The following is a 60,850-nucleotide window of genomic DNA, read 5'->3' on the forward strand; positions in this document are numbered from 1 at the left end:
CCTAATGGTCGAGGCCTTTAAAAACGACAAGAAACCCGCCAAGTACGAACAACTTTTGAAACTTGAAAGCGTCATCGTGCCGAGACTGTACCGATCGTTCGTCCTCTCGAACTCGACGTCACTTTATAATCAGAGCATACAGCAGGCGATTGCCGCATCCAGGGACGTAATTCCCCTCCACATATGGGATAACGGCCTAAGGAAGCATCTGAACACGTCGGTAAACTCGGCGCTGATCGTACTCTTCGAAAACGTCGAGTTCTTCTCTGCTTTCTTCCACCTTGTAGGGATCATGGGTGAGGCCCAGATGGCCTATTACCACGGCTGGGCGCTGATCCAGGTGGCGTCCTTGCTTGCCGGCCAGGAGCTGGCCCGCCTGTACGTCTTACGGAGCTCAAACCGGTGGCGAGCGCAAGCTCTATTTTGCGCCTGGTCATCGCATCACTACATGGGACTGGCCTTCTACGCCGCCTACATGAGGGAAGCCATCAATCGAGACATGGCCACCGAAATATCTGAGCTGGTGTCTTTTGTTCAACAGGCGGCGCAGGAGAAGCTCGCCCGCTCTCCGTGGCCAAGCGCGGCAAGCACAGTAGAAATTGCGAATCCGCCGGGCAGCACCAACGCTTTGCACAAGCTTCTCAGAGAAACCGATCCGGCAAAGCTCGACCTTACATACCAGCTGTTCCCAAATATGACCAGCTCTATCACCACCAACATTGAGCTGGCGACCCAGGGCCGACGCCTCACAGAAGCCAGCACGAGGATGCCACCCATGATATTCAATCGCACCGTGCGGTATATTCACGTCGACGATGCCGGACGCCTGGTGCTCTTCCCTGTCATGTTTGAATTGCCATTCTTCCCGGACGGAACCGCTTTTCAAGCAGTGAAGTACGGGGCGCTCGGAGGCGAAGTTGCGGACACGCTGTCGTCGCTTCTATTCCAGCGAATACAGGAGCTCAGCAAGAATTTCTTGACGATGGCGTACAACATGCCATGTCTAGTCAAGGCGTACCAAGGCGCCCACAGGCAGCCAGCGGATGCCGAGAAGTTATTCTTTCTGCGAAAGGCTTCTTCCATCCGTTTCTTGTATGAAGCGTTTGCGCGTACCAATCCGAGCTCCAAGCCTCTTCGCCTCCGTAACCATGAGTACTTGACGGAAATTCAAATATTTTTCATTTTTTGGTGCGTCATCCAGTGTGGTATGGACGGCGCGAGCACAGCGTGCAACCAAGTACTCGGGGGATTCGACAGATTCGCTGCCGCTTTCAAGTGCACAGAAAAGCCAGCGTCATCAAACGAGCTTTGTGACATCCTTAGCATTAGCATGTGAACACATTCGCTGATGTAAACACACGTGAGCAAAAGCTTCGCCGCCATTCCGAGACAAATTTCCTTGCTTTTACTTTACATTTAGTTGTTGCTTTGGCACCATTCGATACGGTTTCGTTTTTACTTATCCCGTAACAGGTACCGTGGACTGTACGCGTTATCGTTTTGAATATTTTTGCTCATTTTGTGCTGGCTGCTATGTTTCCTAAATGTTTAACTTGAATGAGGATTAGCGTCTTGCATAACTGAATGCAGTGGCTATATAGAGCGTAGAATCTAATGTTGTCATATGCTCATAACTTTTGTGTGAGTCTGGGCTCCAACAATCACCTTACGGAAAACTGAGAAAAACGTACTGTCAGACTCGCGTACAAATTTTAAGGGGTTTTATAGGTGACCCCTAATTTTTAACTTGTATCTTGGGATCAGACGAGACAAACGCATTTGAAGGGAATTCAGCACTTTTTCTGTTTGCGAATGATATCTCTGTTCCGGCTAGTAATAAGTAAATGTTTGGCAGAGTAAGGACATGCTTTTTTACTTTGTGATTTTTGAATTGTCTTCAAAAAATCCTGTTGAACTATTTCGCTTTTAAAAGAGCAGTGCCAACTTAAAGTTATGATTTGTTTAAGGCAGGCTTCTGCGCCCGAAGCTGCCTAATTGTTGCTTGCAAAGTATTCGCATGACGAATTGTAATCCTTTCCGCTTTCTCCATTTCGCATCCCGGTGTTCTTATGCATTGCGTTTCTTCATTTGAGCCACAACTTCAACAGCGAAATTCGTTTGTTCCCTTCTGTGTGCGTGCTGGCAATCGGCGTTTCATTTCTCGACTTTTTTCCCTGCAATTTGTGCTTTCACATATACGCATCATTTGCACCTCACCGCAACTCTGCGATCAGTTTTGCGCACCTTGCTTGTAAGCTTTCATGCAGTCATTTTTATTCAGCCAGATTTGCAATGACTGTAGTAAAAATTTGTTGATTCTTAAAAAAGGTAGCATGTGTGCAGTCCATTGTGTTGGAGCGCAGACCCACGCCCCACTGACCCTTTAATTTATGTGTCTATTGTGTTCAACGTTCTTGTGAGAGCTGTTCTGTTCGCTGTGGCTCTAGTGTGCACCCGCGCCTCCCACGGGGATGGTTTGTCTGTCCCCAAGGGCCTCGGAGCAGTGTTGATTCGGTGGTCTTATGCCACAATCTGCTTTCTTTGCGTAGTGTTTTCCAGTCGGCATAGCATTCGTAGGGGTAAGATCACATCTTTTTTTCTTAGAATGTATGGGGGGTATGCTGACCAGCTTAAGCAGCTCTTCATTCCTCGTGTGCTTCGGAAGCCCAGCAATGGTGCGAAAAATGGCCCTATGAGCTTTTCGATTTTTTATTGTGACGCCAGGCACTTGAAAAACCATTCGCATGTGGCTGGCGTCTGAACAAAAAAAAAACTTAATCGGAGCACTCAAGTCCCCTTACGTGTAGCAAAACGAAAGCCTTTTGGCCGCCCTGCTGCGATCCTTAGAACGCCCCTGATTACTCGAAAGAGATTAAGAGAGAAAGGGAGGAAAAGTCTTTGTCTAGAGAGAGAGAGAGAGGACTCCTTTCTCTATCTCTAGAGAAAGAGAGTCTCTAGCAAGAGAGAGAGAGAGTCTTCCACTCTCTACAATCTCTCTCTCTCTCTCTCTAAGAGTGGAGAGAGAAAGAGGAGGACAAAAAGAGAGTCTCTCTCTTTAGAGAGACTTTCTTTCTCTTTCTCTCTCTCTTTTTCTGAGAAATTTCTCCCTCTCTAGAGATAGAGAGATGAGATTCGCTTACTTTTTCTCATCACTATCATCTATCGCTAACTATCGGTCAATATATAGTACAACCACTGATTATTACGTCATTTGGTTGGCAGGTAAGGCGGACACCTGTTGCGCAGCTTTTGAGCACACTTTATGCGAACGCCACTGATGAGTTGGTAAAAGCTTTCGCTTTATAAAAAAAAATTCGCTGTCCCTCTCCAACAACAAGGCGAAAATCTTAGCGTATCCAGGAAAAAATAGCTAACGCCCCTTCTAGTGTGACCTCACTTCAAAAGATTTAGCGGCTCTGCGATGGTGTGGTTAGGGCGCTCGGCGTCTGTACCCACAGATGCAGTAGGCTTACATGTTAAATTATGCAAAATAGTTTATTCGATTAAAATAATCCTACGGTCCTAACCATCAAGCCTTTTAACTCGTGTTTTCGGCTTTCTGTTATCGTGGGCAGCATTGAATGATACTTTATAAAAATCTATTTTCTCTTAGAAACTGCCTGAATTAATGTTTACTTAGGACTAGTTTAACGTTAATAAGGGACCTTGTCAAGTTCTTTAGCAACGAAGACTCATACAATGCAAATATATTGGAGTAGCAGGAACAAATTCGCAACGCGCAATCTTCCTATTGCCTTCTTGTCTTACTGTGGCATAGATTCCTATGCGTGGTTTTTGTCAGCAAAAATGAACAGTAGACAAACGACCTACGAATCCGGTTACTCGATTGTACAATAGGTACAGAGATTGAGGAATGTAAAAGAAAAGTACAGTGGTCACTGTCAGTTAAATGTCAGACGAGCCGCTACTGATTGCAGCTTGTTTCTGCATATCCTTCGTGCACATTAAAGCTAGCTTGTTCCTGCCATATACAACTCTGAGAATTAACGCAGCAGAAAAGAATACAATACCAGAGGTGAATTTTTAGATATCTGTTTACTGAAGAACACAGAAGTTTTACAGTATACAGCCAGACTTCAGCAAAACACTTGACAATACAAGTTCACATCAAAGGCAGCCATCTTTCTAGGAAGCAAAGGCTTCTTCTTACATGTTATGGAGTAGAAAGGACATGCAGCAAAGATAACATTCGATACGGAAGAACTTCGGCTCATTGCCAGTAGGTATCATTAGAGAACTCCTATGATTTCATATCGTGATTACATTTCATAAATGCCACTGAGCTCTCATCCAAACCTACCTAAAACAACAGAAGAGGGTGGTTCAAGTTCATGATTTGGGAACGTCTTTCAATAACATGCAGAATGATATGCCGTTCTACACTTCTGAAGGTTGATTATGTACACTCCTCTATTTGGTACTCATCCTCAAATATTTGTTTCTGCGACATGCTAAGCTCCCATCTGCATCATCGTAGTTTTTGAACTTCATTGTAAGGAACTACCAGCAGGGAACAATCAACTAAGTCACAGAAATCATCACAGATACGCTTCATTCTTCACTTCTTAATAAAAACCCCAGACAGCTCATCGTTTTGATCGTGCCTCAGTGTTCGGTGGCAGTCCTAGGAGGTCTTGTCGGGCACCACATTCTCAGCTTCCGACGGCCGGAAGAGTGATCGACCCCGGGGCCTACCGGAAGCGCCGAACAGGTCAAGCAGCAGTCCACCGGGCCGACCGCGGTTCCGATCGAGCTGGAGGTTCAGGATGGAAGGGACGTTGATGCCCAGGTCGGTGCCACTACGCCCCGTGAGCAGCTTCAGGTCAAAGATATCTGGGATGTTGATGCCCAGGTCGAAAGGATTTCTCAGGCCAGGCCGCGTTCCCACTTCGGGTCCAACGGTATCCTGCGGGGCCGGAGCTGCCCATGTGAAACCGAAGGCAAGAAGTAAGCCAAAGATGGTTACGGCGAGGGCGCGCGCGCCGAACGAGTACATTTCGCCGATAGATGCGGACACAGTTCCTTGGACTGGTGAACACTTAGCACAGACACTTCTTGCTCCTGAGCTCTAAGCAGAGGACCGGTACTTAGTCAAGCTGACAACTGTTCTGAATGTCGCCTCGTTCGGGCAGCTCTACTTAAGCATCTGGACGACGCAAAAACCAAGTGACGACAATCGGCCTTGGGGGAAAGCGATCATTAGGAGGCCGAGCTGGAAGCGTTGAAAGGAAAGAGGTGGCGGAGAGTGGTGCTGACGTCACATGTGTGGCGCTTAAGTTAGCCGTCGATACACTATAGAGAGAGATTGGTCAGACTTAACGGGGAGGAGCCAGCTTTACGGGGAATCACCGTTCTTACCTATGAAGGGAGTTACACCGGCCGAAGAGCGACCTTGAACGGGAGCGGCGAATCACGCAGGCGCGCCTGGCAACCCATGCAACGACTGCGCCGGAAAGTTTCCTTTCGAAGCCGAGAGGCGCCTTGCCAACGTGGATAGCCCCAGGCTTCTGCTGCTTCTGCTGCTGCGCGCCGCCCCTTGTTTCTTTTTTTTTTTTTTTATTCCGATCTTTGCATTTTTGCTTGTCCTCATCTAGGCTCGTGTGGATTGTTGGAGCGGCGAACTTCCGCGAACCGGCTTGCCCGTTTAGCCTCCGCACCTAGCTGCGTGTCGACATCGTTCATCGGAGGAAAGCAGTGATGCGCTGGGAAATCATTCTTCGTAGCGCTTTCTCTTTCAGGTACCGCCTCTGGCGCTTGGCCGCAAATGATGCGCTGGACTGGTCGAGTCCTTAATTCAATTAAAAAAAAAATGGAAAACTGCTGGGTCGTATGTGGCTGAAATTCAACTTGATGAGTAGGAGAGACAATATTGCATTGCGAAAAAATATACCGGCTCTCCTGGGTGTAGTATCGCATTACCGCCTAATTATGGCGCAACCCTTCTCAGGTAGCGCAAACGTTGCATAGAAGTCGGCAAGACTCAAATCTGACATACGGCCAGCTCATCATGATATCTTCACGATTATTGTTATCTTCGGCTTTCCTATGAAAAGTTCGCTCAGCTGCACGGAACAGGGCAGCAGTTTTGAGCAGACATATGCCTCACTTTCTTTCCACTCTTTCTCTTTCATTTCGAGATCACGTTATGGCGCTGAGGCACGGCTATTGCCTCGTGATTCATACTTCTTGGTCAACTGCAAGTAGGCAGGTCACGTGCGGATCCGAGAGGTGAGCATTTAATTAACCAGCTTGGCCGTTTGTCCTGCTGCAATACTTTGGGAATTACTCCAAGCCTGCACAGACTCCGAGCGAAGCCACTTGTTTAACACTTCCGAGTTTGTGTGCAACAATGCGCTATGAAAAAAATGTCCAAACGAGTGAAGCAGACACATTGCCGCTGCGCAATGCACGCCCTTCCTTGCCTCTCTTGTAGAGTTTCTGTTCAGTGAGCTGCTGTCGACAGAAAAAAAAAATGTCTTTTTGCCCATTACACGTTACTTAAATCAGCCTTCTTGCTTATTATTTCCGGGTCTTTCTTTTTTTGTCGGCGTTCCATTTTATATTTCTTAATTTTCTTATTAGAAAAACACACACCTTTCTAGTTTTAGCTCCAAATGCTTTTTTTTTTTTTTTTCAGTATATATATTCACATGGTGCTTCCAATTTTTTATCTCGACGCTTTCGTTCACAGCAATATAAAGGCGCCGTAAACGTTGAGGTGAAACCCCGAATAAATGTAGTGGAGAGCCATAACAGTGATCCAAGGACAGCTGACCTGCCACTGACACTCCTTAAGGGTCGCACACATTTTAACTAAACTCTAGGTTATGTTTACGTGTCCATTGTTTAAGGCGGTAGCTGCGGTCACTGATGGTGATAATTCGTGCTCAATGGCCTCATCGACCTCGTGCTCAGCGGCATGAACAGCGTCACGCGCGGCTTAAGCCGCGCAGAGTTTCCATCATTCACGCATGACAATGGCCTTGTACCTCTCTCTCACCCCCCTTTCCCCCGCCTAAAGAAAAGATATCCTTAGACCATATTCAGGCTCCTGTTAAACGCTCATACTTTAGTAACGTAAGAAATGCGGGCCATCTGCACGTATACAATGCTTTAGCAGCACAGGCACCAAGATGCTAGTAATGATTATGGGTACTCGTCTGGCAATCCTCTCTAAACATGCAATTAAGGCTAAGTCGCCGGATCATGGCAAAAATAAATACTTGCTGTAGCGCCGCCGGCATCGTGGTACGTTGTGAAAACTTTGTGGAACGCGCCCGACTCGGTTTGTGTTATGGCTCTGCCATTGTTTCCAGGTTGTTTAAAAGCGTCACAGTGCAGTATGATGCATGTCGAAGCTTGATAGAAACAAATATATAAACTATAATGTGCAAGTATGAAATCGACTTCATAATGTGTTCAACCCCCGCCATTGTGCAGGATGTAGAGGTAATCGGGAAAGTGCAATGCAGTGACCACAGGATGGCGAGGTCCCGAATTAGCCTAAATCTGAAGAAGGAACGCAACAGATTAGTAAGAAAGAAACCCATCAACGAATTAGCGGTGAGGGGGAGGGCAGAAGAGTTCAGGATCTCGCTACAGAATAGGTATTCAGCTCTAACTGAGGATGGCGACGTTACCCTAGAGGCAAGGAACAATAATTTCAGAGATATCATTACTGAGTGCGCGGTAGAAGTAGGCGGTAGGATAGTTAGAGAGGTTACCGGTAAGCTGTCTAAGGAGACGAAAGATTTGATTAAGAAACGCCAGAGTACGAAAGCTTCCAATCCAACAGACCAGATCGAATTGGCCGAGATATCAAAGCTAATCAATAAGCGCAAGGTGGCCGATATAAGGAAGTATAACATGGACCAAATTGAGCATGCTGTAAAGAACGGGGGAAGCCTTAAAGCAGTAAAGAAGAAATTGGGCATAGGCAAAAACCAGATGTATGCGATAAGGGACAAGGCGGGCAACGTCATCACTAATATGGACAAGATAGTCAAAGTAGCCGAGGAGTTCTATACAGATCTCTACAGCAGCCAAAGTAGTCAGGACCGTAATGGGATTGGCGGTAGGGAAAAACAGTCAGACGTTCCACCAGTGACGAAAGACGAGGTCAAGAAAGCATTAGAAACTATGAAAAGGGGGAAATCAGCTGGAGAGGATCAGATAACGACAGATTTGCTAAAGGACGGGGGGGATATCGTGCTAGAGAATCTGGCTACTATGTATACGCAGTGCCTGATGTCATCGACGGTACCGGAACCATGGAAGAATGCAAACATTATCCTCATTCACAAGAAAGGGGACTCTAAGGACCTTAAAAATTACAGACCAATCAGCTTACTGTCCGTTACGTATAAGGTATTTACTACGGTAATCGCTAATAAAATCAGGACAACCTTAGACTGCAATCAATCAAAGGATCAAGCAGGGTTTCGGAAACGGTACTCTACTATCGATAATATCCATACCATCAACCAGGTGATAGAAAAATGCTCGGAATATAACCAGCCCTTATACATAGCATTCATTTATTACGAAAAAGCATTTGACTCAGTTGAAACCTCGGCGGTGATGCAGGCATTGCGAAATCAGGGGGTAGACGAGCCGTACGTTAAAGTGCTGGAAGATATATATAGTGGCTGCACAGCAACCATAGTTCTGCATAAAGAAAGTAACAAAATTCCCATAAAGAAAGGTGTTAGGCAAGGAGACACAATCTCCCCAGTACTATTCACAGCTTGCTTAGAAGAAGTATTCAGAGACTTGGAATGGGAGCAGTTAGGGATAAGGGTAGATGGAGAATACCTCAGTAATCTGCGATTTGCTGATGACATTGCCTTGCTAAGCAACTCGGGGGATGAACTGCAAATAATGATTGATGACCTAGACAGAAAAAGTAGAAAGGTAGGCTTGGAAATCAATATGCAGAAGGCTAAGGTAATGTTCAACAGCCTCGGGAAGGAACAGCAGTTTACATTAGGTAGCGAAATACTGGAAGTAGTAGGCGAATATGTCTACTTAGGACAGGTAGTAACCGCAGATCCGGACCATGAAAAGGAAATAACAAGAAGAATAAGATTGGGATGGTGCGCATTTGGCAAGCACTCGCAGATTATGACTAGCAGCTTACCGGTATCGCTCAAGAGGAAAGTATACAACAGTTGCATCTTGCCTGTACTCACCTATGGGGCTGAAACGTGGAGGCTAACCAAGAGAGTCCTACTTAAGTTGAGGACAACCCAGAGGGCTATGGAACGAAAAATGGTAGGGGTAACATTAAGAGATAGAAAGCGTGCAGAGTGGGTCAGAGAAATAACTCAAGTTACCGACATTCTAGTGGAAATTAAGAAGAAGAAATGGACATGGGCAGGACATGTAGTGCGAAGAGAGGATAACCGATGGTCGCTGAGGGTAACAAACTGGATTCCAAGGGAAGGAAAGCGTAGCAGGGGGCGGCAGAAAGTTAGGTGGGCGGATGAGATTAAGAAGTTCGCAGGGGTCAAGTGGATGCAGCTAGCACAGAACCGGGTTAAGTGGAGAAATATGGGAGAGGCCTTCGCCCTGCAGTGGGTATAATCAGGCTGATGATGATGATGATGATGACCATCATCATCATTAACAGAGACATCATCATCATCACAACTTTAGAGCTTAGTGCCATTGCCCGGAAGCTTGTCCATCCATATGGTCCCCCTGTATTCCATTTCCATTGCAAAGAGGCTACATTATTACTGGAAATTTTTTAAGCTGGCGGTGTCATTTAACTCTCGTTCGACATCGATTACGCCTACCTTCTTTCGACCACGGACGTGCTCTGCGTAATGAATTTACTGTGCTTGCGCCTACGCAAGCAAACCTCTGCATTCGCTTCAGTCCGCACGTGTATCACGCCGCAGAGCTGTATGATGACGAAAACAGCAGGTAAGCTGAAAGCTAGAGCCTACTAAACGACGCAGTAAAACTTACGCAAGCGCATTACTAAACGGTTACAGGTGTGGCTTTGGTAGTTTTTATTTACATTTTTGTCGCGCAAATGGCAGCTCCATCTTACCACACTGCATTGCTAATTCCAGAACACCTGTTTTTGCCGAGTGGCTTAAACGTGACGGCTCTTCAAGCGGCAAAATACAAGTAGTGAATCAAAACCTGTGACGTATGCATCTTATTCTCTGACACCCGCGTCTACTTACCGCCTCTCTCCTTGTTCCAGGAAGCTTCAACCGGTCTTTATTACAATCTACGCGCGTGAGCCAGTTTTCCTTCATGCGGCACGTATTAAGTGTCTTCTTTATCACTATTCCACTCATTTCTTAGTGGCCACAATCTCCTTATCTCGTGGTGCCTGCTCTTGCCGTCGTTATTTTTGCCTTGTTTACGCCTTTTTCGCAAGCGGCCATTGGACTCACGCCAGTCCCACAGTTTCTCCGAGTTCAAATCTAAAAAGCCTCATGCCTTCTCCTCTCTTGTGAGTCAGTGCGGGGAAATTTTCGCCAATGCGGCCGTGACCAGAGAAGTGCCAAATATAGCCTCAGGAAACGAGATAATGGCCGGTGTAAAGGGCACGCATGGCACACAGTAAGATGCAGCGAATGGTATTGCTTTACTTTTCAGATTGGCTAATGTGGCTCGTTCTCTCTACTAGGCCTGAGATATTGGTTCCCTACTAAAATGACACTGTATGGGGTAGATACCTTAAGAAGCTTCATGTGTCGTCGTGATCCGATACTCCTGTAACCCGAGGAGGCCCCACAGAATAATACTAGTCACGCGTTTCAAATGCGACATGCCTGGCAAAGCAAACTAGCTCAATGCTCACTGAGGTGCACTCTACCAGCAGTAATGCATGTTGAGCTGACGTGCTTGCCCGGAAGCCAGTTGACGGTTTGCAGAAGAGCTCAGTGCCATAATGTAATTCATTGCTAGATAAAAATCAAGTGTTCGATGAATTAAGATCCTTTATCTCAGTTCAGCTTCACGCGATTGCCTCCATCGATGCGCATAAAGAATTTTGTGTTATTGATCATAACGCACTACTCAACATCTTAAGCACTGAAGATAAAGACTCGCACTTGCACCGGTATCTCCACGCTTTGTTCGGCTGCACTTCCCTGCTCCGTCTTTTCAAATTCTTCATGTACCTCGTCTTCCATAAGTATCTCATCTCTCTTTATTCCCCTCTCAAAACAGCTCTCCACTGTACCCCACCTCAGTAAAACTTGACATGGCACTGACCTCACCGTGCAATTAAAGCAAGGCTCACCGGGTGCTGTCGAAGGTCGTCTGACGAGTACGGGTTCGACGAATCTCATCTCGTCCCTATGAGCCTCACTCCCGGCAGCAGCAATAGAGCGTTTCGAGCACGATCGGTCTTGGCTGTCTTGCCTTCCCTGCCCCTAAGAGCAGGAATGGAAAGAAAAAATTTTGCATCAAGTGGAAATAGCAATTGCGGAGGGAGAAGGAGTGGGGATGGTTCGAGTTTGTACTCCGGCTCACCCGCGATGCAATAAACCATGCACCTGTAATCCTCTGATGATGTACAGGTGCGAACATGTAAGTAAACGGAGCACGCTTTTCCGTTCAAATTAAAATCACGTCTTCGGCACTGCAGATAAGAAAACAATATTTGTCCAAGTGAAAAGGCACTGGCGTCTACTGTCGGTTCACGCGTACCACGACTGACAATTTCAATTATGCAACGCGTGAAATATGGTAGAAGGAAAAAACGTGCTCCGTTTACTTGTGTCCGCACCGGTACCTTCTTCCAAAACGGGAGCCGTTTAATAGAAAAAGTCGCCTCTCATTATTGCAGTTTAGGTGAGAACAGGCAGACCATTCCCATTCCACATCCCTCTCTGTCCATTTTATCCTTTATACTCTTCGTCTAATTCTATTGACCGTTCTGTTCACACGGGCACAGCTTTTTTTTCCAAATCATACAGCGCCAATATATTGTGTTCGCAAATACTGCAGACCATACACATACATGGCCCAGGCAGGAGAGACATCCGCGGCAGAAATGTAAATACAAATATAACAAGCATATGGCTGTATAAACACAAATTGCATACATGTCAAAATTTCCTAACGAGCGAAATACATTTAACAACAGAAGAATTGATGCTCTAATTTCCCCGAACCATACGTCAATTTGGCCCATCAACTTCTAGAATATCACATGGCTATTTAATCTCCTACCCATTTAAGTTCCTTGCTATACACCTAGGCTTCCTTACGTATTTATACAAGAGGACATTTTTTATGCGGTTACGGGCTGGTTCGGCCAAGGTCACAGTGCATGAATGGGATGAGTGAAAAAGAAACACGCTGCAGTCATTCCCACCAGATATAGTGAGGCGGCTGTGGATCGTATACATGTGCATCTGGCTTGACGTAACTGTGATGGCTTTGTGTATTATGTTCGTTAAGTTTAGGTCGCTTTGCTTTATTCCGCGCTGCTGCGCTTGAATTCACTGAATCCCCCTAAAAACCAACTAGCGAACAACAGAGGATGGTGAAGGCAGAAGATAAGGTGGAAAACTACAAGCGAATCGCTAGGCGCAGTTAGAGGACGAATACGGTAACACTAAATAAAACCTAATTTATACTACTCAAACTAATCATATTCATTGACGATGAGCACATCTAATGGCATGGATAACAATTACATCTACTGCATCGATAAACTTCGTAAACAGAGGAGATAATTAATTCTGATTTTCAACGCTCTATAAAATGGCCAAACAAAGACATTCATCGAATTCACATCACCACATACGAACTGAAGACATTTCGGCTTTTAAATGCACCAAATGATTTTACTGACCTTTCACGTCGAATTGAATCTGAAATCGCATCAAATTTATCTCAAAATTTCTGACTACTTCCATCAGTCTGTAGAGCTAGTGTAAAGACACTCCCATTGTTGCCCCCAGAGTAATTTGAACTAACATACGCGTTCGTTTTCCGGTGCCTTACTCTAGCACTGAAGGATGGGCATGTACTGTATTATCGAGGTTTACCAGAGAGGCGACAACTAGGAGTAGGTTTCCTTGTCAATAAGTATATAGCGGGTAATATAGATGAATTATATAGTATTAATGAGAGGGTTGCAGGCATCGTAATTAGGCTTAATAAGCGGTATAAACTGAAGGTTGTACAGGCCTATGCACCTACATGTAGTTATGATGACCAGGCAGTTGAAAGCTTCTATGAAGATGTAGAATCGGCAATGCGAAAAGTAAAGACAGCATTATACTGTACTAATGGGCGACTTCAATGCCAAGGTAGGGAAAAAACAGGCAGGAGACAAGGCAGTAGGTGACTATGGCATTGGTTCTAGGAATAGCAGGGGGAAGTTACTAGTTGAGTTTGCAGAGCGCAGTAACTTACGAATCATGAATACCTTCTTCAGCAAACGGAAAAACCGGAAATGGACATGGAAAAGTCCTAACGGAGAGACTAAAAACGAAATCGACTTCATAATGTGTTCAACCCCCTCCATTGTGCAGGATGTAGAGGTAATCGGGAAAGTGCGATGCAGTGACCACAGGATGGTGAGGTCCCGAATTAGCCTAAATCTGAAGAAGGAACGCAACAGATTAGTAAGAAAGAAACCCATCAACGAATTAGCGGTGAGGGGGAGGGCAGAAGAGTTCAGGATCTCGCTTACAGAATAGGTATTCAGCTCTAACTGAGGATGGCGACGTTACCCTAGAGGCAAGGAACAATAATTTCAGAGATATCATTACTGAGTGCGCAGTAGAAGTAGGCGGTAGGATAGTTAGAGAGGATACCGGTAAGCTGTCTAAGGAGACGAAAGATTTGATTAAGAAACGCCAGAGTATGAAAGCTTCCAATCCAACAGACCAGATCGAATTGGCCGAAATATCAAAGCTAATCAATAAGCGCAAGGTGGCCGATATAAGGAAGTATAACATGGAGAAAATTGAGCATGCTGTAAAGAACAGGGGAAGCCTTAAAGCGGTAAAGAAGAAATTAAGCATAGGCAAAAACCAGATGTATGCGATAAGGGACAAAGCGGGCAACGTCATCACTAATATGGATAAGATAGTCAAAGTAGCCGAGGAGTTCTATACAGATCTCTACAGTAGCCAAAGTAGTCAGGACCGTAATGAGATTGGCGGTAGGGAAAAACAGTCAGACGTTCCACCAGTGACGAAGGACGAGGTCAAGAAAGCATTAGAAACTATGAAAATGGGGAAATCAGCTGGAGAGGATCCGATAACTGCAGATTTGCTAAAGGACGGGGGGGGGGGGGGGGGGGGGGGGGATATCGTGCTAGAGAAACTGGCTACGCAGTGCCTGATGTCATCGACGGTACCGGAACCATGGAAGAATGCAAACATTATCCTCATTCACAAAAAAGGGCACTCTAAGGACCTTAAAAATTACAGACCAATCAGCTTACTGTCTGTTACGTATAAGGTATTCACTAAGGTAATCGCTAATAGAATCAGGACAACCTTAGACTTCAATCAAGCAAAGGAGCAAGCAGGGTTTCGGAAACGGTACTCTACTATCGATCATATCCATACCATCAACCAGGTGATAGAAAAATGCTCGGAATATAGCCAGCCCTTATACATAGCATTCATTGATTACGAAAAGCATTTGACCAGCCCTTATACATAGCATTCATTGATTACGAAAAAGCATTTGACTCAGATGAAACCTCGGCGGTGATGCAGGCATTGCGAAATCAGGGGGTAGACGAGCCGTACGTGAAAGTGCTGGAAGATATATATAGTGGCTGCACAACAACCATAGTTCTGCATAAAGAAAGTAACAAAATTCCCATAAAGAAAGGTGTTAGGCAAGGAGACACAATCTCCCCAGTACTATTCACAGCTTGTTTAGAGGAAGTATTCAGAAACTTGGAATGGGAGCTGTTAGGGATAAGGGTAGATGGAGAATACCTCAGTAATCTGCGATTTGCTGATGACATTGCCTTGCTAAGCAACTCGGGGGATGAACTGCAAATAATCATTGATGACCTAGACAGAAAAAGTAGAAAGGTAGGCTTGAAAATCAATATGCAGAAGGCTAAGGTAATGTTCAACAGCCTCGGGAAGGAACAGCAGTTTTCATTAGGTAGCGAAATACTGGAAGTAGTAGGCGAATATGTCTACTTAGGACAGGTAGTAACCGCAGATCCGGACCATGAAAAGGAAATAACAAGAAGAATAAGATTGGGATGGTGCGCATTTGGCAAGCACTCGCAGATTATGACTAGCAGCTTACCGGTGTCGCTCAAGAGGAAAGTATATAACAGTTGCATCTTGCCTGTACTCACCTATGGGGCTGAAACGTGGAGGCTAACCAAGAGAGTTCTACTTAAGTTGAGGACAATCCAGAGGGCTATGGAACGAAAAATGGTAGGAGTAACATTAAGAGACAGAAAGCGTGCAGAGTGGGTCAGAGAAATAACTCATGTTACCGACATTCTAGTGGAAATTAAGAAGAAGAAATGGACATGGGCAGGACATGTAGTGCGAAGAGAGGATAACCGATGGTCGCTGAGGGTAACAAACTGGATTCCAAGGGAAGGAAAGCGTAGCAGGGGGCGGCAGAAAGTTAGGTGGGCGGATGAGATTAAGAAGTTCGCAGGGGTCAAGTGTATGCAGCTAGCACAGAACCGGGTTAAGTGGAGAAATATGGGAGAGGCCTTCGCCCTGCAGTGGGTATAATCAGGCTGATGATGATGATGATGATGATGATGATGATGATGATGATGATGACTCTAGCACTATGTATTCTCATAGCGTGTACCTCATTTTTCATCCTTTTCTTCCACGCTTCCGACCGCTCAGCCTCAATAGCAGTGACGCTGTGGTCATATAAGCTAACCTGCTGAATCAAAATATAGCAAGGTTAACTCGACTGTGCCTATAAAGAAAATTTATGTAGGAGCGCACAATGGTGAGAAGACGGCAAACATTACCATTGCGAATGACCATGGTCGATGAAGTGCGGCGGAGTGCAGCGGAGTGTTGCTGTGGCGCGTCAGACAACGGATGCATTCAGTGACGCTGACAGAGTGCTGCTCTCCCCAAAAGCAAGAATGGACAGACTGCGGCGGCCCATTAAAGGAGTTAAAAGAGGCGATGAAAGCTTCTGGTGGCTTCTCAATCCGGAAACAGCAAAAGATAACATAATCACTGTCCAGTTCGATGGAGAGAAAAGGGCGAAGACAGGGGCATGTTCTGCATACCAGCTCCCGCAATTTGGCTCGAACCTACACTGAACAAGGTAGGCTACAATGTACTTTTTTTAATGCGAAAACCTTTCTTGTCTCATATGTGGCTTCACCAGAGTGTGTGGACAAAGCCTGCCATCAGAGCTCATACACACAAACTGTCAATAGGTCATTGCACAGGCAATGAAGAGTTGATTAAGTAATTATGGTAGGCGTAAGTTGTTAAGTCACCGAAATGTCTACTTAACAGGTTAATGAATCAAATAAACACATTGATTAATTCCTTGAATCAGCCAATTACTTAGAAAAATAATGGATAATTTCATAATTACTTAACAGGTTAATGAATCAAATAAACACATTAATTAATTCCTTGAAACAGCCAATTACTTAGAAAAATAATGGATAATTTCATAATTTAGACAAATTAGTTCATTATTTAGTCAGCCAATTTAAATCATTTGCTAAATGTTTATTCAGATTAATTAACCACTCGAGTGAGTCAACTACACAAAAAATGGTGGGTCACTTCATCATTTAGGCAAGTTAATTATTACGCATTTAATCAGTCAGTTACATAGATTGGTGAATTGTCAAAGACAGAAAGAAACGAATACGCAGCAGCATAACCGGTAGTAGTAAGAAAATGCTTTCGTATTACTGCACCTAAGCAGATTAAGTGCAACCCTGCATTTTTTCCCCGCACTTTTCACCCTGTCTTCATCAATGCGTATTATTTGACGTGCCCATTGTAAGACTGAAACAGTTCTTCTCGTCATTATAAAATCTTCCTTCGCATGGCCGTTGCTTCAAAAAGAAACTTGTACATAAATCATATTCATGGGCATAAGTGAGCAGTAATAAGGCAGGAAGAACGCCATGCATTTGTTGCATCTATATATATAAGGACTGAGAATTCGGACTTCGCGTTTTTCTCCCTGTTTATACGCAAGAGGAAGGGTCCTAAACATCTCTAAACCTTTAAAATTCGGTATACCATGGTTGCGCTCTGGCGTTTCTTTCACTGCGCATAGAGATCTACGAGACAATCGTCCGGGCAGCGGATACAGAGTGCCATTAGGCACGTCTCAGCGACCGCGAATGTACGCTTGTACACACATGGCAGTCATTTACCCTTTTTCAAGTTGTCCCATGCAGAGTAGACCTCGCGAAAGCTCTCGGTTTATGCATATAGATGTTTGACTGTCCTACTTGTAACTTCCGCAGTAGCGAAGAGACAACAGCCCATCTTCTGGTCCTGTTTCCGTTATTGCCAATAAAACAAGTCCCGCTCCCCAGCACAGCCAAGCAGGCTTAGACGATCGATCAGTGTATGAGTGAATGGCTTTTGAATTTCACTTCACTATGAACAGTTCTTGAGTCAAAACAGGAACGTTCTGGAACCACTTATGTGTCTTCTCAGGACGAAATGCGTCTGCATGAATGGCTCTGTATACTGGTCACGACTCTAAACTCTGTAGTGAGCATTTCTCTGTCCCTTCTACAGTGAATGCATTCTGTCCAGCGGTTCAAACCTAAGATAACAGAGGCTACATCTACGTTCTTTTTCTTCCTTTTAATGTGCCTCTCTTCAGAACGCAAGCATCCTTTCACGTACTTGCTTATATCCATTCCTTCTCTGTCTTTTCGATAACCCACGCTGCTCGAGCCCTTCAATTTGCATCTGAACACGCGCTTTGCATATCACGGCTGTAAATGTGACATTTGAGATCACTTGGTTCCCGGAGGTTAGAAAGTTGTTTTATCTTTACAGACCCCAACGCAGCGCAGAGTCAGTGCGTGGTCAGCCATGGAGTTATAGTCTAGTCAACCCACGAGCACAACAAAGACGTATACAGGGAAATAAGCCTAACAACCGCATTACGACTGCGTTTTATGGCATGAGCGTTTGACGTTTCCTGAGGCAGCAGCAACCAGATCTTCTCTGACAGCTCCTACCGCTACCATAGTAGGAAAGCGGCTACAGTTTTAGATGCGAGAACTCGCCGGAGACCTCCTCCTCACAGCGGCGAGGCGAGCAGCTGGCGCGCGCCACATCAGATGACTAACACACGGGCTTCGCCGGTTTGAAGGTCAAATCGGCCAACCTTTAAGGCTGAGCAAGGGAGAATTGAAGCTATTGCCCTAAAATCATCTGCGCTACAGTTCAGTTTCCATCAGTTACAATCTTGTCATCCGCGGTGAGTGCCATGTTGCTCACGTTACATTTGATACTTACAGAAGCCACTGCAAACGATAACGCGAACTTAAGGTGTACTGGGCACTTATTGTGCTTGTCCAGAATAAAAGCAGAAGCGCCTGTAAATTGCACTCATTCCATCACGTCATTGAGCCCATGTGTATCCAATTAGATCGTTGATAGCAGCGTAGGTGACAGAAAAGCATCGACTCATGGTAGACGACAGGCGGCTAAACATAATCCCCCTGCAAAAGGGTCGATTAAAATGGCCGTATTAAAAGCTACAGATTTAGTGCAATTTCAGCTCTGTGTTAACCCTTAAAATGTAGCATTCACACACCAACCTGCCAGTAAAAACTGCTCGAGCAAATTCAACATGTCCTGGTTCGTAGCGCAGTAACCGAAACACGCAGCAGAGGGAACAGGCAGGACGCTTTTTGGAAGCCACGTGCGCACTGAAAGCAGGGACTAGAAGTACTTGTATTGCGCTGGACAGGACTGAAACTTATGACACGCACAGTATGTGATATTGCAAGACAGAAACAGACATTCGTATCAAGAATAAAATTTCAGCACTATGACGGCGACTATTTAAAGCGCTGATCAGACTACCGACAGCCAAGGCATATCGGAGTTAGACAAGGATCCTGGGAGTCTGGGACTATACAGAGGACCACCGCTAGACTGCGCTAAGCGGAAAACACGCGCTCAGTTATTCTCCTTTCTTTTCACCTCTGGTAGTACCTGATCGTCACTAATAGGATGATCACGCAAGCCGTGGGCGCTCTTTTCGGAGCGCCTTAATTATGTCTGAGCTGGCATACGCATTGAAGAGAAAGCAACGGTCATGCGAAGCCTCTCCTCCAAGTCCCCCTATGGGCGCGCCACTGTTTTAAGGTGAAAGCTTTTCTAGGTTCATTGTGAATATCTCGCTCCTGCGAGATGTATCAGCGAGGTGTATCAAATAGATTCTGGGAGATTTTGCGAGATGTGGCAGCGAGACGTCGCATTAGATTCCGACGTCACCATAATTTCCCCCGTAAGGACGTCACAACAGGTTCTGAAGACGACGCAGAAAAAAAAAGAAAGTAATGAAATTATATAGAGTGCACAAACACACAAGATACAGGAAGAAGAGAAGAGGTAGAGAGAGGAGGAAGCAGAGAAGAAAGAGGAAAGGTGTGCGCCATTAATCAAACATAGCCAAGTGTAATTCTGTTATTTTTTCAATGTACAGCCATGTCGAATGCAGTGACGCTTCAAAGAGAGCGACCGCGTGCTCATGTGTTAACCCTAATAGTGGACGAAACTGTACCTAGACGTGCGAGTGCGACATAGGCATCGTATAAAGTGCAGCGTACTCAGAAAGCGCGTTTTATCAGCGGCAAGTGAAGCGGCACTACCGATAAGAGCGTCCTAATTGGAGGCCCCTCTCAAATGCGCCCATGGCTCGTGGGCGACTTCCCCGGAGGCAAATTGTATAGCAAACCCTTTTCCACCACAAGGATGGAGATGACTGCTATCTAGGGCTACGCGTGGGTTATAACCGTTGGGGAATTCAACCTTGCTCCAGTAAGCTCGGCTTCTTGTATGCGTAATATCTCGCACATTGCGCTCTTTTCGCAAACGTTTTATTGCAACCTTGTCCAAGTGAAATTGTGACAGCTACGGTGATGGCCCCTAGTTGCCTGCCGTAAAAAAGTTTCGCCCTAAATCAGAGAAGCAATGGTCAATATACGAAATGAAAGATATTTTTTTTTTTTTCGCGTTGCGCATGTTATCGACCTTCACTTCTTAAGTTAGCATCAAGTTAAGCCCAACTGAGAAGAAGAGCACTGCTATCAGTACGTTCCTTGCACCACAGAAGTTTCAATTTATTCTGCACCGTCATCCTCTGATAGCAAACATGCCAGATGGAAGGTAACCTCATTTATTTTTACACTCCAACGCATCCCAACAATCCTATTAACAAAAGAACCTGTGTTCATATCGCCATGAACTGTTCCGAAAGCGACTGCATTACTTTATTCGCTGAGCGTGTCGTCACTGCAAAATACCTGCATAGATTTCCCGGGTAAATAACCGAAGCCCTAATGTTTACTCTACCAAAACACATTTTCTGTGTACCGCGCATACCATATGGTCTATCTATCAATAAATATTGAATTGGTGGTAACGGCTCGTGCCGCCGGCTTTTTTTTTTTTTTTTTCATTGCCTATATCTTAGCGCTGTTAATGCAGTGCGTACGCCCAGTTTCTTATATTTCCCACGCCCTTTCGCTACCGTCTTCTTCAAAAATATACAGCCCGATGGGCTTACTCCAAAGATTAGTAAAGGGGCTTTTTGCGCATCTCTAGCGTTCACAATCATGCAGATGACGAAAACTCTTGTCCTCAAACTTCTTGGAGCCCCGTTACGCAGGACTTAGAAGAACCCACTGGTCCGTATATTCTTGATCAACAACTGACTTTAAATCACAAAGCCGAAACTCTTCTAGTGCCCGAGAGTGCGCGTTTACGAGGGATTTTTTGTTTCCTCCTCTCTGGGTCACTGAAGGTTCCTAACGTCGTTTTCGCAGTGGTAACCCAGAGGGAAGAGGCAAAGAGCAAAAAGCGCGTTAAGAAGAGACCAGCCCTGGTTTATTGGTCCTCAAGCCTAATCTCCGTGCCGCTCGGCGTCGAAGCGGAGGAGGTAGATACTATGTAAGCGCTGTAATCGACTTCCAAACAAGCAGAAGCGTCACTGTCGTGCCTCTATCTACGAGTTGCCAGTAGTGGCTCCGAAAGCGCCACGTACAGAAAGATGCCCGCTCCGCTCAAAGGCCACATGCATCCGAACGAGCATCTGCTCGACACCAGGAGAAACTTCGGCGAGTATATTGTCCAGCATCTGATGCTCCACGCCGACTTAAAATGGGTGAGTACATAAATGACCCACTCGTGGGTTGGAACTGAATATTCACGTCTAGTGACACCTGGTATTTTTCCAGTCTGAAATAATCAGCGTGCCTACTTTCAGTAAGCTTATCGAATTCAGCAAGTCAGCTTCCAGTTCTCAAGCTTCTCGAACTATGCCTTGTTTCATTATCTGCACAGCAGTGGAGCGGGATAAGCTATTTTCTTATTCAGTTATTATAACCCGGATTACAATCTGTAGGGAAGGCTTGGGCCTCTCCTGAATCTTCGTTATCACCAATACTTTCGTTTAATGCTTCCTTTAAGCCCAAGCATGCCGTTCGCATGCAGCAAATCTTGTTTTAAGCAGGACTACATGGTACCTCACGTTTTATGTTTTCTGTGCCAGGCGCTCGAAGTACATAGTGCGCGTAATAATGCAAGCTTGCTGAGAATAACTGATTTGATTTGATTCATGAGGTATAACGTCCCAAAAATAACAAGAAATATGACAAACGCCGTATTTGGGGGCTCCGGAAACATCCACCGCCTGGATTTCTTCAACGTCCTCTGGCATTGCATGATAAAGTTCCGCAGGGGGCGGAAATTATCCGAAGCTCTGCACTGCATCTCATATATTCATAGTTTATTTGGGAGGTTGAACCTCAAGAGTCAGGTCAAATCAGTTGTGCGTAGTGAGTTCATACTGAATGCCTTGAAATTGTTTCGGCGAAAGCAACTGATTGAGAACGTACCTCTTTTAATCAGTAAGCAGTATATATCCAAGAAAACTATATTAGTGTTTACATAAATCAGTTCTGCTATTCATGTATGGTAAAAACTGTGTCTGTAAGAGCTTTTTGAAAAGAAAAGAGACTGAATATAGCACCATTTAGCTGGCAACAGGGCAGGGTTTCATAAATAAAATGCCGTAAGTACTTGATTTTTCTTCAACCGTCATATTGCTTCAGGGCAAGATGACGCTCCCTAAAGGCGTTATTGTTACAGTAACTAGTTTAGAGTTTTTAAATAATCGAGTAGTAAGGAGGCACTGTAAAGTGAGAGCACGAAATTTAGAAGTGCATGAACCACTGTGAACACCTTACGGCCTATTGGATTATTTCTCGGGACTGAAGTACGTGGTTCTCGTATCAGTCATCTACATGCGCTTGAATAGGAGGACACAACAGTAAACCATTATAGACCTTAGTACAATCAGAATACATAGTGGCTGCAATGGAACGGGGACTGTTCGCCATACGGTGTTCTCGTAAACTTAAAAACGTTCTAGCCACTGCTAGAAAGTGACACGTCGCACGAAATCCGCTTGCCTTCCGATTTACATAAAGCCATGCAAGAGCTCCGTACACCTTTCTCGACACACTAAATAGCGTAGTCATATCCCTCCCTCAATAGAAAATCTCCTAATGCGGAACATGCACATCCACCTTAAGCAGGTGCCTGGTCTTACATAGACGACAACGACGAGAACAAGCCATTTTGCGATGCAGCTTGGATAAGAACCTCGTTGCCTCCTAACTCTGCCGGCCCATTTTGCCCTTAGCGAACATTAGTGATAGCTCTACTAACCTGTCCAACAAGGGCTTTCCAAACACAGCAGTCGGGCTCCACGTAAGGCCGTCCCAACTGCCCTCAGATGGCTTAATAAATCTATTAATTTCACCGACGTCGATACCGCCCACGCGCCGCACGCCGACCGTAAACGGTTTGCGAGCTATCGCGCTCATCATGGGCGCAATGCAAATGTTGTCATGTTATACTGTGGCTGTGTACGCCATGCTGATCCGTACCGCCCAGTTCAACAGTTCTCGGTGTTCCACAAGGGACACGTCTACCTCGGCGCCAGGCATGGCATTCCCTCTGATGGCGAGGAATTTCTCGCACTGACCAGAGCCGGAGGTAACGGCCAGTTCGGGAGACATTGACCAATATGCTAAGGCAAACAACCTCTCTAGAACAGAGTAGTGCTTGGCTCGGCCAGGTATCGACCCTTCATGTATCGAGTATGTTCCAATTTCTCCCTCCTTTAAAATCCCAACTCTTCCAACAAAGGGCATCAAACCTCTGTTCCTAAATAAAAAACTCATTCATTTGCGTCCTTGCATACTTTCTCTGATTCTCCTTTTAGAGCGCTGCTCTTATGCGCCCGTGAGGCGGTTGAACCGCGTCGCTGTTGGCGCCGTTGCTGTGTGACCAAGTGGAAGAAAATCACGATCCACGAGAGTCACGAACCAATTTCTCAGAAGAGAAAGCCACAAGACCTGCGCCGCTCACTCGTGGCTATATATATTATTCCCGGGAAATTCTATTTGGCTCATGAGAAAAAGAATTCTGTAACATGCATGCATGCATGCATGCATGCAAGCATACATACATACATACATACATACATACATACATACATACATACATACATACATACATACATACATACATACATACATACATACATACATACATACATACATACATACATACATACATACATACATACATACATACATACATACATACATACAATACATACATACATACATACATACATACATACATACATACATACATACATACATACATACATACATACATACATACATACATACATACATACATACATACATACATACATACATACATACATACATACATACATACATACATACATACATACATCAGTTCAGTTCAGTCGTTCAGTCGTGTCCGACTCTTCGTGACCCTATGGACCATGTCACGCCACGCTTTCCGGTCTCTCACTATCTTTCTAACATCACACAACTTCATCTGCAGTGCCTCGAGGATGCCATCTAACCATCGCGTTCGCTGCCTACCCCTTCTCCGGCGACCCTCAACCTTTCCCAACATCAAATCTTTCTCCAGCGACTCCGCTCTTCTCATCAGATGACCAAAGTAGCTGAGCTTTAACTTTACAATTTGACCCTCCAATGAGCAGTCAGGGTTTATGGTCGACAGTATTGACTGATTTGATCTTCTGGCAGTCCAAGGAACTCTCAAGAGTCTTCGCCAGGACCACAATTCAAACGCGTCAATTCTTCGGCGGTCAGCCTTTTTCACAGTCCAACTCTCGCATCCATACATCACAACATACATACATACATACATACATACATACATACATACATACATACATACATACATACATACATACATACATACATACATACATACATACATACATACATACATACATACATACATACATACATACATACATACATACATACATACATACATACATACATACATACATACATACATACATACATACATACATACATACATACATACATACATACATACATGCATACATACATACATACATACATACATACATACATACATACATACATACATACATACATACATACATACATACATACATACATACATACATACATACATACATACATACATACATACATACATACATACATACATACATACATACATACATACATACTGGAGCGCCGACGGCGCGCAGACGCCGGATCAAGTTACGTACCTCCTCGAGCAGTTCGACGCTCTGTACAAGCCATACAAAAACGTAATACAGGCGTCGGCTGTCTTCAACAGCATGCAACAAAAAGCAAACGAACCGTTCGACGACTTTGTAACTGACCTCCGGAGGCAAGCAGAAAAATGCGACTTTGGAGAAAAAGCAGAGAGGCTCATAGGGGACCGCATCGTTGTCGGGATTAGAGACGCAGCATTGAGGGAGCGACTTTTCCGTGAACGGGACCTCACGCTTGACAAAATAATTACAACGTGCAAAGCAGCAGAGATTTCTAAGAAGCACGTAAAAGACCTGCAAGAGCCCAAGCTTGAAGTGCAAGCCATAAACAATCAGAAAAGATGGAACTCGTCAAAACAACCAGCTTCGAGGACCCCGCATTCGATCCCGCAGCAGAAGCAGCAACGCAAATGCTCGCGCTGTGGAACAACGCACAAGCCGCGCGCCTGCCCCGCTTACGGTCACAACTGTTACGCCTGCGGCAAATTCGGGCATTTTTCGAGCATGTGTAAACAACGCCAACGAGGCAGCAACTCAAGTCAGCGAATCGGGCTCCTTGAAGGTCCTCAGCAGCAGGATCAGCAACAAGAATTCTTCCTGGAGAGCCTCGATCTCCTCAACGTAAACAGTGCCTCAGAATGGTTCGAAACAGTCTGCGTGAATGGTCACAGCATCGGGTTCAAGTTGGACACCGGCTCCGACGTGAACATCATGCCCATGCATCAAATCAGAAACTGGCGTATGCAACCAGACATGAAGCCGACGCATGCACGAGTGACGACGTACAGCGGGCAGGAACTTCCTATATATGCTGAATGCCAACTGAATAGCTCAGCGGGCGAAAACTCCTGCATCTTGAATTTCCTCGTCGTCAAACAGCCGCTAAAGCCAATCTTAGGCGCCGACGCATGCAAGGCATTGCAGCTCATCAAAAGAGTACAGCCGCAGCGAACAACTGTAGCTGCATGCACAGCAACCCAGACCATAAGGAACGTGCTCGACGACTTTTCTGATGTATTTGAAGGCATTGGGAAATTGCCTGGGGTGTGCTCCATACAACTGAAAGAAGGAGTGATTCCTACGGTGTCAGCTCCACGCCGAGTACCCTGCGCAATAGAGCACAAAGTGAAGGCCGAACTGCAACGGATGGAAGAGAACGGCATCATAATGAAGGTGACAGAGCCTTCCGAGTGGGTTCACCCAGTTGTCATTATTCACAAAAAAGATGGTAACGTAAGGCTGTGTTTGGACCCTCGCAACCTTAACGCAGCTGTGAAAAGACCGCACTATCAGGTTCCAGTCCCTGAAGAGTTATTTGCAACGCTGAATGGTGCTAAGATTTTCTCTGTTCTCGATGCTAAAAGTGCATTCTACCAGCTGGTCCTAGACGATCCAAGCTTGCGCTTGTGCACTTTCACGACGCCCTGGGGACGCTATCGTTTCCTTCGGGTTCCATTTGGCCTTGCAACAGCTCCTGAACTTTTCCAACAAGCCATAGACAGGGTTTTTGAGCAGCAACCAATTGTCAAGCCCTATTTTGACGACATCCTTGTGGCATCAAGAAACCTTGAAGAACATGCGGGCGACCTGAGACAGGTGCTGACCATCGCCAGAGCCAACAACCTGAAACTTAACAAGGAAAAGCTCCAGCTGGCTTTGACGTCCATTACATACCTTGGACACCAACTATCATCCCATGGGATTGCTCCAGACCCAGAAAAGGTGACAGCCATCGAGTCTATGCCACTGCCAACAAACAAGCAAGAACTGCAGAGATTTCTTGGAATGGTTACCTACTTGACGAAATTCATTGCCAACTTTTCGGAACTCACAAGCCCTCTTCGTGAACTACTGAAGACGGATGTTCACTGGCACTGGACGCAACAACATACCGACATCGTCAAGCTCGTGAAGTCAAGATTGATTACGGCACCCGTTCTTCGCTATTTTGATCCATCAAAGCCCGTGACGATTTCTACGGACGCCAGCTATTATGGAATGGGATCAGTCTTACTGCAAGAAGGCAGACCCGTGGCCTACGCTTCAGCAGCTCTCACAGCCACCCAGCAGCAGTACGCGCAAATCGAGAAAGAACTGCTAGCCGTCGTGTTTGCGTGTGAAAGATTTCATTACTACACGTTCGCACGAGAAGTGACCATACAGTCGGATCACAAACCTCTGATTGGCCTGCAGAATAAGGACCTGAACAAAATGTCACCTCGACTTCAAAGGCTACTACTGCGCCTCCAGCGGTACACCGTGACTCTGACTTACGTTCCGGGAAAACAACTAGCAGTTGCAGATGCCTTATCAAGAGCTCCCGATGGGTCAACAAGAATGGAAACAGCAGATCACGATCCCGGACTTGACGTTTCAAGTTTGGTTCAAGCAACTCCTAGCAGACTTCGCGAGATCGCTGAGGAGACATCACGAGATTCGACTCTTCAAACAGTAGCCAAATACATCAAAGAAGGATGGCCTCAAAAACTCGCACAGGTAGACAACAAAGTCAAACCATTCTACCATGTGAGAAGCGAGCTCTGCACAACGGAAGGCTTCGTGTTCTACGGCCAACGCTTGGTTATACCAGCCGCATGCCAGGCAAATGTGCTTCGCACGCTCCACCAAGCACTCCGCGGAATCGTTGCGTGCAAGGGTTTGGCAAACCAGAGTGTGTATTGGCCAACTCTAAACCAGGACATCGAGACTTTGGTCAAGAGCTGTTACATATGTCAATCACATCAAATTGGCAATCCACACCAGCCTCTATTGGACCGAGCTCAGAAACAACAACACTAGCTTGCTCACCTGCACACAAGAAACCTTCCTTCGCTTGTTCCTGGCCAACCCGTATGGCTCCGAAATAGCCGCAACTGGACAAAAGCCACCGTGGTAAATGTGGGCCCAGAGCCTAGAAGGTACGCCGTGAAAACAGACACCGGAGGCATTTTTGTAAGAAATCGAATCCACCTGCGACCTCGAACGGCGGAACGTCCTACTGCCCAAACTTCGCCGGAAGACTAGGAGGTAATCGACTCAAGCACTCCTCAACAGAACCCAGAATATCCGGTCCTTCCTACCCAACCACTTCAAGTACCTTCTCGCCCACCTCACACTACTCGATCAGGAAGAAGGATCAAGCCTCCTGCACGTTATCCGAGCCCAATCAGTGACTTCAGATAACCAGGATATTCCGTGTTCAACCTTCTCAATTTTTGTTAAAGAAGGGCGTGTTATGTATGCGCACAACTGCAACTCTGCTTCTCATCCTGTAGCGCCATCTCTACGTGGCCGCCTCAATCCTAACAAGGCTCCAGACAGCGCCACCTACATAACCGCGACCCAGGTTCAAATCCTGAATAAACCTTAGTTCCTTTTTTGTTCACAACTGGGCTGGTCCGTTTCGTCAGTCTCTCCGACATTAACCAACATAACACATACATACATACATACATACATACATACATACATACATACATACATACATACATACATACATACATACATACATACATACATACATACATACATACATGCATACATACATACATACATACATACATACATACATACATACATGCATGCATGCATGCATGCATACATACATACATACATACATACATACATACATACATACATACATACATACATACATACATACATACATACATACATACATACATACATACATACATACATACATACATACATACATACATACATACATACAGGCATACATACATACATACATACATACATACATACATACATACATACATACATACATACATACATACATACATACATACATACATACATACATACATACATACATACATACATACATACATACATACATACATACATACATACATACATACATACATACATACATACATACATCAGTTCAGTCGTTCAGTCATGTCCGACTCTTCGTGACCCTATGGACCATGTCACGCCATGCTTTCCGGTCTCTCACTATCTTTCTAACATCACACAACTTCATCTGCAGTGCCTCGAGGATGCCATCTAACCATCGCGTTCGCTGCCTACCCCTTCTCCGGCGACCCTCAACCTTTCCCAACATCAAATCTTTCTCCAGCGACTCCGCTCTTCTCATCAGATGACCAAAGTAGCTGAGCTTTAACTTTACAATTTGACCCTCCAATGAGCAGTCAGGGTTTATGGTCGACAATATTGACTGATTTGATCTTCTGGCAGTCCAAGGAACTCTCAAGAGTCTTCGCCAGCACCACAATTCAAACGCGTCAATTCTTCGGCGGTCAGCCTTTTTCACAATCCAACTCTAGCATCCATACATCACAACATACATACATACATACATACATACATACATACATACATACATACATACATACATACATACATACATACATACATACATACATACATACATACATACATACATACATACATACATACATACATACATGCATACATGCATACATACATACATACATACATACATACATACATACATACATACATACATACATACATACATACATACATACATACACACATACATACATACATACATACATACATACATAAACACATACATACATACATACACACACACATACATACATACATACATACATACATACATACATACATACATACATACATACATACATACATACATACATACATACATACATAAACACATACATACATACATACACACACATACATACACACATACATACATACATACATACATACATACATACATACATACATACATACATACATACATACATACATACATACATACATACATACATACATACATACATACATACATACATACATACATACATACATACATACATACATACATACAAGCATCTCTCAAATTGTTTGCCTTAGTATCCCGAAAAAACGCTTAAATAGCTGCGCTCAAATTTAGTTTTAGCGATTAGCGTAATCGTTTTTATAATGTTTTAGCCCTTCTTCCTGGTCACCGCAGTGTAGGATAGCTAATCTTGTTCTCGCTAACCTTTACGCTTTTACTTTCTCCTATCCCTCTTATTACAACCCAGACCTCGACCTGTCCAATCTTGCAGGGACGCAACTAAAGCGATTTTCATCACTAATCTTGGTCTGGCCGAACTGTATTTGGCATAATTTAATCAAGAAAAAGCTGAGGGCACTCTTTAATTATGTGCATTGCTGCCGTGGTAGATTGTCATCGATGCCATGAGGCTGCGAAAGCATTCTATCCTCGTTTAAACGAGGAGATCAACGTAAATTAAACGCTTTTCATTGACAGCGAGGAAAGTTTAAAGTTCGTTTATATGTTTGAAGTAAGTTTGCTGCAAGAACAAAGCCTGAAAACTAAAACAAAGATGTAGGGTCAGGTTTTGTTTTCCCACAAGTGCAACGGTGGTTTATACTGCCGTTTCTATCATTTAAGCAGCAAAGAACGTCCATTCAAAGTGGCGTGAAAACCATGACATGCAGGTTCGCTCATAAATACTGGCAAAAGTGAAAATTTTCGTGGTCGTTTCGCTTCAAGGCTCCTTATCATTTATTATTGGCGCGTAGATTTCAATACGAACTAGGCTATGTATGTAGACAAATTATACGATTTATGTAACAAGATTAACACAACTAGGTACCTCACTTAAGCTAGTGTAGAATTTGAGTGGGAGAGTAATGAGAATATGTATGTCATGACTTGAATAACAAGAGCGCATGCATTAGCGCAATTAGTGGCTCGAAACGCTTCGCATATACTCACACATAAATAAGTTATGGTGGAGGCAGTATTACTACTATACGTATTGCTCTCAAAATGACTATTATTCATGTTTAAAACAAATAAAAAGCAGATGTTTTACACTTGTTCAACAAACAGCTGTTTTAAAGATTGAGCACCTGTGTAAAGCGTACTCTATAATAATCCGCAACGTCCTATGTCGTTTTGTATCTTTCTTTTTAATACACACCACACTTTGTCATTTACTCCAGGCGGCATGGCGATATGAAGATTACAAAGCAAAGTAATCAAGACTCGAAGAAAGATATTATTGGCCCTGAAGCATGCTTTCATACTCAGCATGTGTGTGATTTAAAAAAAAACGATGAAATCCCTTCGCGTGCCCTACAAATGCGGTGATCTGCTGACACGTGCCTGATCCTAAGTGTCAAGTATATTGAGAGGGACCGGAGAAGGCAGCATATTTCAGGGTAGCACAACCTCATCGACGCTGACTACAGGAAAGTTCGAGTAAGTTTGCCTTCATTTGAGCTGTAAACCGAACGCCGCAGCTATGTGAGAAAACCAGGAAGCTTGAAGTTCGCTTGAGCTGAGGCGATAGTATCAGTACTGTGATTTATTTAAATCAGCATTCCTTTCTGACAGCGCAAATTGACGCGGTACTGCAACTGGTGACAGGGAGCAGGAGCACTAGGGCGATTTCTGTCAGTGCGCTCTCTCGTACACCTATATAAAAAAACGTTTTAGAGCATTCCATATATCTTACGTTTTATTGCACAATTTCCCCTTTTATTTTTTCACCTTTCTGCTTTTTATTTTTGGCCATGCTATACTTCTTACGCATCAAATTTCGTTTTCATGCCCGAACAACACTGTTAGCGTGCACCTGATGAGTACAAACCACTTCGCGTTCCTTCTCTGGTTGCATACAGATCAATGGAACGAGTCACGAGTCGCAAACGTTCGGAGAGGTGAGTGAACATGTGGAAGTCGTGCGGACAGCGTTGTTTAGGTTGGGCGTCAGGCCTGGAGACAAGATGCTGCTGCTCACCAGCAACCGGCTGGAAGTGCTGCCACTGTTTCTTGGAGCAGCGTGCGCCAATGTCGCCTGCCTCTTTGAGACTCCAGGCTTCGGAGTCGGTACGTACCGGTCCCAATTCCATGACATCACAGAGCTGATAAAAATTAGTACCGTATTTCCTGTCAGCATCGTGCGAGATCCGGTCTAGTCGACTAGCGCAGCCCAGCTAAGAAACTTTTTAAATTAATAATAAAAATACTAAAAAGCGCGAGTTCTCGACTGCGCGCACGACTGTGGCTGCCATCTCGCTTTCTGTTCCTCTTCACGCGCCACATTGTCACCTCACTATCAACGAATGGGAAAAATAAAATTAGATGTGATCAACTGGACTGATACGCACAAAATGTGGCAGCATTTTTCTTTCCCTCGCCAATATATTCCAATTATAATTCTGACTGCGTTCTCTTCTCCTCGCCAGTATATTCTAGCTACGATTCTCTTCTAATTTCGACTATTTTCAAATTTTCATATTAATGTTATTCCGTTTCTAGCTGTAATCACTACATTTACTCAGTCCTGCTGACCACGCTTAGTTCAAGCTCGCCCTCTTCTTCCCTAAAAGCGTATAAAAGCATTTACCTCTCTCCACCAGCCAAGGCTGGCAGATGACCCGGTTGTAGCTATCAGTGCCATCGCATCAAAAACCTCTGCGTTAAAGCTTCCTCGTGAATACGTTTGGCAGCTTTTTTTTTTCTCCTACGCCAATATCTGCTCTAATCGTAAGAATTGAAATGAAGATACTCCAACAAAAGCTGAACAGAGTGCTCTCTGACACTGGCGGGGACGTCATGACCGCATGACGTCATGTGACCGCAAGATGGTGATGTGATGTGTGATGCCAACGACGCTGCTAACGTCTCAGGTGTATTATTGACAGCAGCCTCACTGTAAAACAAAAAGCGGAGCATATCGAAGGGAGACAGATAGCAGAAGCAGAGTCCGACCTGCCTGCATTTCGTTCTAGCCCTGCTTTTAACGCGGTAGCGTTAAGCGTTTTAAACGCCCCCTTTTCCGGAAACCCGGCTTCAGTGTTCTCTGAAATTCTGGGCACGCCTCTGGCAAGAGGTCGATGTTCTTTCTGCCTTAAAATACGAGTTTATTGACAAGAAAATTGCATTTTAAAATTTTGCTATCATTAAAAAACAGCGCTGGCAGACAAAGCACGAGAAGAAGGAGGACACACAACTGCGCAGTTGTGTGTCCTCCTTCTTCTCGTGCTTTGTCTGCCAGCGCTGTTTGTTTTTTAATGGTAATCAGTCAACTCGCCCAGCAACAAACATTACACAAAAGTTTTGCCGCACTCGCTATTGAAACCCGTGACGCCTAAGTGATACGGGATTCGCGATTGTTCCACTGTCTGCGCTCCGAAAACCTGAGTCTGCTTTACCGTAATTTGCTTGCGAGATAGTCAATGATAGAGATGCCTGAATTTTATCTTTAGCTTTCTATAGCTGATAAAAGCTCCGTTTCTTTTTTTCTTTTCTTTTTCTTTTTGCGAAAGTATAATCTCGAGCTTTGTTACTAAAAGACAGTATAACCTTTTGATGCAAGGCCGATCCACTTTCTCTTTAGGGACACCTTAACCAGCCGTCTAGGTGCAACAGCTAGGTAAACTAAATTGGGTTCGATGGGCGGAACAGTGCTCGCCCTATTTACTCCATCCCCACAACTCCCCTGGGAAGCTTCTCTGTGACGCCGTTCAACTGTTTCCATGCGCAAGTGGCGACCTGCCAAACTGCGGTTGGCAGGCAGCACCGTCGACATTGTGAATCCTCCTTTTCTTTTTTAGGGACCGGAGGGCAAGACCGGATGGTCGCTCTCATTGGGAGATTAAATATTGTAATCAATTCAAAAGATGCGTGCAGTTAGGCACTCCATGCGCTTTCGCGCATTGTGTGTGCGGCACCACGCGATATGCGTACATAAAAAGATTATACATAAGAGTATGGTTGGTTGGTTTGTGGGGTTTAACGTCCCAAAGCAACTCAGGCTATGATAGACGCCGTAGTGGAGGACTCCGGAAATTTCGACCACCTGGGGTTCTTTAACGTGCACTGACATCGCACAGCACACGGGCGCCTTGCTTTTCGCCTCCATAGAAAAGCGGCCGCCGAGGCAGGGATGCGATCCCGCGTCCTTGGGAACAGTAGCCGAGCGCCGTAACCACTGTATCCTTGGTGAAGTGAGGCAATTCCAAACGAGGTTCCTATGCTACAGCATTGTCGCACCTAATAGCAATTCGGTGTATTCAAGGCGGAAACGCGACATCATTAAATGCCCCGTTTCCCAGTAGATCTGCGGCGTTGGCGGCGGTGGGAGCGAAAACTCGTGAACGTGGCTCTGGCTGGTAATTTGTAGGTGGCAGTAATGGGGCACTGATTGGAAATCTGGTTGTACTACGTCACAAGACCATGTAACCAGATCTCTTTAGTATTACCAGCAGCAAAACTTCGAAACCAAACCAAACCGTATAATGTTTGGTTAAAGCGGAGTTTTACAGATATCTATGACGTGTAGTTTTTCATATAAAGGGGTAGCTTACGCCAGTTTGCTAAAAAGTATGTGGGAGATAATAGAGGCACAAATTAAAGAACTAGTGACTGAGTGAAAGAGGAACCCTAAGAGAAGAAACAAACAGGAGCCTTTAATGCTGTAGCGTCGTATACCCATAAAGGCGGAGCTTAAGTGTCTGCCCAACTATTTATTCATCATTCCTCCAGTTCATATTTTCTTTCCATTCCGTGATGCAGTGTACCAATGGTATCACTCTTGTAAATAACCTACACGGATTTCTCTCTCATATATTCTTTCTCTGTTTCCCTCGTACTTCAAATACATCGGTGTGTGAGCATAACCAGTGTTGCATTACTTCGCAGATGTCTTGGCTGATAGGATGGAGACGCTTGGATTTGTCATCATCTGCTGTGAACCGAATTGGGTCCAGGAGGCTCTCGAACTCCAACGGAAGCTCGTTTCAGTTAAGGTATACTTGTCACCATCCTTGGCGCGCCATTCCTCCGCTTTAGTTTACGTTTTTTTTTATATATATATTATGCTTTAATCACCATATCCTTACACCGACCTTAGGAGGGCTATCTTATTTACGCTCATAATTGCACTTTTTACGATTCTAAGCGACAGCACTTGCGCAACACTAAAACGAGGCAGATAGGTAGATAGGAATGAGGATGGAAAGCAGGTTCAGTTCAGTCAGTTCAGTTCAGTCGTTCAGTCGTGTCCGACTCTTCGTGACCCTATGGACCATGTCACGCCACGCTTTCCGGTCTCTCACTATCTTCTTAACATCACATAGCTTGATCTGCAGTGCCTCGAGGATGCCATCTAACCATCGCGTTCGCTGCCTACCCCTTCTCCGGCGACCCTCAACCTTTCCCAACATCAAATCTTTCTCCAGCGACTCCTCTCTTCTCATCAGATGACCAAAGTAGCTGAGCTTTAACTTTAGAATTTGACCCTCCAATGAGCAGTCAGGGTTTATGGTCGACAATATCGACTGATTTGATCTTCTAAAGTCCAAGGAACTCTCACGAGTCTTCGCCAGCACCACAATTCAAACGCGTCAATTCTTCGGCGGCCAGCCTTTTTCACAACACGACAAGGCAGTGATCCATGAAGGGGGGAAAGCAGGTATGTTAACCAAAAAGGCCTCCGGTTGGCTACCCTAGACTGGGGAAAAGGGATAAGGGGATTAAAAAGGGGAAGAAAAAAGGGACGTGGAGCACAGTCAGATTTTGTCACACAAGCAGGGGCTGTTAGAAAACTAAACAGTGCCTTGTATGCCTTAAAGGCGGTCGACTGCCGTGGCCATGGACCAAGGATCTTATCCGCCGTTAAGGGGCGAGTATCGAGGCGGTCCAGCGCACAACGCAGCTTATGTCTTTCACTCACAAATGCAGGGCATTCACATAAGAGATGTTCAATTGTCTCTTCAGAGCCGCCAAAGACGAGGCAGATTCTATAAAATGCTCATAGTATGTAAATTCTAGCGCGATATGGGGGGACGGCACTGCTTTCTTTCGCGTACACAAACGGGGGTTCAAGCGGTGGTGGCAGTTGCAGCAAGCGTGATCTTTTCAAGGCATAACAATTTAGCAACGCAACGATACATATTAAAATTCAGCGATGCATATTCAATCCAAATTTTGCTAAAAGGGTAAACCTACCGTACAAGTCCCAGCAGCTGCTACGCACAAAATGTCTTGCAATTCTGTGCACGAAGGAAGGGGCAAAAAAAGCCGTCAACGGAGTTATGCAATACGGCCCAACTATTACACATACCTCGCTCATCCTAACACCGATGCCATCACTGCATGCCTACCCACTGAGCTTTTATGAAACGATTTTCAAGTATTAGTAAGTTGTCAATAGTTTCCATAGCGAAATCTGGTGTTACGTGCAATGTACGGCCGCCTCAATCAAAAATATACAACCTCCAAGTTCGGTTAGTTTAGAAATAAGGTGCGTGTATCAACATTGAAAAAAAGGCCAATGACGCAACGCTTGAAATTTGATCCCACTGTTATTTTTAGATCAATATTTAAACAGTTCACAAGAAATAAGAACACCGCTTCAGAATTATGTTGAGTTTCAATGCTATTGAAATAGGGGCTTGAAGACGTAACGCATTCTAAGCTTTCGGCATTAGCGTAATATTATATCCACTTCGTGTAATGTTACTGAGCCTCCCAAATCAATCAAATAACCTCAATGTTATATGCCACATCGAGACGTGACTGTGACGAAATGCTCATAAACCACTCAAACGTTTTGCAATATAAAAAATCCATTGTTCCTCACTATGTATAGTTTTATGTCTAAAGAAATGCGACTTCGCTGTCAAAGTTGATCTGACCACAGTTCTGGTGACAATTAACATATAACAAAAATGCGTCACGCAGTATCTCTTTGTCGTGCTATACGAACCATTGACGGGGAATTTTCATTAGACATGTTGATAGAGTTCTCTCCGGTCCCAGTCCACGTATCCCCGAAAAAGATGTTTCAGGTTTTGTTTTGGTGATACTGCGCGTAAGACCAAACCCTGGCCGCTCCAAGACATAACGACAAATTAGGGATAATTTACATATAGTTGCATGAATATAGCATCAAAGTAGATGAGAGCCCATCGCAACAATGGCACGTATTAAAAAGGAACAAAAATATACCGACTGCACTTTTATAGAATTAAACAAAATAGCATGGGCTGGACAAGGATGAAAGTTTTATGCTAGAAAACAAGAAAGACAGAAAGCTTGGTTGATGAATTAAGGTCGTAAAGAGTAAAACCCTTATATTAAAGTGCGATTTCACTCATCAGGATCGTAAGGTGACTATAACTAAATACAGGTGTTTTATTTTAATTAGCAGCATTCTGAAAACAAAAACATGTCGAAATGCATTACAGTACTGATATAACCGCAAACAAAACACACACAAAACCGCAGCTTGAGAAGCCCGTAGCTTTCTTAGTTGTGAGAACTTGACGGCCTTGGAAGCAAGGTTGTTGACGGCGTTTTATTGCCAGCCCCGTGCCAAGCGCAAAGAGTAACATTATGTGGGGGCCCTTAAAAGATAGCGACTGCAGCCATTGCAGCTGAGACGTGCAAGCGTGTTTTTTACGTTGATTACGCTTGTTTTTTGTGCTGCACGGGATAATAGGTCAGCGCCCACTTCCGTGATGTGTTGACGACTCTTCTGTCTCGTGAGAGCTGCTTAGTCGGATGATCTCGTTGCACTAATTTGACCGGGCATGTCATTCTTTTCTTTCATGACGGCGCAATAAAAGTATGTCTATTTTTATGTATATCCGGTAACTTCGCAGCTGATACAACAAAAAAAACACTATGCGCTGCCCTATCACAAAAGGTGCGGTACGCCAAAGCCGCTGCCCCAGGCTAACCTGCTTGCAAGACTTTTCAGCTGGTACTGTCTTACACCTCAAAACAAACGCAGAAGGAAACATTTTAGTTGATATTATTTCCTCTAATTTTCTACAGTACGTCCTAGTATTTGGCGAACCAGAGCACAAAGAGGGCAACTGCAGGACAAGCAGCGTGATAACATGGACCAAGCTATTAGAGAAAGGCCGTACCTCCAACGGTCTGATGCCGCCCCCTATCGAGTACCGGGAAGGCCAGATCTGCTACCTCACTTCGACGAGCGGAACGACTGGCAAGCCCAAGCTTGTGGTGCACACTCATGAATCTCTCTTGGGCAATGTCCAGGCGAATAGGTACGTGGATGAGCCGTTACAAGGATTTACTAGCATGTCCGAACATTGTTTATTTCTATCATTGCCGGAGACCAAGTTTTCCTTTCACTAAATAATAATTCTATTGTCGTTAGGGAGTATTTGCAGTTTTGTTCCTGAGAACCGCCGTATATTCGACGGCAGTATTCGTTACGCTTTCAGAATTATATTCCAAAAATAAGATCCAGCCGAGCCAAGTAAGGAACACGCAGATATGTATTTGCACGCATTGAGCTGCTGGCGTAAAGCAATTGTAGTGTGCATTTAGCACGTAAGATAAGCGTAAGGAATGTATTGTTGACAAACATTTAATTGGTACATCTAATCTTCGCCGTTACGGTTTACGATGCGATGGCATTAACGTCTCTAATCAGCGGTTCCCCTTGCGGGTCCTAGTTCGAGTGCATTCACTTTGTAACTCGCTTAACCACCAATCATTTACATTATCTCACACATATGCTTCTAGATATAGCCATAAGCTGCTGCGTTATGTTAAAGTACACCCCAAATAAATATAAAGCTAAGCTTAACCTAGCCTTGCGTGCCGAACTCGATCTGGATGCAAATGTCATGGACGGTTCAACATTCCTCTTCCCCCCGTCTCAAAATGGAAGCCCGAGATAGTTAGCCTTGGCTCCTACCAATGTACGCATGTCTAGTGGGGCCGTGACGTCAAAGAACCCTACGAACCCTTCAAACCCTATCAGTTCCCGGCCATGGCAGCTCCAAACTACCTCCTACCACCAACCTGAGGCATGTTGGGATTTCTCGCTCACAGACCCGACACCGTATCTTCTTATAATGGGGCTTTTAACAAAGTTGGGCTAAAATGCACATGAAAGAGAAAGCACGCTGGTATAATCAAACTATAGGCCTACCATTTCCCCGCAAACGCTGTGCTAGACAAAGATGACAATTTCATCCTTGAGTGTTTCCAAGACCGCACAGACTTGACGGCTAAAGGGGCCACAAGGGAACAGAAGAGCTTGCTGTATTCGTGGTTTTCACGGCCTGAAAAGGATGCCCCAGCAGATTCAATATGGTGGCAGTCAGTATACCAACCATATGACTGAGGCACTACTCAGGACTGCTGAAAGGGTCCGGCTGTGCATATTGCCAGGGGGCGCTCAGAGTGAAAGACGACGTTGAAGTGAATCGGCTCCGGACTCGCAGGACGTATCTAAACCTTGGACCGTGTGATTCTACCTGTACCGGCTCTGTTAATCTAGCCCCAGTCGCCAACACCGTGACAAATCTGGTGGAGGTCAGGTCTGATGTCCCGTACCCCTACGCTAAGCAGGAGTGCTGGTCATATATTCGAGGAAACGCCCGTTCACCGCACTAGCCGCAGGCAACGAGGCCTACCACCTGAGTTTTCCCCCTCGGGCATGACTACCAGTAGCCACGACGTCGTCGCAATGCCTGGCGCGACCCGTGACGTTGCAAAACCCCCGCGTCCCAAAGACCTTTCACGGGGACACCTATGAAGACGTCGACGACTGGTTGCAGCACTACGAAAGGGTAGCTACATTCAACCTCTGGGATGACGCCGCACGGCTTCGAAATGTATATTTCAGCCTCGAGGATGGCGTTCGGACGTGGTTCAAGAACCATGAAGAGCAGCTGTCGTCTTGGAGTGAGTTCAAACGTCATCTTGCGGCAACTTACGGAAGCTCAGATCGCCGCGAACGGGCCGAACGCGCTCTACACACTCGGATCCAAATGCCTAACGAAACTGTAGCGGCGTATATTGAAGACATGACGCGCCTGTTTAAGCGTGCGGATCCTACGATGTCCGAGGACAAAAAGCTGCGCTACCTCATGCGTGGCGTCAAAGAGCAGCTTTTCGCTAGCCTGGTGCGCAGCCCGCCGAAAACTGTTGCAGAATTCTTTGCTGAAACATCCACTATAGAGAAAGTGCTTCAGCAGCGAGCTTCGGCACGGGATCCCACCATCCACGCCGCCTCCGTCTCTGCTGAGTTCCCATCGCATAGCATGGACACATCGGCGCTACGGGAGCTCATACGTTCCGTTGTGCGCGACGAACTCCGACTGATGTATGGCACACCTCAACCAGCTCCTTCCTCCATCGCCAGCGTTGTCCGCGACGAGGTGCAGCAAGCGCTCCGGCCTCCATTTCCAATCGGTGAACCTGGCCCTACTCCTCCTCCTACACCACCAGAGTGTCACCGCCCTACATACTCCCAGGTGCTGCAATACTCTCCGCCCTCGTCGCCGTCCCTGATTCCTCCGAACGTAGCTGGGCCGAAAACAGCAGCCCCCGTGATCCAGTACGTCACAGATTCTCGACCGCCTACACGGAAAGCAGACGAGTGGCGTACCCCCGACCGACGGCCGCTATGCTTTCACTGCGGCGAACCGGGTCATGTCTATCGGCGCTGTCCCTACCGTCGACTAGGTCTCGAAGGGTTTTCCGCTGATTCTCCGCGGCCTCGCTACGGCGAACGGCCTCGAGCCGTTGAAGATTTCGTCAATGATCAGCGCCGGATCGTTCCGTCTCGTCTGCGACCATCTAGATCACCGTCACCCAGGTCTCGCCCGTCGCCATCTGCTACGAGTTCCTCATGGGCAGCGCAGGGCCGCTCGCCCAGTCCCCAGAGGGAAAACTGAAACCAGCGACCTTCGGGGGTAGGCTCGCGGGACATCGCGGCGCGGGAGACCCCCCATTGATGCGGACACGGAAAGACTACGCATCGACATTGGAAAAGTCCGCGGTTACCGATCATACCGCCACCTCGACGCCACCACGACGCACCTGCAACCACGACGAATTGCCGGTGGAACCGACGACGAAACGACGCACCCGCAACGACGACGAATTGCCGGTGGAACCGACGACGAAACGACGCACCCGCAACGACGACGAATTGCCGGTGGAACAAACGACGCAACCACGCACCCGCAACGACGACGAATTGCCGGTGGGACACATGACGCAACAAGGCACCCGCAACGACGACGAACTGCCGGTGGAACGGACGCTGCAACAACGCACCTGCAACGACGACGAATTGCAGGTGAAGCAGACCGCATACACCAACGCAGAGCACTCAAAGACTCAGAAGCCTGACATTCGCGAGCAGATTTCGTTGGACATACCCGTAGTACTGGATGGTCGCCATGTTCGGGCTCTGTTGGATACTGGCGCTGATTATTCTATTTTGAGCAGCCAGTTTGCCGCAGTTCTCAAGAAGGTTTTGACTCCGTGGGCTGGCACAAACGTTCGCACCGCGGGTGGTCATCTGATTACTCCTCTGGGCATGTGCACGGCCAGAGTTCAAATTCAAGAATCAACATTTGTGGTAAGCTGCCTTGCTCTGAAAAGCTGTTCGCGTGACCTGATTCTGGGCGTAGATTTCCTTCGTGAATATGGCGCAATTATTGACCTCCGGAATTCTAAGGTCTCGTTTTCTACTGAAAAAGCAGTGGCCCTCAGCGGTGCAAAGCGACCACTCAATGTGCTTCGAGTTTATGAGGACAGTGTCACTCTGCCACCCCGAACCAGCACCTTCGTTAATGTCAAATGCAATGCCCTTAACGATGGTGACGCAATAGCCGAAACTAACGTATCGTTACTGTTGACACAAGGAGTCTGCGTGGCCCGCAGTTTGATACATCTTCACCGTGGTCAGTCCAAGGTACTTGTTACAAATTTCTCGCACGAGTATCGGCACCTTTTTCGTGACACTTCCGTAGCTTTCGCCGAACGCATATCTGATGTCTCCGAGTGCTTGTCAGCAGAAACCGTGCCACCGCCCACATCCCTCGACAATCTCAATGTCAGCTCAGAGCTATCGGTCAGCCAGCGCGACCAGCTGTTTTCATTGTTACTCGAATTCAAAGAGTGTTTTGCATCGTCGTCAAAAGTAAATCAAACTCCCATCGCCAAGCACCAGATCGTGACGTTCGATAATGTGCACCCAATCCGCCAGCACCCCTACCGCGTCTCTTCGACCGAGCGCGAAGTTATTAGGTCACAAGTTAAGGAAATGCTCGAAAATGAGATTATCCAGCCTTCCAATAGCCCGTGGTCCTCCCCGGTCGTTTTAGTTAAAAAGAAAGACGGCACGTTACGTTTTTGCGTCGATTACCGCAAACTGAACGCCGTAACCAAGAAGGATGTCTACCCCTTCCCGCGGATTGACGACTCTCTCGACCGCCTTCGGCGTGCAAAGTATTTTTCGTCCATCGATCTAAAAAGTGGCTACTGGCAGATTGAGGTCGATGAGCAAGATCGTGAGAAGACGGCCTTCGTCACACCCGACGGCCTTTACGAATTTAAAGTTCTACCTTTCGGCCTGTGTTCCGCGCCGGCCACATTTCAGCGGATGATGGACACTGTCCTCGCCGGCCTTAAATGGCAGTGTTGTCTAGTCTACCTAGATGACGTGGTGGTCTTCGCAGAATCATTTGCACAACATCTTCAGCGCCTGCGGTCAGTACTTGAAGCCCTTCGATCCGCTAACTTGACACTTAAGCCACAGAAATGCCACTTTGGCTACCAAGAGCTTAAATTTCTCGGCCATGTCGTCAGCGCCGCCGGCGTGAAGCCCGACCCTGACAAGATTGCTGCTGTTGCGGAATTTCCGATTCCACGTGACAAGAAAGCTGTTCGCCGATTTCTCGGCTTGTGCAGTTACTACCGGCGTTTTATCGATAACTTCGCTGATCTCGCTGTACCGCTGACTCAGCTCACCCGGGGAGACACCCCTTTTGTTTGGACGCACGAACAAGAAGCTGATTTTGCCGAGCTGCGTCTCCGTCTCCAATCGCCGCCTGTTCTAGCCCATTTCGATGAGCAGGGGGAGACAGAAATACACACCGACGCCAGTAACATTGGCCTTGGGGCGGTTCTCGTGCAACGTCAAGAGGGTGTTGAACGAGTCATCGCCTATGCCAGCCGTACTTTATCCCGCGCCGAGACGAACTATTCAACTACTGAAAAGGAATGCCTCGCCATTATTTGGGCTGCTGCGAAATTTCGCCCCTATCTTTATGGTCGCCCATTTAAAGTTGTCACTGACCACCATTCTTTGTGTTGGCTGGCCAACCTGCGTGACCCATGCGGCCGCCTGGCGCGATGGAGCCTTCGCCTACAGGAGTTCGATCTCACTATTGTTTATAAGTCCGGACATAAGCATAAAGATGCTGACACGCTCTCCCGCGCGCCTGTCGAGCTCGCTCCACCAGACACGGATGACGCTGACAGTTTCCTCGGAGCTGTTGATGCTTCAGATATGTCACATCAGCAGCGTGCAGATCCAGATTTACGAGCACTGATTGATTATTTAGAAGGTCAGCCAGCCACCATACCTAAGTGCTTTTCTCGGAGCCTCTCAACTTTCTGCCTGAGAGGTGGTGTGCTTTATAAGCAGAACTCTAGATCCGAGTCAAGAACCTACCTCCTCGTGGTACCCACAGCTCTGAGAGAGGAAATCCTTTCCGCGTGCCACGATGAACCAACATCTGGCCACTTGGGCTATTCTCGCACACTTGCTAGGATACGACAGACATTCTACTGGCCCAACCTTGCCACTGTTGTTAAGCGCTATGTAAAGAGCTGTCGGCAATGTCAGCGTCGGAAGGTTCCGCAATCAAAGCCTGCGGGCCTCCTCATGCCCATAATACCACCACGAGCACCATTTGATCAAGTCGGCATGGACCTTCTCGGTCCTTTCCCTCGGTCCTCTGGTGGCAACCGTTGGATAATCATCGCCACAGACTATCTGACTCGCTATGCCGAGACCAAAGCGTTACCTAGTGGTACAGCGTCTGAAGTTGCCCATTTCTTTGTACACCAGATCATACTACGGCACGGTGCTCCTACCTGTATTATTACTGATAGAGGGACTGCCTTTACTTCAAAAATGATGGCCGAAGTCTTTCATCTCAGTGGTACGGCGCATCGAAAAGCTACTGCTTACCATCCGCAGACCAATGGGCTGACGGAAAGGCTTAATAAGACCATCGCGGATATGCTGGCGATGTACGTCGACGCCCAGCACAAGACTTGGGATGCGATCGTACCATATGTGACGTTCGTATACAATACGGCAGTCCAAGAGACTACACGTTTCACGCCGTTTCGCCTCGTTTACGGCAGGGAGGTTCGGACGATGCTGGACGCAATGCTCCCTTACCAAACAGATACCGAACTTTGTTCTGACGCCGAGCAGTTTGCCCAAGATGCTGAACAAGCACGCCAACTAGCACGCGTCCACATCACCCAGCAACAGGACAGGGATTCACGCCGGTACAACCTCCGCCACAGACAAGCTTCCTACAACACCGGGGACCAGGTGTGGGTGTGGACTCCTGTTCGACGCCGCGGCCTTTCAGACAAGCTAATTTGCCGCTACTTCGGACCGTATAAAATCGTGCGACGCATCAGTAACGTCAATTACGAGGTGCTCCCGGATGGATCAGAGCACACAGGCCGTCGGCTACCTCGTCCAGAGACAGTTCATGTCTTGCGACTGAAGCCGTACTTTGCACGGTGACTGACAAACTACATCTACAAACTTTTTTTTGAGGGGGGAGGTTGCTTTTGTACGCTTGTGTGCACGTGTAACTGTGTGCGTTACGCTTAAGGAGGGAGGAATGCCAGGGGGCGCTCAGAGTGAAAGACGACGTTGAAGTGAATCGGCTCCTGACTCGCAGGACGTATCTAAACCTTGGACCGTGTGATTCTACCTGTACCGGCTCTGTTAATCTAGCCCCAGTCGCCAACACCGTGACAATATAATCGCACTTGTTTTAAAATTTCGCCGTACAATGAGTCTTGCTTGTCGATATTGGCAACCCCGTGCGAGTCAAGCAATCGCTTTTCTTGACTGTGCAGAGGAAGCAAACTGGAGACAAGGAAAAAGTCTTTGAAAACGACTGACGTGAAAGCGGAGTGGTCGGCAGTCGACGAGTGCTTTTGAGAGAGAATTTCAAATCCATGAAATCAAGGATTAAGGCTCTTGTAACACGAGCAAAAGGCGAATCCAGCGTGTCTGTTAAGCAGGACCAAGCGACTGTCACTTTGTATTTGTGGCTCTTCATCCATCCCTTTCTCTCACATTCTTGTAGCTGTCATTCTCAAAAATGACCCCTACCGTAAATTACCGAGGACTAGACTGCCTAGCCCCCTCAAACAGGCTCTCACTACTGCAGATCAGCAAAATATCCCGGCCAAACATATACCTAAAGAAAGATCGAAATTCGTGTTGAAGTACAAAAGCGTCACACACTCCATTTACCTCAATGGAATTTTGGCACAGTTTTTTGTGCCTTTACTTATTTTGTTGAACATTTCACAGTACTTTCTTCGCTTTCTTACGACACATTTTTCAAAATTCGCAGCAAGGGGCTGTTCTTTTGAAGGGAAAATGAATTTTCAAAGGTTTGATTTCGTGGACTTATACGGAGCGATTTCTGCGACCAGCATTGCGTGTGTGACGTCAAAGTCTCAAGTTAGTTCGTTGATATTCGCTATTGAATGTGCTTGAAGACAAAAAATTTGACTTTGTTTTTAGTAATTGCAGAGCAAAAACTATACACGCTTATATTAACAGTCGTTATTTGAAACAGTCACCGCGCACGAGATATTTTTCATGAGGGATATACCCACAATGTCGGGTTTTCCCGGTTTTCGCTCTTTTAAACTACCTCTACTTTGCATATTAAAACCTTTTTTTTTTCTTATTGCCGGATAAAGTAGTCCATGAGGAATATGGTGTGATTATCAGCTTAAAATCTTCATAAATTCCCAGAGTTGCCAATAAGATGTTATTGGCTGTCCCTTTTTGTTGTTGTTGACGGTATTTCATAGATTTTATGACATCACGTTGTGAAAACTAGAGGTTAATGATGCAAAACTATAGGTAAATTGACTATCAAGAGTATTGATAGTTTTTTTTTAAACGAGGAATAGTGTAACAACTATCGATATTAATCATTACTATAGTAAGACTGTCGTGATTATGCACTTGTTGGCCACCATTATTTTCGAAAACAGTTTCGATACCATACTGGCGTCATGGCTTTTTGAGGCTTAGCGTCACAGAATGACCCAGGCTCTGAGGGTATCTGTGTGGAGTTTAGAGAGAGCGCGTAGTTGAAATCATAAAGTCGACAGTACTATCGATAATGCTATCAATAGCATTATCGAGAGTACTATCGAGAGTGATATCGATAGCTGTTTTTACCGTCGATAGTTCAATGATTTGGCTGCACGAGTTCAAGGACAGCAGCACCGTCGTCCTTGTTGTGCTGCCCTCTGCACTTCTCTCCTCGTTTTGAAAAGTTAAAGGACTTGTTGTGCGAGAGTTCTCATCCATCCTGCACTCGCTCCAGAAGAACTGCACAAAAAAGTACAGCATGGCATACATGCCACTCGGCTAAGAGCAGACGACGTTACGCATCGTTCTTGTAAATCAATGTTGCATGCGGGCGATCAATATTTTGATTTGCTGGTGTGCAGGAGGAGTGTTTTTCTGTAGTATGGGCCACATGCAGCGGTGGCCACGAACGATAAATACTGCAGCATCGTATTGCCTTTCTTTTTGTCCTTTTTGCGGTATCGTGGTTCATGGCGTTGACCTTAATCTTTTCAGACGTATGGCTGCGACACCGACATTTTTGAGTCAATGTACATCGCGCACTGAGGCGTCAATTTTCCTCAGCGGCATCAACAACAATGTATTTGGGTTGGAGGCTGGAACCCGGAATTTATTACCCCATACTGAACCATGTCAAAAGTCTTCCTAGACAGTCTGAATTGAACTTATACTCGTGAAACCTGCATATAATTTCCTCCGGTACCCAGGCACGCCAGTGCACCTTCACGCACCGAAGCATGGGTGGCCATAATGAGCACATTATCGAACTTGCCATGGCAGTGTGCTCCATTGTCGCCGTAGTCCTCGCCGATTTCCGAGCGCAATAGATCTATGAAAGCTTCGTCAACACATGACCGCAAACTGGCCACGCGTTGACAGCAGCTAGGCTGTAGGCCTACACTTGAGTGCTCGTTTTGGCAGCTGCCGTCGCACACCAGTGTAGCAGCTCCACCTGTATAGCTGAACTGGTACTGCACGCTCACAGGAAGCTTGACACCGCTGTCGCACTTTTTCTGTATGGTGCAGCCAGCCCAATCTAAATTAAAGAGACCATCGCTTCCGCGTCTCCCGGGGCTTTCCTCTTTTTGTTTCTTGTTCCTCCTTTCTATCGATCTAGCACTTGCATTAAATCCCGAAAAATATTCCTTTGAAGCTTTCCTTTCCCCTTCATGCGGCTAAATTGCATGATTCTTAACTAAATGCTTATCTTGAAAGCTGTTCATGGATTCGGCTAAACTGCGTAACAGATTTTGTTAGTACAATGGCTGACCGAGATCTATACTGCTTCATATTTGTTTACCCTAAAGGGGTCGGATAATACGTTCCGGCTATAAATCAGGTGTGACACCCTGCAATGTCAAGCTCCAGTTCCGTTTTGTTAAGAGCTTGAAAATAAAAACAGGAACTTGTTTTTCTCACTTACCAGTCACCCGCGACATATGCCACTAGGTGCGGAAGACGTCCAGCTCTGCACCACGTCGTTGGGTCATGTGTACGCACTTTTCGATTGCGTAAGCAAGGCCATCGTCCAAGGTGCCTCGGCCATATTTCTCGAGACCGCTGACGACACTGCTGTACTTGAGGCAATACAGAGACACAGGGTAAGAACAGCCACAGTAATATCTGCTTTGACAGTTAAACGGTGCACATAAAGTGATTGCCGGGATAAAGAATCGAGGCCAAAAACAACTGAGAAGCGCTCACTCTCTCTCTCTCTCTCTCTCTCTCTCTCTCTCTCTCTCTCTCTCTCTCTCTCTCTCTCTCTCTCTATCTATCTCTCTCTCTCTCTCTCTCTCTCGGCAGCTGAAGGCTTTCTTTAAACGCGTACGTACGTGACACTGTGGAGAGCTTTAAGCATGAAAAACAAAGCTTAACACCAATTGCGGTCTCCGTATTTGCACCGAGATTAGAGGCATGTTTAGCATAAATAGACATCAGCAATAATAGGCGCCGTTGGTAGTAATGGCATTCCAGTGTTCACGGCTCATCAGAGATGGGTGTACTAGGTGGGCCACGGAGAGCTTTTACTAAAGTGAGGAAGAGGGGAGTGGTACGACGAGACCTCTCATTCTCTCGCCCCATTGAATGGGGGAACAACTTCAAGCGTGCATGCTATCCCTTTGAAGTTCTCTGCCAGTATATGTAAAGATCGCAGACAAATACATGACAAGGTAAAAGACGTAGCGCCGCAGCTGTCCCTCTCTGTCTTCTCCTTATTGTGCTCTTTTGTTTAGCCATCAGTGACTAAAATAACCTACACCCACGTGCTCCGTCAGCTCATTTTTGCTTTATTTGAGGATACTGTGTTTTTTCTTCCTGCAGGTCACTGCCATCAGTACAACTCCATACATGTTACGGTGTGTGCTAGAAAATAAGCAGCGCAAGAACTATGACACCAGCTGCCTTCGATACATCACCACGGCTACCACGTGCATAGCCAAGGGCGTGGCTGACGCAGTGATGCAGGAATTAAAGCCCAAAACGTTTATACAATGTGAGTGCTCTAACAACTGAAGACGGACTACCATATACCACACATCATTTGCATGCTGCCCTCTTCTATTCAGATTATGCCGCCTGTTATTTCTACTATTCTAGTGAATGTTGAGTACCCGCCAATTATATTTTCATATATTGCGATTTATGACGTTTTGAGGCAGTACATAACGGTTGAAGTCAACGTGGCCACCACATCTACAAAGATGGAAGACGCACTCGGATTCACCGGGTTAGACGCAACCATGTAAACCCAGTTTTTCCCATTACTCAAGGCATAAGCTAGTAAACGCATAAAGTGCCCATAAATGCTTATCGTACGCTTCCATCTTCTTCTGGGCATTAATTGCCGGTGCAATTGCTAATTCTGCAGAGCACCTCAATGAGAGTCCGTACTTCTTCAATTGTAGCCTAGATGCCATCGAAACAATGGAAAATTGCCTTGATACAGCCACACAATGACGACATGGAACTAGTGCTATCAAAGCAGTATTGAAAATGGTGGTTTACCTGAATCAAAGGATATACCAAAGTAACCAGAATGGAGTTACCGCTTCTCTTATTATACATAGACATACAACCATGCGGAAAAAGAGAGCTGAAGTGCACGTGAGGCAGGTTGCCGTAGGTCGCCGGCTGCGCCGCCAGCAAGCTTTCTCTGGCCCAGTGACGGCCTGGTAAGTTTTGGCACTGGTGGCAGATTAGCAGCAGCTGCTGACAAAACACCAGTAACCTGAGGGTAACCGAAAAGAGCGGTTTATTAAACAGAACGTGCCGCTCTATAATGTGCATCAAGCTGGACCATAGGAAAGAGCGACATCTGCGCTGCGTTCACACTTCTTTAGGGCAGCCTATAACTGTGCATTATAACACTACTAGGCATGACTCATGACAAGATCACTGCCGATATGTTGCAATCAAAATTCTAGGGACGATTATGTAAGCTGCGCTAGACTAGTTAAGTTCTCTGTACGATGCTTATTTCGAGAACTACTCACTCAGCATGTGTTTGTATTTAAAGGCATATAAAGCACCTTTGTTAATATCACCTGAAATATCCTGTTGTTTATTTGTTTCTTTTCATGCAACCAGTGTATGGCCAGTCGGAGATGCCTATGATCGCAGCGGGCCTTTACGATGGACCGTCCAAATATATGTCTATTGGACCCTTGGCTATGGGAGTTGAAGCAATGGTATGGTTACGACCACTTTCCAATGAACAATTAAGCACTTGAAAGAAAAATTCATACAGCTTTCTCTACGTAGTCCAGATGACAATAAAGGTTTGGCTTATATGGCTTAACGTCTCAAAGCGACTCAGGCTATGCGAAAAGCCGTAATGGAGGGCTTCGGAAATCTCGACCACCTGGGGTTCCTTAACGTGCGTTAACAGCGTACATCACACGGACGGTTTGCTTTCGCCTCCCTCTAAAAACGGCCGCAAGAGCTGTACGCTGTTAGCGCACGTTAAATAACGCAGCAGCCGGAATTCGAGCCCGCTTCCTTGGTTCAGTAATCCATTGTCCTAACCATTGAGGCACTGCGTCGGTCTGGCAAGAAAGGTTGCTCTATTTTAAGGTAGTCAGTTTGAATGTAGCATAAATGCGAATATGTCTTCAACGTTTCTCCTTGCGTTCTTGAAATGGCCACAACTTTTTTCGTCGCAGTTGACTAAACAAGCATCTTTCCTCATACTCCGCATTAAAAAAGATATGTCATATGAAAAGGATGCGGCGACTAAGGCACACTGATTTCCAGGCCTTCTTGCTCTGTGTTATTTTCAAGTTTATTTTCTTTGTAAAGAAGGTTTGGTTTGGTTTGGTTTGGTTTGGTTTGGTTTGGTTTGTGGGGTTGACGTCTCAAAGCAACTCAGACTATGAGAGACGCCGTAGTGGAGGACTCCGGAAATTTAGACCACCTGGGGTTCTTTAACGTGCACTGACATCGCACAGCACACGGGAGCCTTGCTTTTCGCCTCCATCGAAAAGCGGCCGCCGAGGCCGGGATTCGATCTTGATGGGAAACAAAAAGCTTTACACCGCTTGGTAACGATCCCCGCTAACCTGGAAGTTGGCTACTCAGCAGTACACATAAGTAATTCATGAAGTCATTAAGAATATATTTCAGCAGTGTCAGTTTTGTAACGCAATCGTAAACAAAATCAGAATTGTAATTCCAGTACACAAACACTTTTACGCACAGAAAATGAAAGTGGGGACGTGCCTCGTTTTTCTATTAAAGCGAAGCGAGTTTCATGGTCAAAAACAAAAACAGCACTCATCGTCAGTACCGCCATTGCACAAGAAATGCAGTACCAACAACGCATAATAAAGGCAGTATGCCAGTAATAACAGAAACATGAGAATAAAAGGGGTGTAAATTGCGTGCGATACTGCAATAAACAGCAGTTGCCAATCGTCAATTGTCTGCGTCATTCTGTCCGCGTTTCGTCTTCCCTTTGGTTAAATTTTCATCACAAACTTGAATCAACGCTTCCAGCTATATGTATGACTGAAACTCCGCTCTGCCTTTGTATTATAATATTGCATAACTAATATTAACCTAATCTGAAAGAGTGGATAGGTTCTATAGTTCTTTCCGCTACTGAGCTGTTGGTGTAGGAATAAAATAAGGAAAATTTCGGTGTCTGTCACGTTAGCATAATCGCCTACAAAACAATCTGCGTAGTCCGCAGGTCTGTCCCTTCACAATGAACGGAAACTCCGACAATGAACGGAAACTCCGAGCATTCATTAAGTGTTTGCTTCAAAAACCTCTACAAACAATGACAAGCGAACCGTTTCCTGTTTGCTAACTATTTTTTTCTCTTAGGATATAGTACTCAATAGTCATCTCAAACTTTGGCGTATTAATAACCCAGTACGTGAAATGATGGTGTTCCTCTCGTGCAGGTAAGAGATGTCGAGACGGGGAAGCCACTTGGTCCTTGGGAACGTGGAGAACTTGTGGTTCGAGGTCCAGGTCTGATGCGTGGATACTGGGGTAAACTACATGAGCCCGTTACCGACGAGCAAGGGTGGTATAGAACAGGTAGGGCCGCGGTTACTGTTATTAAGTAGCATGACATCAGCGTTGAACTAGGATTATTTAAGCCTTGGAGGATGGGCCTTAATGGATAAAATGTAATTGATAAAAGTACCGGTAAGATGCAACTGTTGTATACTTTGCTCTTGAGCGATACCGGTAAGCTGCTAGTCATAATCTGCAAGTACTTTCGCGGTCCGTATCTTCGGTTATCACCTGTCCTAAGTACACATATGCGCCTACCACTTCCAGTGCTTCGCTACTTATTTTAAACAGCTGTTTGATTCCGAGGCGTTTGAACTTTACTTTCGTCTTTCGCATATTAATTTAAGGCCTGTCCGTCTGTTTTTCCTCTCTAGTTCATTAAACATTATTTGCGATTTGCGATTTGTACTCTTAGCAAAGCAATGTCATCAGCGAATCGCACATTACTGGAATATTTTCCATCTACCTTGATTCCTTTCTACTCTCATTCCTTATCTCTGAATGCTCCATCTAAGAAAGCTAAAAATAGCTCTGGGGAGATCGGGTCTCCTTGCCTAACACCTTTCATTATTGGAATTTTGTTACTTTCTTTATGCAGAACTATGGTTGCTGTGCAGGCACTATATATCTTCCAGTACTTTCACATATGGCTCATCTACACCCTGATTTCCCAATGCCTGCATGAGTGTTGAGGTTTCATTTGAGTCAAGTAGTTTCTCATAATCAATAAATACTATGTCTAAGCTGGTTATATTCCCAGCATTTCTATATCACCTGGTACGCAAAACCTGCTTGATCCTTTGGTTGATTAAAGTGTAAGGTTATGTTGATTCTATTCGCGATTATCCTAGTAATTACATTGTACGTTACGGACAGTAATCTGATTATCCTGTAATTATCAAGTCCTTAGCGTCCTCTTTCTTATGGATTAAGGTAATGTTAGCGTTCTTGCAAGGTTTCGGTAACATCGACATCATCAGGCATTGCGTATACAGGGTGGCCAGTTTTTATAGCATGATATCCCTGCCGTCCTTCGACAAATCTGTAGTTGCCTGATCCTTTCTAGCTGCTCTCCCCCATTTCATAGCTCGTATAGTTTCTTAACCTCGTCCATCTTTACTGGCGGAACTCTGATTGTTGTTCGCTATTGACAATCGCATTGTTGCCCTGACTACTTTGGCTACTGTAAATGTTAGCATAAAACTCCTCGACTGCTTTCATTATTTTTTTCGTATTAGTACTGACATTACCCGGTTCCTAGCGCATACGTCTGATCATAGCCTACTTTGGTCTGTTTTTTCCTATGCCTAATTTTCTTTTATTGCGCTATGGCTACGACCGCTCTTTAGAGCGTGCTCAATTTTCTCCGTGCTATACTTCCTTATGGCACCTTGCATCCATTGATTACTTTTGACAGCTCTAACAGTTTTATCCTGCCTGTTGAATTCGAGGCTTTCATAATTTGGCGTTTCGTAATCAAATCTTACATCTGCTTGGCAATTTACCGATATCTTCTCTAAATATCCTACCGCATCTTCTACCGCGCACTGAGTAATGGTATCTCCGAAGTTATCGTTCCTTGCTTCTACATTAAAGTCATCTTCCTCGATTAAAGCTGAATATCTATTAATAGTGTGATCTTGAATGCGTTGATAAAAATTTTCCTTATTAATTCGCTCCCTCTTCAAAATAAGACTTATTTGAGACCTTACCATCCAGCGGTCACTGCACCGCACCGTTCCGATTGCGTCTACACCCTGCATAATTCCAGGGTTAAGGCGCAGTATGAAGTCACTTTCATTTTAGTCTCCCCGCTATGGCTTTCCCATGTCCACTTCCGCTCTTTCCGTTTCCTAAATAAGGCATTCATGATTCTTAAGTTATTGCGTTTTGCTCACTATTAATGCCCAAAATGGCAGCTCCTGCTAATTTTGCCATGGCAAGTTTTCCCGTGACGTCACAAATGGCCTGCAAATCAGTGCCAGCTATACTACCTGCCAAATGCATGCTCGCAATTTTCGCTTCATGGACACCGGGTGCGGGTTAAGTGCTAATGGGCATATGAGGCCCTCGTTTTAATACCTTTGCTTATCTCTATATTACAATATTTCGAACTCTGGAATAGACACCCAAAAAGAGATATTCAAAACTCCAACTTTTCATCTGACGTGCCTTAATACCTTCGCTTATTTCTATATTATCCCGAACTCCGGAACAGGCACCCAAAAAGTGATATTCAGAAACCTAGGTTTACATTTGACGTGCCAACTATTATATAAATGTCCTAGAATTACTGTGGCAGTGCAAACATGTTCAAGCATAGGAGTTTTTTTTTTTTTTTTTTCCGAAGGCAATCGCCAGAAGAGACTGTGGCTTGGCCTCCTACACCTGTTAGCCCAAATTCAATATATATATATATATATATATATATATATATATATATATATATATATATATTCCCAAATTTTCTTACACTTGGTCCCAGTTTCCTTGTTATTGCGAGAATGAGTGACGCAGATAAGACATGTAAACAGTTTGGCTCCTTTATTCTTCTCTTCTACTCTGAGATGTCATTTGTGTTTTGTTAGTTCTACCCTAACCCCACCCTGACAACAATTCTAGAATATTTCCAGTGAAAGCTGTGCACGGGCTATTTGCTGTAGCTCTCGGATAAGGAAATGAAAGACCTTAGTTTTCACGCCTAGCGAAAAGAAAAGCCATAACATCCGCTTTACCTATATCAATTCAGAAGATTATTTATCTACCGTTTTTATAATGTTTTAATGTTCTCGTGCAGAATTTTCCTAGGCTCCACGATTCTATCACAACCAGAAAAGATAGCATTCGGTTCTTGGTTTGAGGTTATGGTCATGCGTCCTCATCCTCTTCCTATGCACTGTGTGAACTTCTTAGCCGTGCGAAAACTTTAACGAAATACTTTTCTGGGAAAATAAATAAATCAGATAGAATAAATTTATTTCAGGAAGGTAAACAATAAATGGAAGCCCAAAGCAGAGCGACAGAGGATCAAAACTGGGCTATCCCTTAAATAGGAAAGAAAAATTACAGATACACTAAGAAACTACTAACTGACACACAACTGCTAAATGCAGCCACATATATTCTATGTAGCTACTGAGGTTTTTCACTACACACAAAGAACAATGCACACAAAGAGAATACTATGTGTTCGAATCAGCACCCTTTAATTTTCTCACGCCAGGCAGCTCAACATTGCAATAATAAATCGATTTGCGGAGCCGCTATGCTTTCGTATGTTGATAGGAAACCTTGTCTTAACACAGAGAACATTTTTGTCGTCTCAATACGACATTTAGGGACGGGCAGTAGTGAAGCAGCGTCATTCGTTACCACTGACAACATAATTTCCTGACGAACAGAAACAGTGACAGAGATCCGCAGAAAATCGAATTTATTTCGCCTGACTCGTGTCTCGGAAATTGCCTTGTTAATAGTTGTGTTTGGTGAATACGACTACACCACGTTTTTAACGCAGGCGACCAGTGCTACTATGACGACAATGGCTGGCTGTACCTGGTGCAGCGGCTCAGCGACTTCTTCATCTGTCGCGGAAGCAAGTACTGGCCTGTGGAAGTCGAAGCTGTGTTGCTCAAGTGCCCAGAGGTCCACGACTGTGCCGTTGTGGGCTTGCCGCATCCCGAGGCCGGAGAAGTGGCCCACGCCGTAATTGTACCAGAGCACGGAGATGAAACAGCGGTGTCCGAACACATTCAACGTTTTGTTGAAGGTTGCTATTCATTTTGTCTAATAGTTGCGTGAATTGCTTTTGCAAGGGCGAGCACAGTTAATGGCGCGGTGTCTGTAGTATATCGGTCTATCGATGTGGTGTATACCATTTAGGTGTTTTATGCAGGATCAGAAGGAACAGGTATCCAGAGTCCCCTTTATTCGGCAGTATGCTCAAGGTTGCCACCCATGAAAGGATGCTCGTTTAAATATCGAGTACTCACGTAAGCGTTAAATCGCAGTGCTTAAGTTCAAGGCAAGAAGGCCGCGATATCTGTCACATTATCTTGCCTCAAAGTTTCTCAACATTGCAATGGAAGCTATGAGTGGAGCCAGCAAAGCAACATGGTTCCAAACATTACAACATTTCGCTTACAAGAATTTTTGTATTTGACTTGCTCACGTGACTTGGACTATTTCTGTACTCCGCTGTACCAAAGCTAACACTGACACTGAAGCTAAACGGATAGCACAGAACGATTGTTGGTTCACAGTACAGCAGTAAGACAGATGTGTACTGATTAAAGTTGAGCGACCTAAGTGGTGGTAGCCACCGGCAAGCGGCGAATGATTTCATTGCTTCACACCGCGAATACAAGATTTCAGCAGTAATACCCTTGGTTTTTCTGCTAACTCAGTTTAAAGTATGAATACATATTTGTATTTCTTGTTTTAATTTTTTTATAGCCAACCTCCTGACCTCCTCTCATTTTTCAGCTAACGCCCCAAAGGGTTGCCATCTGGAAGGTGGCGTCACATTCGTCGATAAAATTCCGCGAACGAAGCTGGGTAAGTTCGCCCGACCTCAGCTCGTCCAGTGGGTCCTTGAAAAGCAGAAGGGATTGAATTGATAAAATCGACCTCCCGCCATCACGGAAAATTCTTCAATACCTTCTTCAATACGTTCAATACCATTCTCATGCACTGTGCACGTCATAAAAAGTGTGCCTTGCTGGAAACAACCAAATAAACACTGGTCGACCACATGTCTGAACGTACGGCTCGTTTTTCGCTTCGGAGAAAATGAAGGCTCTTCCTCGCTATAATGCCAGGAAGGCAAGCAGACGCGGTAGAGGAGGATTACTTGCCCAACAGTTGGTACAGAACAATGAGAGAATGTACGGACGGCATGCGAACGTCGTCATTGTTGGGCTTGGGAAACCGGCCATGCGTGCGATGGCCGTCAGCAGCGCGGTGGCCTTGAGTGTTGTCACGTGTCGGCACAAGCTGCTTTGAGCTGAAGAGTGCATTTAGGACTGGCGAGTGCGCGCTGCTTTCACACTGACGTGACAGGTAAGAGAGGAATTGGACGAGTCACACATAAGCGGTTACGACTTGTTCCGCAAAGAAAGTCCGCTGCACAAGAACAGTCGTTTTTGTGACGCGCGTGGCACTTCCTTTCGCATCATTCTTTGCACTCACCCAGAGCGCTGATTAAGCAAACAAAAGAAAGGGTCACCTTTGTGCGCCTCGCAGTTCAGGCCATACCACAACCGTTTAACGCGCCGAACAAAGAACCTTTACCCCCCCCCCCCGCTTTCGTTCCTCCCTCCGTAAAACTTTCCGTCAGCGCTCTAGATGAGTAGCAGCTGCAGGTGGTCTAAGCGACAAAGAAGGATGGTCTGTGATGTCCTCCTTTATAATCGATATTCGTGAGAATTGTCTCAGAAACATTTTTGTGCCACAAATATATGTGCTCTTAGCCCTCAAACTGACATTTTTGTTTACGAAATTCGAGGCAGAATGCTCTTTCAGAATCCAAAAATCACCGATCTGCTGAGTAAAAATTTGCGTTGTACGAGCCATACTCGTTACAGACTTGGCTCACAATGCTACAAAACACGCGAGTAGCTGGGCTCATCTGCTGCGAGAAATGACAGTCAGATTGGTAACAGAAATATTTGCTACTACCTTATGTGCCGACTACATCTGAGAGCCTGTTCTGAGTTTGTCATGAAGGGATAGTTTGCTGAGTTCCGTGTAAAGTGAAAGCCGGTGAGGGCGTCAATACCAAACATGCACTGCGCCCAACTAAAGTAAAAGGTAAAGGCATGGCTATGAGACAACTTTGTAGCGCGTAGTATAGCGTACGAAAGCAAGTGAACGTTTGCATCTTTTATTTCTTTTTTCCCAAACGTTCTCGCCTTTTCTGCTTTGCCTGTCTGCTTGGCTACCCGTCCGTCTGCCTTCCCCCGTTTGTCCACTGGCCGTGAATACATTTGGCGCACATCATGCTATGAACACCCTACAAGCTGCGATATCAATCGATGAACGCTGAACAGCTGCGTAGGAAAGGTGTTTTAATTAGGGATAGCGCCTATACGGTGGCGAGCTCAGGCGGGTAGCGTTGTAAAGTTCCTAGGTGAACTGACACTGATTGGGTCAGTAGCTCGCCGTGCCTGCATCCCGGGGTTGAACGAAGTACTGGTGCGTAGGAGAAGGTTGAGCACCAGGAACAGGGACCCCACCATGATTACCACGGTGAATACGATGCCTGCAAGATAGACAGAGATGGAGATGTGCAAAACGTCTTTGAAGGCTACGAGGACAAGCTGATTTTTCCTTCCAACGTTAAAAATTTGAAGGACACTCAAGCTCCGCATTTAAAATCGTGGCACGACAGCGTTTATGCCTCCCACTTTGTTTTGGTTTTGCGAATCCTCGTTCATGTGCCTGCACCTTAGTTGATCTCTGGCTCTAAGATCTAGCATCTACTTGTTAGCATACAGTTAGCATACAGCTACGACATTATGTGAAAGACGACCCGATAGAGATATAAAGCCCCGTTTCAATCAAAGGCGTATTCACGTGCCTGTGTAGCCTGAAAGTAACGTGTCAAACTCGGGATCAAAGGTTGCCATGATCGATTCTCCTCTCACACTCCCATCTCACAGGTATAGCCCGAGTTGGCGGCTGCATAAAATTTCATGTCACGTGATCCTGTCATACCAAAAATATCTCGCCGACCAACCAACTAGTGCACGGCCATGTAACCTGCCAACTACCACCAGCCCTAAACACGCTCGTAACTTTTCACTCACAACGCCAGCGCCGTATTTTCCGGGGCCTTTACTTTAATGCTGTAATATTAAAAGGGGAAGAAGAGAGAAGCATAGAAAGCATTTCAGTCTATGTATTTATTACTTCACTATCCCACGGGCAGATACAAGTAGATTGTGAATATCGGTAATTTCGAGCACGGCGGTATCGTTTCGGCTTGTGTTTGTATGACCATACGTTTGTAAATGTCCAGAGAGCGTGTGTGGGAAAAGGGGAGCTGCGTAATTTTCCTCGGCTGAATACGTTGTCGGGCAAGTTGGTTCGTGGTTTTAAAATTAGGTTGCGCAGTTACCATATTCACAATTGAGGATAAGACGCGAAGAGCGACTGGGTAGCAACAACCAATTCGCTTCATAAAACAAAAACAAGAATTTATCGGCCTGAACGAATAACAACGCTATTGTACTAATGTATCCGTAGAAATCGATATAGATTATTCGTGGGGGTAATCTGTACTGACATGTCGTGAACCGTTTTATTTGTAAATATGCTTCTGTAATCTTCTGTGGGACCGGTATAGAACTACAAACTCGCTCTGTGCGCGCTCAGCACGTTTTAAAACTGCTCTCTGGTATAGAACTACAAACTCGCTCTGTGCGCGCTCAGCACGTTTTAAAACTGCTCTCTGGTATAGAACTACAAATTCGCTCTGTGCGCACTCAGCACGTTTTAAAACTGTTCTTTGGTATAGAGCTACAAACTCGCTCTGTGCACGCTCAGCACGTTTTAAAACTGCTCTCTAGTAAAAAGCGACAGGAAGAGAAAAAGCGAACGGGAAGGACCTCCTCCGGATTGTAACGAAAAACTGTACCATATGTCTTGCGCCTGAGAAAAATTCGCCTCACCCAGATGTGAGCCACAATGAGTATATACGTCGAAAGTCATCGCGTTCGAGTGCATACCAACTGCGGTTACAAGGCATCGACAGAGGTCAGTGCAGGTGCACTCATGCGGGTAATATTATGCTCCAAAAGCTACGTCTAGCCGTGCTTCGCCCCACAGGCAGGCAAAACGTCGCTATAACTTTTTTCACTCCCAAGTTGATCCAGAGATACTTCGTGTCAGCAAAATTTGTGGTTCAAATGCAAGAGTCACTTACGTAGGACAGTAGAAGAACAAAAAAAAAAAAACGAAGTTGCGCAATTTCATTGATTGAGCACTGTACCTCGAACCAACCCAAAATGCCGCCATTCTCAACCTCATCCGGTAGACTTGGTACCCCGATTAATTTCATTTTATCTCGCTTTCTGAGGACGGCTGACATAAGTTCTACATTCTACAATAAAAGTGACGCTACAGTTTTTAACATGTCAAGCTTCCTCCTCGTAAAAATACAGGCTCAGCCTATTTAAATGGCACCCGTCAATGGATCTTAGTAGTTTTCGAGTTGTTTTCGTTGCAAACGGTTGAAAACCGAACATTCAGAGCAGTGACGAGCAGAGATCAAATCGCTGTGCCCTACCGGCAGGCAAAACGACCTTCGTACTCCACACATGCACACGACTACAAGTGTCATAACTGTAGTCACAAGAAAAAAACAAATAAAATTGTTTCTAGGTACTTCTTAAAATCAGCAATGCAGCCTGATGCACTTGTGCGAATTCGATGCAAGCTTACTGTAGATGTCAGACTATGCGTCTTGACAACTGATGAGCTTACATTTTTTTTTTTCAAAATCTAATTGCAAAGAGACAGATGGAAGTTTATTTAATGCAGTAATGACGCTGAAACGGCAATGATTCTCAGGTCTACTACCGTGCACGGAGGGAGGGTGAGATGGGTTGAAAGAGGAGTACGAAAGTCAACATCATGAGCGTAACGGGAACCAATGCTCACGCATGCGTTTAACCAGATAAGCAATATACAAAGTCCGCGCAGCGAAAGACTTGCCGAAATGTAAGTGTATATATAGAAAGGCAACTACGTACACGCCATCTGTAGAGGGGTGAAGGGACCAGGCCTCGGGGCCCGTGTGGTAAGGGGCGTCGAAGTTCGCTTTGCTGATTTCTTCATTGCTTTCTTCTTCTTCTGCTCGCTTTCTCCTTTTATCTTGGGATGATGATGTTGACTTTTAAAGGCGCAGAGATGAATTTAACCAAAGAGCAACAGGCAGGAATCTCCTTGAAACCAAATTATGTTAAAGCCCAGCACCACGCCAGGGAACGCGGGTAGTCTCCCATTATCTTCTGCGAAGAACTGAATGCGCCCGTGTACCTAAAGTACGCATGTGCACAGAACGTCCAAAACAGCCACACATCGATACACACATGCAGAGGAACACACAAGCAAACGCAAAGAGAAAAGAAAAATTGCGAAAATTATTGGCTGCTTTATTACCTGTCTGTATCAAGGCAAACCTTATCATCCGTCTCTGAGAC

General features: G+C 45.4%; 2 protein-coding genes across 2 annotated transcripts; one reads left to right on the forward strand and one right to left on the reverse strand.

Annotated features, from left to right (window-relative positions):
- Positions 1-4,060: 4,060 nt before the first annotated feature.
- Positions 4,061-5,298, reverse strand: LOC146185321 (uncharacterized). Its single transcript, XM_084605509.1, has one exon. The coding sequence runs from the start codon at positions 5,015-5,017 to the stop codon at positions 4,646-4,648; it is 372 nt and encodes a 123-aa protein (XP_084461635.1). The 5' UTR covers positions 5,018-5,298; the 3' UTR covers positions 4,061-4,645.
- A 15,927-nt stretch (positions 5,299-21,225) lies between these two features.
- Positions 21,226-56,395, forward strand: LOC146185322 (uncharacterized). Its single transcript, XM_084605510.1, has 10 exons — positions 21,226-21,363; positions 31,573-31,780; positions 34,598-34,704; positions 37,739-37,974; positions 47,545-47,719; positions 48,441-48,612; positions 49,707-49,807; positions 51,527-51,665; positions 55,162-55,413; positions 56,130-56,395. Exons 1-10 carry the CDS (start codon positions 21,250-21,252, stop codon positions 56,261-56,263), a joined length of 1,638 nt encoding a protein of 545 aa, XP_084461636.1. The 5' UTR covers positions 21,226-21,249; the 3' UTR covers positions 56,264-56,395.
- Positions 56,396-60,850: the final 4,455 nt, after the last annotated feature.

The sequence above is a fragment of the Amblyomma maculatum genome, chromosome 6 (assembly GCF_055883805.1).
Source record: "Amblyomma maculatum isolate TAMU_Amacu chromosome 6, ASM5588380v1, whole genome shotgun sequence".
NCBI lineage: Eukaryota > Metazoa > Arthropoda > Arachnida > Ixodida > Ixodidae > Amblyomma > Amblyomma maculatum.

What these genes read in the sequence shown, in the direction of transcription:
- LOC146185321 (XM_084605509.1), bottom strand. Translation starts at nt 5,017, where the DNA reads ATGTACTCGTTCGGCGCGCGCGCCCTCGCCGTAACCATCTTTGGCTTA.
- LOC146185322 (XM_084605510.1), top strand. Translation starts at nt 21,250, where the DNA reads ATGCCCGCTCCGCTCAAAGGCCACATGCATCCGAACGAGCATCTGCTC. An exon ending in GGAAGCTCGTTTCAGTTAAG is followed by an intron (nt 34,705 to 37,738) that starts GTATACTTGTCA and finishes AATTTTCTACAG; the next exon opens with TACGTCCTAGTATTTGGCGA. An exon ending in AGGCAATACAGAGACACAGG is followed by an intron (nt 47,720 to 48,440) that starts GTAAGAACAGCC and finishes TTCTTCCTGCAG; the next exon opens with GTCACTGCCATCAGTACAAC.